The sequence below is a fragment of the Silurus meridionalis genome, chromosome 6, assembly GCF_014805685.1.
Source record: "Silurus meridionalis isolate SWU-2019-XX chromosome 6, ASM1480568v1, whole genome shotgun sequence".
Lineage (NCBI taxonomy): Eukaryota > Metazoa > Chordata > Actinopteri > Siluriformes > Siluridae > Silurus > Silurus meridionalis.
In genome coordinates, this window is record NC_060889.1 from 22,316,514 (window position 1) to 22,388,602 (window position 72,089).

The window sequence follows — 72,089 nt, forward strand, 5'->3', positions numbered from 1 at the left end:
CTAATTATAATGGATTTTGTTTCTGCAGTTGTATAAAAGAAATTCCATTTTAGAGCAGGCTGTTGCAAAACACAAACAGGATAAAATGAAGTCTGGCTACTTTAAAGGGTGTTTTTACACATAGCCTGAATGCGTGATTCAGACTCCATGACAGATTCTGGCTTGTTTCAGGGAGAGACTCAGAATCTTATCTTTTCTTTTATATGGAATTTGTGACACTTGTTCAGGCAAGTTTGCAGAATGGTGGCATTTGGTTTATTCACTTACTGATTTGTTTGTCTCAGTTACTAATTGTATTCATTGTATCATGATTTACAACAGGACCAGAGATCAGTTCTCAGGTTTTAAAACTCAAAAAAATATCAAACTGAAAAGTAAGCTAAAATTAAAATAGAATTTAATTAAAATATAACACACACACACACACACACATACAGGGTAAATCTGTCTTACCTGATTGTGATTCCATAAAGCCGTAGAGAACCAGGAAAGTCAAACATAACAACATTTCTGAGAGACCGTTTATCATTATTTCATCAGTCTGTTTTACAAAATAAACAACTTCTAGTTATTTAGCACCGACTGATTCTATTAAAATCATTTCAAAATATTAATGTTTTAAATTTTCCAATAAAAAGACTTTAACAGTAACGTCTATGCTTTCAGTTTGGTGTGCTTTCATTTATGTAACCTGTGAAACCTGATTCTTAAATCTGAGACTAAACACACCTCTTTTTTCTTTTTTTTTTTTTTTTGAGATGACTCAAGCAATAACCACAGATGAAAATATTAAACTTAAAATCCTCAATTGTGAATTAATCCTTACATTTAACATGTTATTTTAGTGCCATCCAAGTTTTATTTTGCAAATAAAATCCAAAATTCCTTTGTGTTTTATTCACTGACATGGTGATTTCATACTGGTGTTCGTGTCCATAATTAATAGAACTGCTTTCTTTACCCTATGAAGTGCTTTGCTTTGTTATTATTATTATTATTATTATTATTATTATTATTATTATTATTATTATTATTATTATTATTATTATTATTATTATTATTATTATTAATGTATGTTTTTTTTATCATGAGCAGGTTTTTTCTTTGCCCACATTTTTCTCCTTCAAACAGACACTTGGTGGTTAAAACTGGTTAAAATTTAAATAATTCAAATGAAATGTTTCCCTCTTTTCTCAGCTTGAAAATGATAGACATTTCTCTAGTTTTCATGATTATGCATTTTTATTTTGAACTAAAAATTTCATATAATTTAAACCTGATTTAAAGTCCACCTGTGAGACCAATTCAATTAGATTAAGGTCATTTTGTACAAACATCCATGCTGAAAGAGAAACATCCTTGTATTTAACTAAGATTTAACTGAGGCCTGTTTGTAGGTTAATGGATTGTAATGTTAAATATAAATGTTACATTTCTATTAAGTATAAGTAGATATTTGGTCATGTTGAGAATTCCTGGTTTCATATGAGTGAGAAGTCATGGTCTGTGCAGAATATAGATTTCATAGATGTCTCATTTCTTGCAAGGTATCAGTCAGGAGAGAGGTGTGAACGCTACAGTGACATTACCAAGAAGCAGACATCCCTCCAAAAAGGACAAGACAAAACTTATCACCAGTGGTGGCCTTTTCTGCTGGTCTAAACACTTGCAAAGATACTGTCATACTTTTTAGTCAATTTTCTTCATTTTTAGCTTCTCTCTTGGTGTGCTGCTTCTAGGAGTGCCTGTTTATGTTGGACTTTATATCAATCAGGTTTTAGCTTTAATTTGCTTTAATTTCAAATCCCCAGGTAAACCGTAATGCACAGAATACACAAGAAATGCACTTAAAACTCAATTTATGAGATGAATATTGATGCTTCTGTTAGAGATAATGTATGTGGTTGGTGCAGCTGTGGGTGCAGTGAAAGGAGACTTGTTTAACTGTGTTAATTGCGTTTTATGCTTTAAAATGGCATTCATTCTCACTGCATGAGAAACCTGTCTGTGATGCAGCATTCTGTTATACTGCGTTTCTGAATAATATTGATGGTTTCTGTAGCCACTGGCAAAATAATGATGGCAGTAAGACATGGATTGATTCAGGTAGGACACCACTGAAAGCCTGGGTGTGTTAAATGCACCCTACCAGGGTGGCTGCAGGAATATCTGACAAGAATTAATTACTCTGCATGTGATGGGAATCTTCTATAATATATATATAATCTTTATATGTCTGGGTTATAGGTAGGATGGCTAACCAGCAGCCTTATCTCATAGATAGACCCAAGCTCAATCTGCTTATTCAACAAATGAATGGCCCAGTCATAGTATATCTAAATCCAAAATTGCACAGTAGAGTACCTTAAAATCTGAAAGAATAGAAATATATAAAGAATAAAATAATATGTATAGTTAAGATGTATTATGTATTATGCTGAACCACAAAAGCCAATTATGCTATATATATATATATATATATATATACACTGTCTATATATACTGTATATATAAAAATTCTGTTTCTGAGATATATTTAAGAGCATATGTAGCCTTTTTATAACCATTTGGTTTGTTGTAGTATTAAGGAAAGATTTTATGATTAGGAACAGGTGATATGCTAAAACACATTAAATCAGTTGTATAAAGTTTTGAGAGTATTTTATTTATAATGTTCACTATTATTTCCTTTTAATTTCACATTGACATCCTGCTGGACATACAAGAATACATTAATAATTAGATGCAGGGAAAAATCACAAAGAAACAAAAGCCAACAGAATAAAACAAACACCACATAATCTACTGTTAGAGTGGGTGTATAGTAAAATTATAGTAATAAAAAAATTTAATCTGTAAAAGAACAAATAGGGAATTTCACATTCAAATCCACATTTTCACATTTTAACTCCACATTTCAACTGTAGATAAATTGTTTTGATCATTTTCAACTTCCACTACTATTAATTTCATGTAATGTGCAGTTCCACACTGCTGAACACAAACACCACAATATATCTTAAAAATCTCACACTTTACCCTCCACATTTTTATTTATATTCCATTTTATTGTGCAGAAATGAAAGAAACCTTTGTCCTTCTTTGAGATTCTAGTTTATGCTGTGTATGCTTAAAAACAACACAAAAATAATCCATACTGGAATAACTCCTTATTTGATTTTAACTGCTTATATTCATGTTTATTTAAATGCACTTTTAAGAAATATTTTACAATAATTTGTCGCAATTCAATGTAATTGCGATAATATGGAACAGATATTTATTCATTAAATGCAGAGATGATCAGTGATGCAGAATTTTACCTCTTTCACTTAACCCAGGATTGAAGAATGGATAGAGTTTCTCAGTGAAAGTCTGACCAGTGATAGAATAGATATGAGAGCTGGAGTTCACATCATAAAAGGAGACCAGACCCTCCTCATAATTCACAAACACCCCCACATTCTCCACTTTGTCGATCAGTGTGAGATGGACAGGGGGACCAGCATTAGCCCTATACTCATTCTCATTTTTCAGTTCCACAGTCCAGAACCCAGTCTTATGACTCAGATTAATGTCCCCCTGCCTTTCAGTGTTCTCTCATGACTCCTAATATCCATGCAGTTTTCCCTTTGACCTGCACTTCATAATAAAAAGTACTTGAGTAACTCCGCTTTCCCACTGCATTAATACATTTGTCAAACCTCTCTGGTCTATCAGATACATTCTGTTGTGTTTCTTCATGTGTCACTTGTTTTCCATCATCAGACACTTTGAGATTGGGATGAGCTGTGTCAGGATCCAGAGTCACATCCACTGAGAGAAGCACAGACAAATTTTAATGCATTTAAACCAAAGAATTATTCACAAAAACAATGTGACTGAGTCTGCATGACTATACAGTGTGTGTGTACAGAGTCTATAGCAAAGGTTGTCATTTCACAGACTTCTGCAGACTCACAAATTTCAGCAAACCAAACTGAATAATTAAAAAACTACATAAAAAATCTAAAAAAATATTTTTTAAATAAAACTGCCCATGAAATTTCATTAATTAAAGGCTTTTTATGTTTTTAATACATGAACTATATCAACAGATTCTGTTGCAGTTTCTCCAGATTACATGCATTTATGCAATTTTATTACTATGAATGCCAAGGAGCCTTAATAAGAAATAATTAAATGTTGCAGACACATAGATTGTTTTTCATTAAACAGTGAGAATCTCTAGTTGGATTAGTGAAGTGAAGGCAATATGGCTTGTTAAAAACAGAAAAGTAATAAACAAATTTAAACACTTCTATACATTTTAATGGATGCATTTACATGCATGCACATTCAATGACATTAAACAAATCCACATTCTTGACTCATTCACATTCAAATATGCACATTAAATGACACATTTATATACGTGTCTCACTGTGCACTTTTGCATTGCCGTCTGTGTTATGAGCCATAGGTTTTATTTTCATTCATGTCTTGTCATTATTTTACATCCTTTTGTGTCTATAATTTCATGCATAATAAGACTTAGTGACACTCATTGTACATTTAGCAAGTGAGCTACGAGTTATGTTGGGGTTAAGTGGTTCTAACAATGCTGGGATTTGAGCTCACAAAATTCCACTCAGAAGTCCAACATCTTAACCACTAAGCTACCGCTTCCCATGCACACACACAGAATGCAATAAATATAGTAAACTCTGGTTTAACTGTAATGAAGATTAAAAAAAGTAAAATCCTTCCTACCTGCAAATTTCTTCATGTCTGCTAATTCTGTGAAACAGATTATTTAACAGATTTGTTAAACAAATTAGTTTTATTATTACAATTAAACAAATTAATCTAAATTATAAGATTATAATGAATACTCTAGTGTGTTTTAATAAAATATAACAATAATTTAAGTAAATTATAAATATAATTCTATATAAATAAATTATAATATAATAAAATAAATATTTAAGTAAAGTTTACACTATAAACCAAAAGTACAAATACACATTTTTGTTTTAAAACTCAGGTGTGATTACCGTCTTTTACTCTCTTCCTCTGTGGCTCTGAGAAGAAAAAAAATAAATCTTTGGAAACTAAACTGCTTGTGGGACACTGTTTCAAGCTTAAACAATATTGCACAAATGGTGAAATTGCTCTTGCACATGCAGCAGCACACTGATATTCAGTACAACAGCATAATACCGAGGTGTGAAATTACTTTTATCTGTGCTGCCATGGTAATGCACATATTGACTGACAGCATGTATTAAGTGTAATACTGGTCTTATTGTAGAACAGTAAAAGAGTAAAAGAAACAGTGAAATATCAGTGAAAACATGCTGTCATACTAAATATCAGTGCTTCTGGAATGCCAAGTTAGTGAAACAAAATACCTGTTGTATAAAATATTTTATCTTAACAATGACACCATTCACTTTGACTATTATATATGCATGTTCTATCCTTTAGTTTATTATAAACAGATATAGAATATAATAACTCCTGAAGGGAATAAAAAAGGAATTCCAATAAAATGCAAAGAAACTGTAAAACACACTCTTACCTGCAAACCTCCCATTTCTTCTAACTCTGTAAAACATAATTACTTAATTATAGAATATTTTATATTAATTACATTTATTTAGATTAAACAAAATGTAGCAATGCAGTACAAATGTTTATAAAATGTGAATATTTTAATAGACAAATCTCCTTACAAATATAGTATCTCATCTCTGCTCACAGTTATCAACAAATTTGATATAATTGCATTTTACAAACTCTTGTGTAATTACCTTCTTCCATTTTCCGTCTCTGCAGCACTGAAGAGAGAAAAAGTGATTATTACAGGTGATTGGAATATACTGTTTAAAAAGTTATTATTTTCTATTCAAGAGACTATCTATTCTTGAATTAAAATAATTTAAGTTCCCTTTTTAATTATTATTGTAAATTACTATTTTTTATCTATAAAAACAGCATGGGGCCTGGGAGTGGCAGCTTGCTGTGGCTGGGATTTGAAATCATGACCTTCAGATCTAAAGGCCCATGTTGTAAACCCTAAGCTCTTTGTAAATAAATGTTTAAACTGAAAATACATCACAATACAATCTAAAAACATTTCTTTGTATGAATTGTACTTTAGTAGCAATAAAACATTATTTGTCTTTGTAAATAATTGTTTTTATGTTCTCCTGGAACATGTCCTGGTAAAACATTTTCTCAGTCCACTTTGCCTGTGATGGCAACAAGCTGCTAAAAGATAACCTAGAGAATAAAATGCTAATTTTTGTTGTTTCAATAATGCAGAACTTATAAACACATACAATATTTTATAAAATAGAAATGCAATCAAAACACTCTAATGATCTAATTAATCTAATTAAAGATGGAATAGTGTTCCGAAGTGAAACTCCAACCACACAATCATACTACTAGTCCAACCATACTAAGACTGGGCCATTCAACTGTTGAATAAGCGGATTGAGCTTGGGTCTTTGTATGAGATAAGGGTGCTGTTTAGCCATCCTACCTATAACCAAGATATATGAAGATTATAAAAGATTCCCATCACATGCAGAGTAATTCATTCTTGTCAGAAATGTGTGAGATAAAGCTATAGTAAATGTCATTATAATTTGAGCTTATTATGAGATGAAAATGGTTTAAAAGTTACCTTTCCTGCAAAAGAGAACTGCAGTTATTGTCCATCCAACAGTAAAAAGACATACTGAAACTGTAATGACAACAGCAAGCTTCCAAGTACCAAAGACTTTACCTGAAAGGAAATTTTAAAATGTTATATTGCAGATATATTCAATTACACAAAACAATAGAGCAAAATAACCAATAAATAAAATAACACATTTAAACTCTGGTGCAAAATATTCATGTTTTTTCCTGTAATGTTTGAAGTACAATGCTGCAATCTATGTTTAATGTGATTCTTTTTAACAATAAACACTTACTATTAATAATAACCTCTGTCTCCATCATGTGATGAATTTGTTGAAATCTGCAGTAAAATCTGTTGGAGTCGCTATAATCATAAACAGTGATGTGGCTTTTGACACTGAAGACTCCAGTGTCTCTGTGTATCTGTGTGTCTTCAGCAGTCAGAGTGACTCCTTCTCTGTCAGCCACAGAACCTCAGGTTCAGGGTTCCACCCTCTGGACTCACACAGTAGATGAATCCCCCCTGAGTTATCATAACTCTCCATCGTGATCACTGGATGGCTTCCCTGAGCTATAATCATTAAGCAAAAAATATTGTTTTAACATAAGCTTTTAACTTAAAACAAAGAAAAATAACATACAAGAACAAAAAAAAAAAAAAAAACAAGTCATGTAACCTTCTTACATTAATATTTCTCCTCACTCTCTCACTCAAAAATACAAATTTGGATGGCAAATATTTAAATCAAAATTATGTAATTTTTCAAAACACTATTCTAATAAAGCTCTTTTGCTGGATATGGAATCAGATATTCTTTACAGAGCAATATTAAAACACCATTATGTGAAAAATGTTAAGTTAATACAGATAACAATATACAGTTACTGACCACTTTAATAAAAATATTTATTATATATTTATAATCAAAAAGAGCTTATCTGTGTCATGGTACAATTGGGCTGTTTTGAGTATTTTAAATCCTGCTGATCTCCACATTGGTTTAACATAAAATATTACAATTTTCAAATATATATATTTTTTTTTAAATATGTACACACAAGTATAAAATCTTCAGACACTCAGTAATGAACAACCCCAGCCCTGCCTCACCCTGCACCATATTATACTAAATAGTCTGCATTGGTTGCTCTGGTTTGTATTGTATTATTTATCATTTATGTAAATTCTTCTGGAGGGGCCATTTCTCCCTGAGAAAAGACTACCAATGAAATTCACTTTTTCTTCCAGGTTGAGTATGTTAGATTGGAAATATTGTGCACACTAGAGCACTGATTATATTTAATATTGTGAGATTTTAATTGCTGTACTTTGTCTGATATTCCCATCCACATTTTCTCATTTTAAAATAATGAATGAAGTCTATGTAATTCACATTTTGTGAAAATGTAATAATTATTTTACAATGTACAAGGACCATTACTGTTGCTCATGCACTTTTTTGGTTTTAGTTGTCTGTAAAATTATTTTCTGAAATACTGAAACTAGCCCATGTGGCAGAAAAAAAACCATACCACAATTCCCAGCTCTTAATGTTGATGTTTGATATGAAGAGTAAACACTAAAATACAGCAAAAAAAAAGGTTTTGCTACAGATTTAGTTTTAACTATGCACAAAGCATTAATGACTCTCATTGTAAAAATCTTCACTGTAAAATGGATCTTACCCTCAACAATTACATGAACAACAATGTCATCAGACCAGGATTTGTCCTCGATCAGACATTTATATTCTCCTTCATCAGAGACTCTGAGAGCTGAGAGTTTGAGTGAAGCATTGCCGTTGGGTAGCTCCTCTTTAAACAGTGATGTTCTTCTTCTGTAGGATTCGGCCTGATTTTCATTTTTGTCTTCATGATCATTATAGAAATGCACTACTGAGAACCCTTCATCTAGTTTGAACCACTCCACTGTCATGTCTACAGCACTGGTGTTGGGTCTAATAAAACAGGGAAGAACCAGATCTTCACCAGCTACAGCAACAAGAGAAGCTGCTGGGCCAACCACCTTTAAACAATCTGTAATGTAGAAGCAAAATTAAGAGCAAAATTTACAAAGATTGAAGTCATTTGTTTGCTGTGTTAAATATGTGTAGGTATATTACTTATAACAATGATATTAGGGCTGCCTGAATGGATTTTTCTAATGTTTGTGAATTTAAAAAAGTGATAAAAATAAACCATTTAGCCAAAGGCCGCTCTATTATTACGTGCACACATACACACACACACACACACACACACACACACACACACACACACACACACACACACACACAATGAACACCATTTTTGAACTAAGAAACCGTTTTCAAACTCAATGTAAATATTTACATATACGGTATTTATTATTACATGATCTGTGCTTTTTCACTTAATTTCACATCCACATCAGCTCTGTGCACTGCACTTTATTTCACTGTGTTATTGTTCTAATTGCACTGCATTTTGTTGTTTACTTACTGTACATGTTTGCACACATGCATTTTATGGTGTACACTTTCTACATCTGCTTATGTCTAATTTAGTTCTGTGTTTTCTCATGTAATTACAAATGTGAAATACGTGTGTGTGTGTCTGTGTGTCTGTGTGTCTGTGAGAGAGAGAGAGAGAGAGAGAGAGAGAGAGAGAGAGAGAGAGAAAATGAGAACAGAGATATTAACATTCCAAAATTTCCAAATTCCATAACTTCCAAAATCACTAAAGAAGGAAAATTATCTTACACTGCACTGTATATAGACACATACATGCAAAAACACAGTAATCCTTTTCATACCTGACTGAGATTCCATTAAGCTGCAGAAAATCACACACAGAAGCATACTCCCTGAAAGACAATTGATTCAGTCGGTTTCTAAATATCATTTTATAAATTACACTGGGTGCACAATTGAACACACACTGATTCTATAAAAACATTCTAAATACTCACTCATTTTAAAGTTGATGTTTGTTTCTAAAAAATAAGATCTAAAAGTTCACGTTTTCAGTTTGGTGTGCTTTCATTTGTGTAACCTGAGTAACCTGTTCCCTAAACACACCTTTTTTCTAAAGAAGCATGCTGAAGCATGTGGTGTCGTCTTTAAGGCATCTTGCTTGTTCAAACAAGATGGAATAAAATATTCCAGATGATAAACCATGGCCTCAGCAGAAGTGCATTATATATCATTCCAGAGGTCATTCCAGACTTATATGAATCAACCTGATGCCCAACCTCTGGATGGATTTCTCTTCGATTGGAGACCACTCGAGTTGATTAATAATATTTTCAGTTGACTAGAATGACTATATTTTTGCCCTTAAGGTGGAAATGTGCATTTGCAATCTTTTTATTTTATTTTATTTTCACCACTGTCCATTTTGGTGTTTGAACAACCTTTTGCTGTACATCACAGCTTTATTTTTCACAGCCTTCCTTGCTCATATTTGTCAAGTTGACCAATATCAGTAAGGACACTGCACATGCACACACACACACACACACACACACACACACACACACACACACACACACACTTTTATGATCCCCTTTTAAAGTCTAGGGTAAGGGGTGTAACATGTAATGTTTTTTGTGATTTTATTTGTGAGAAAAGGACATAAACCATAGCCAGTAGTAACTTTGTTTTTATTACTTACACTATTACTTAATATAAATGTACGATAGGACAACATGACTATATACACAATAAGATAAATAAAAAGAAAAAAAAAACAGAAAGGGTCAATGGAAGCAAACAGTAAAATCTTGAATAGCTGAGGTGGACTCTATTTCGGTGCCAAATTAAAGAGCAGAATCAAACCGACTGCCCTACTAGTATACAAGCTAACCTATCCAAAACAACGGGAACTCGCCTTCATCCCTAGTGTCTTTATACAGAAGAATACTGCAGGAGAAAATGTGGAGGCCACCAAAACTACCTGTACACAGAGTGTGTTTGGAAACGGGATTACAGCAGGTTAGCAGTAAAGGTCTACATTGAGTAGAGTAATATACAAAAGAGAAGTCAAAACAAAACACCAAAGATTTAAACAACCATAACTCTTATAGACTTAGAATTTCCAATCACAAAACAATTCACTATTCTTAACACCCTCCACCTTCCTCTTTATCTCTCTCCTTTTTCTACTTCCATGACATAGTAGGAACACTTGTACACCTGCACATTCAGGCAGTTATCAAAGCAGCCAGTCAGGCGGAAGAAGGACAACACATAAAATAATGCAGATGCAGGACAAGGGTTTTAGATAAACTTCACATTAATCCTCTGAATGTGAAAGAAAATGTGGTTTGCTCACTAGAAATGGAGAGGCCAGGAACATTGGAGGTGGGTTTAAAATGTTCTGCCATGGTGTGGATGGAAAGAGAAATGGTGTAGGGGTGATCCTGAAGGAAGAATACAGCAAGAGTGTAGTGGAGGTGAAGAGAGTTTTTGATTTACATGCAGACTTTAATGGGCATGTAAGTGAAGGGAACAGAGGTGATGGGGAAGTGATGGGAAGGTATGGCCTCAAGGAGAGGAATGTGGAAGGGCAAATGGTGGTTGATTTTGCTAAAAGGATGGAAATAGTCATGGTAAATACATATTTTAAGAGGAAGAGGAGCATAGGGAGATGTATAAGAGTGGAGGAAGGCGCACACAGGTTTTGGAAGGTGAAAAGATGCATGCTGAGAAGATGTGCAGGGGAATAGTTGTTCAGTCGCACCATGAAGTTATGGGAAAGAGTAGTGGAAGCCAGGCTGAGTAGGTTGTTTAAGTAGATGCAAGAAAAATCTTTATTTTGTGTTAAGTTTTATAAATGTATTTTATACTGTAGATGCTTTAGCAGATACCATGACGTTGCATAAAAGCTTTTTACATCAGCAAGAAGCTTGGCAGATCCATCAGAGTTAAGGTTTCGCAAACTACCATGTGGAAAAGATCACACTATGACAGAGCCATGTTTAAAGTCACTAAGCTCTTTAGTATGACCCATTCTAATGCTAGTTTACAGATGGAGATTGTACAGCTATGTGTTATGAGATGTTATGGACCTGGTAGCAAGATGTGTTGCTAAAACACCTAAAATCTGTAATTATTCAGTGTGTCCACATAATTTGGGCAATGTAATATACAATAGCACTAATGTCATATGTAAAGGTGAAAATCTAGTTAAAGTTAAGTTTCTTTCGGGTTCTCCACAGCGGATCCTCCGCATGTTTGATTTGGCACAGGTTTTACGCTGGATGCCCTTCCTAACGCAACCCTCCCCAATTTATCCGGGGTTGGGACCGGCACTGAAAGTGGCCGGGGATGGTTCCCTGACCGGGAATCGAACCCGGGTCGCAGCAGTGAGAGCGCTGCATCTTAGACCACTAGACCACCAGGGGACCCAAAGGTGAAAATCTAGTAAGTAATGTATGCAAATTGACTAAACCTACTTCTAAACCACACAAACACCAGAAAAACACAACACAGACAAAGTAAATTTGCTTTTGTGTCTAGACAGTGCTATAGAAGCCTGTACAGTCTTTACAAGCTTCCAATTATCTTTGTGATTACATTTGCGATTATTAGAGTGATATTGTCTGTTAGGTTTCCAATTAAATAAGCAATATAATTTCAAAATCACCATCTTTATTCTTACTTGCATATCTTTTCTCCCTTTCAAGCTTAGAAGCTAAAACAAATAAAACTGTCCTAGCTTTTTTTACATTACAGGTTGTAGTTATGAATGTTAATTTTATCACTTACAGTGCTCCAGACTGCGACTCAAATGTTCGCATTTGCGACCAAATATATTGTTTTGCGAGTGAAATTCTGACCAAGGTCGTCATTTTCCGCCAAATTTTCCACTATGACTGTAAAATTTCCATCATATGTGCATGTTTTGTAACCATTAGCCTATCATCTTATATGTTTTGTTTATGTAATGAAATGAGATAGTGAGTGTGAAAGTTTCACTGAGTGAGAGCGGCAAAATATAAACTGGTAAAGCAAGGAAATTTTTCAAGCAATCCTCATCTCTGCCAAGCACCAGCGTGGATGACACACCTGCTAACAAAAAAGCAGACTACAGCAGCTGTGCCAACTGGGGCGTGCTGGAGAATGATAGAGATACAGGGATTCATCTTTCCGCTTCAGTCAATGAACACCATGCTGAAAGACATTTCCAAACGTCTTGGATTCAGTTCTTTCCTTACCCTGTCCTGTGCTCTGGTTGTGCTCTCACACACTAGACAAGGACTGGTCAGTGTGGCATGATTGGACACTCGATCCCAAAGCATTGTGATGCAGCTCGAGTTCCTGAAAGGTAATGTCCCTAGGTTACGTATATAACCTTAGTTCCCTGAAGAAATGAGATGCCGCATCTCACAGCCACAGAAAATGAGCTCTGTGTCTTTATTATAAATTACAACGCACACTTCAACTGATGCCTTTAATGCTTTAATCTCTTCTTTCCAAGGTTCTGCACAGTCATCACCAGAGGTGGCAAAAGTACACACATCATATTGTTAAGCAGAAGTACAGAAACTCGTATTTTAAAATGCTTGGTTAAACATTGAAGTACTGATAATACTTTTTTCCTCAAGTGAAAGTAAAGAAGTTTGGGCTCTTACACATACTTAAGTAAAAAATTACCGTAATTTCCGGACTATTAAGCGCACCCAAATATAAGATGCACCCACTAAATTTTACAAAGATTTTTATTTTGAACATAAATACGCCGCACTTGTCTATAAGCCGCAGGTGCCTACATTGAAACTAATGAACTTTACACAGGCTTTAACGAAAGACCTGTTACACGGCTTGTATCTAAACAGTAGCCTACCAAGAAAGTCATTGTTCACTGTCTTCCTCCTTCCTTTCACGACAATTTCTCTCGAGTTTATCTTTTGGCATCGTCGTGCATTTAAAATCACCATCAGTGAAGCTTTTCTCCCGATGCCGTGCAGCTCAGAACACAAGTGAAGTGTGTTTTTTCATGCCCGGTTGTTTTCAGCGTGATGAATGATTCTCATTTCCTGTTGACAGTGCGAGTGAGAGGAAGGTCAAACTTCAGAGAAACATCCATATTTATGATGTGGTGCGGCCCGATTTAGTGGGAGCACGATTTAATATAAAGTGTTTCATTGGTTCACCTATACCCGTTCGGCAATTTCATTGGTCTAATTTTACGGGGCTCAGTTTTTTTGGCTTGAAGCTTGTGAAACCGGGGAAAACCCAGGAAAAATCCATAAATTAGCTTCATTGTTTAAGCCGCGGGGTTCAAAGCGTGGGAAAAAAGTAGCGGCTTATAGCCCGGAAAATACGGTAGTTATTACTATTACCTGTTTTTGTGTCACACTGGTAACTGGAACTCACATCATATTTATATTAGGGCTGTGATTCGATACAAATATTTAATCGCAACTTAATCGCACATTTCTATCTGCTCTAAATGTACCATATATTAATACTTCATGTTTTGAATACTCTAAGTAACATGGGCATGGAGAAATATGGATGCTTTATGCAAATTTATGTTTATTATTAGTGAAACCAAACTCAACATGCATGAAGACATAAAATTTTTGTAAATGTTTTAAAGTAATAATGGTAGTTTAAATAACATAAATCATCAGGACACCAAACGGAACCTTTGCTACAGTATGTGTCCACATGGACAGTTAATGAGGTGATACTGGATGACCTCTTCAAGTCAAGTCAAGAAGCTTTTATAATAATCATACCGATTTATGGGATGGTATGGTTTAATTTATGATTTATGTAATCATACCGATTACATAATCAGAGAATATTTTTATTTGATGTGAATGTGGTTTATGTAAAATACATTTTAAGCTTTCTATACAGTTTTATAGATACATATTTATTATGTCTGTGAGGCAAATATTCACTGATATTCAGGTTGTTTTATTTATGTGTTTGTAAAGGGAGATGACATGGCAGAGAGCGCACACTGTCTGTTTACTTTATTTTACAAAAGCACAGCGTTTTGTTGTTATTATAAGTGTATACAAATAAAAGTAGACATTTGACAGATTCAAATGATGTATTGTTCTTATCTGGACGATCAAAAAAGGCAGTGATTTAAATTAGTTTCTTGTTGCTTTCTGCCCTGCTCATTCTTATCTTCGTAAACTTGTCTACATCTGTGGTGAGTGAGAGCCAGTACATTATACACCAGTGGATTGAAAAAGATGCACAATGACAGGAAATCGGTTGATGGGCTGAAATCGGCGGCAGTCAAAAAAAAAATATTGATATTTCACCAAATCAATGGATTAAAACTAAAGTAACGAGCCGGTTTTGAAAATGTAAGAAGTAGAAAGTACAGACATTTGTGTAAAAATGTAATGAGTATAAGTAAAAAGTTTGAAAGTCTGAAAAGTCTGAAAAATTAATAGTGAAGTAATGAACAGATACCAAAAAATCTACTTAAGTACAGTAACAAAGCATTTGTACTTCATTACTTCCCTCCTCTGGTTATCACAAACACTATATTGACACATATGGATGTGAAAAAAATAAAAACTACATTTAGATGCATGATATGAGTGTCAGGGATCCTCCTGCTATGCCTCCCTCCACGGCTTTCTCTCAGCCGCTCCTGGCGCTAATCGCCAACACCTGTCCATCGTTACCTTTCCCCTTTATAAGTTCCCGTTCTGACCTCACTCGCTGTCGGAACTTCTTAGTTGCTACAGTGATCTACCGGAACCCTGACTGCCAGCATTCCCCGCTGGTTCTTTCTCCTGGTTCTGACTCTAAGGATTATACTCGCTATCTGGATTATACTCGCTATCTGGATGATACCCGCCTTCTGGATTATACCCGCTATACAGATCATACCCGCTATATGGATCATAACCGCTATACGGATTAAACCTTCAATCGGGATTCTACTCACATTACAGTTTGTGGCCCTCCTGGACTCTTGTTTGTGTACTGAACTTAAATAAAGTATGATTGAGTTACTCCCACTTCCGCGTGGTCACTGCCGTGACAGAAGATTTGACCTAAACCGAAAGGGAAGGATTCGCTCTAGCGTGAAGGATTGGCAGCCCAGCCTCCAAGTCCCACTGGGTGCACCGCCCAGCCGTCTCTCCTCGCTGTGGGTGCCGCTCAGTTTGTGAGTCCCGCTGGGGGTGGTGCTTCACCAGAGACAGTTACTGGAAGCAGCGAAGGAGTCTCACCGCCGCCAGGTCGCGAGTAGGGCGCTGCTCCGCTCCAGAGTCTGAGGGCGCCGTTCCGCCCCAGAGATACGCCGAGGGAGTCGCTCAGCCTCAGCCGGCGAGGGCGTCGATTTGCCTCTGATCTCCGCCGAGAGATACTGTACCACCAAGTGATCTGTTGTTATGACCCAGTCTAGGGTTGGGCTGCACAGCATGTTTAAAGGCACGGGGCGGTGAATGTAGCATGGATTTGTGTGTATCTGGTGTATCCTTTGTATATATGTGTGCATCAGTTGTATCGTGATAGAAAGGATCACAAACCCTGGGATATCTTCAAATGGAAGTTAAATAGAATTTTGTAGAGGAAAGTACAGAGGTAAGCTTCAGGGTGGACAGAGGCCAAAATAACAAACAAAACACTTTTTTTTAACAAAATCTTAATTACCTGCAACAAATTTAACACAAAATGAAAAAACAACTTCCTTGAACACCCTCAACAAAAACAGGGAAAAACCCCATATTCAACGCAAATGGCAGCCTTACTCCTACTGCCAGTAAACACAACACACTAATATGTACAGTGTCAGAACTCAGAACCCGTCTCTGAGCAGACAAATCACAAGTGGATTCTTTGTCGTCTTTGATTCCCAATGTAACACTCTTAATAATACAATGAAATAAAATAGGCCTCAGGTGCCAGTCTTGGTTAATTAAAAGCAAAACTTCTTTATTGCTGTCACGTTCCAATTGTTCCAATAGAGCTCATAGAAGGTGGTCACTAAATCACATCAAAATTATCAAGCACACACACATTTTACACACACATTTTACATATTTGAGCTTCCTGTTTTCCTCAGTTACCTTTATTTTCAGTTACCTTTTATTCTCTTTTATAATGCTGTTTGCTTTTCTACTGTAATTGAATCAAGCTATTTTTTTTTTACTTAGATTGTTTATTAATATATGCTTAACTGTATTGTTCTGCTTAGTCATGTTAGTATCTAGGTCATACGTACTTTCGAGCTGACTATGTTACATAGTGTATTGTGCTCATAAAGATAACACATATTTGTTACTTTGTTGCTACATGCACATATTAATTTCTATGTTTAGTCATTGTTATTTTTACCTTTTTTTATCGTATCTCTGTTGGTTTCTCTTATTCAGCTTCATCTCGCAGATGTTCTGGGACAGCTCTTAGCAGCATTCTCCGCAGACAGAAATGCCAGTTTCAACTCTTCTCCCTCGCTCAATTTATTGAACATCTCTCTACCCCAGTTGTTCCAGAGAACCCCTGTCTGCCTCCTTGCACTGTGCAGCATACTTTTATGTGTGATATGGGCACACAGACCTCGTCTGACCTCCCTGCTGTTTATCATCAGGAGACACAGACTGACAATGAAGATTATGACGACTCTCGCATACCTGCATCAACTCTACCATCTCCTCCTTATCCTTCATGTTGGTCACCTACTGATTATATTTCCTACTTCCCATGTTCTCTCACCTGTTCATTATTATCCTCTCATATCTTCCATTGAGAGTGATCCTGATTGCTCATCCATGTATTCTTTAGCGGCTACGACAAGCTAGATTGTTAAAGTTGGATTTGAATATGTTTTTGACAACAGATTGCAACAGATATATATATATATTTACATAGGTTACAATACAGTGATTATTTATAACTAGATAATCAAATGTACTATGGGACTGGGCAATAGGAATGAAGATGTCAGAAAAGGCATACATAGGTGAAAACCTGGCTATTGCAAAACACTATATCAGAATCATAAAACCAAAAATTTGAGCATCAGACAAGTGTGACTTTGTCAACAGTTCAGGGTTAAGGGCGTTGCTTAAGGACCCAACAGTGGCAGCTTGGCAGTGCTGGGGTTTGAAAACCTGACCTTCCAATCAGGAACCCAAAGCCTTAACCACTTAGCTATCACATACAATACAGCACAACCCGCAAAATAGTAAGAGCTGCTTCCATCGGTTCTTTTTTGGTATCACTTCTATTTTAGGCAACCATCCCATTTCAAGCAATTGAATGGAAACAATTTCATGAACGCTACAAACCCCAATAGTTTTTTTTTTTTAGAGTCTACTGTAAATAATTAAAACTAGAAGTAAACATTTTTGGATAGATGATCAGTGGTGCTGAATTTTTACCTTCATCATTATCACCAGGACTGAAGAATGGATAGAGATTCCCAGTGAAAGACTGACCAGTGAAAGAGTATAAATGGGAGCTGGAATTCACATCATAAAAGGATACCAGACCCTCCTCATAATCCACAAACACCCCCACCTTTTCCACCTTCTCTCTCAATGTGAGGAGGACATCAGTATTAGCATAAGCCCAGTATTGATTATCATTCGTTAGAGCCACCGTCCAGAATCCATTATGAGGAGTCAGTGTAATCTTCCCCTTCCTGTTAATGTTCTCTCTCATGACTCCTAATATCCAAGCAGTTTTCCCTCTGACCTGCACCTCATAATAAAATTTCCCTGAAGAGAAACTCTGCTTTCCCAGAACATTTAAATACATATTAAACCTCTGTGGTGTATCAGGAAGATTCTGCCACTTGTCTTCATCTGCCACTTGTTTTGCATCAGCAGACAGGATAAGATATGGATGAGCAGTATCAGGATCCAGAGTCACATCCACTGAGAGAAACATACAATGTGTGATGTGAGTTTGCAGGTAAAGAAAAAATTCAATCACTATTCAGTTGATAAAAAACATTAGGATTTATAAGAAGATTTGTAGAAGATTCAATAATTAAATTTAGTTTTGTAAAAAGAGAAAAACAGAGATAAGAGATAAGAAATATATATATTTTTAATCATGTGAAATTTTACTTTAGTCATTTATTTGTCATTTCTTCAGGAAATAAATCATGTAACACAACAGGAGAGAAAAACATTAAATAAAAACTACAAACAGCTACGGGGTGATTTGCTATAACTTGAGGGGGAGGAATTTAATGGCAGGAGAAACCTGCCAAATCTGAAACCTGAAATATTTAATCTAGACCACCTTTGCAACCATTTTTAGGATATAATGGAAGTTTTTTCACTGTTTTGGATGCTTTTACATCTTTTTATACTTATACATTTGATTAGGTTGGACAAGACTTATTTGTTTTTCCTGTGGGTATAGAGTCTCTCCTTTCACATTTGAAATTGTTAAAGGGTCATTCTAAACCCAGGGTAAACTGAATCCTGGGTTTTCCTGTTTTACACAAGTTAACAATTAATCCGGGGTATTCATAATCATATGTTTCACACAGTACATTACCAAAACTGGGGTTATTGTTCTCATTTGTATATTTATGATACGAGCAATAATCATTACTGAATAAATAGAGTGCACTAAAGGTTTCTTACACACATATATCTACAGTAGAGACTAAAGTTGAATTTTACCTGCAAACAAAATCTTCTTTATAAACTCTGTAAAGCAAAATTATATATTAGTTTAACAATAACAAAGAATAAAAAACAATTACATTTAAAAAACATATTAAAACAGTTTAATTGTATTGTTAATAAATAACAGACCAAAAAGATAAATCAAATATCAACACCCATTATATGTACAGTACTGTGAAATTATGTCGGAAGCTGGTACGCACTGTCGTACACCGCGACTTGCGATTGTGATCATAAAGTCGAAAGTTCGTAAGTTGACAACTACCTGTATATATATATATATATATATATATATATATATATATATATATATATATATATATATATATATATATATATATATATATATATATATATATATATATATATATATATATATATATATATATATATATATATATATATATATTTATATATATATATATATATATATATATATATATATATATATATATATATATATATATATATATATATATATTTATATATACAGTGGAACCCGGTTATGTCGATGTCCTAGGGGGTCGTCAAAAAGCGTCGAGATAACCGATGTTCGAGATAAACGAACCAAATGGCGGCAACATATTAACGTGCTTGAAATTTCTTTATGTACATGATGTGCGTTAATAAATGAGAATGTGCATGCACGTGTTTTTGAAGGGTTTTTTACACAACAGCGTTGCTGCGATTTGTTTGATGAAGGCATGCAATAAAAATACATACAGTACATGTTTATCTGTCAGGAATCCACCTGCCACGCCCCCTTCGGCAGCTTCGGCGTGTCAGGTGTTTTCTCGGCCGCTTTCTCTGAAGCTCTCGACTTTAATTGCGCACATTTGGTGCTCGTTTAGCATCATCACCAGCTCCTATTTAAACTTCCACACTCTCACTGTCCGTTATTGTTGGTATATGTTGGTTCACGGCGGTCGTTGTTATCGCGCATGCGTATCCCGGTACAGATGCTGCCAGGTCTTCTTCACCATTGTCTTGAAGTAACAGGACCAAGACAGGTCCTGTGTGAAGTGAACACCTAGGTACTGGAAACTGTCCACTCTAAACACTGTGCTCCAGTTGATCTTTAGCGATTGGTTTGACTTTTTCCTGTTTCCTGCTGAAGTCCACTATTAATTCCTTAGTCTTGCTGACATTCAGGAGAAGGTGCACCATCTCTCCAGGTTTTTAATCTCCTGTAATTAAGACGTCTCAGCATTGTTGGAGATCAGGCCTACCACAACAGTGCCATCAGCAAACCTGATGTGCAAACACATCCTCAGTACAGCTGTTTTGGCAGTAAGCGAACTGTAGTGGGTCCAGTGTGTCTAGTAGTAATGCAGTGATGAAGTCTCTGACCAGTTTTTCAAAGCACTTCATCACTACTAAGGTTAGGGCTACAGGGCAGTAGTCGTTGAGGCAGGCAGTATGGGACAGGAACAATGGTGAACTGTTTGAAACATGAGGGGACTACAGACTGTTCCAGGGAGAGGTTGAATATCTCGGAGAACTAGAACTAGCTAGTTGGTCAGCGCAAGCATTCAATACCCGACCTGTGATTCCATTTGGTCCTGCTGCCTTCCTGATATTCACTCTCCTGAATGCCCTCCTCACGTCATGCTCCGAGATGGTAAATGTGTTTGTGCTAGCATGATTAGCTGCAAAGTTGAAGCGAGTATAAAAGGTGTTTAACTCGTGCCAGAGAAGCGTCCGCATTCGCCATTCTGGAGCATAGTGTTTAATAGTCTGTGATGGTTCTCAGTCCCTGTCACAGACTTCTAGAGCTACCATGTTGAAACTGTGACTCTAGTTTCCTCACTTTCCTGCCTTTACCGCTCTGCCCACACTGTAAGATGCAGCCTTGTCCATGTTCCCGGTGGTGAGCCCAGCGATGTAGGCAGCTGAGCGGGATCTCAGAGCATCGCTATAACAGAGCCATTAAGCCACTCTTATTTTTTATTTTAAGCAGTATAATAGACACTAATTGCAGGTAGAAACTAAAGTTGTGAAAAGAAAATTAAAAATATCTCATATGTGCACCACATCATAATTCAGGGGAATATTTTTTCTGGGTGTTTGAATTCTCAACTAACATGTTAATTGTTGTGCTTTAAGTGTTATTGAAATCGAAGCTCTATGCCAAATGGCCACCTGTCACTATAGTGCTCATTATTGATAACATATCTTTACATTTGACCAAGACAGATATAGCCAGGTAGAAATTTCACTGGAACTAAAACTGGGGAAATATGACACTAGACACTAGGTATAAAACTGGTGACACTTTATACCATATCACTTTATACCATTTAGCTTTTACATTGTTTATTCCAGCATATGGACACTTTAATGACAATCACAATCATACTGGGTCAATCATACTTTAATCTGTACTTCTGTCTATATCTGTCATACATATCCAACCATCCCTTCATGTATGTGTGTGTGTGTATATATATATATATATATATATATATATATATATATATATATATATATATATATATATATATATATATATATATACAATGCTACCAGAACACCTTTTCCTCAAAATAACTAAGGCATTTAAAAAAAAAAACATTATTTTGCAGAAAACACACTGATCAAAATTAGAGAACACTTTCAGATACCTACCAGTTATTTGTGTTAATCTGGCACCTGGTGCTAATTTCTATCAGCCATAAGTTGGTAGTTCCAAGTCTGTGATTTCAAGAATATTGAATCTTTACAACATCACAAACTCATTCAAGTCCGCCAAGAAGGCTGGTCGTCCACGGAAGACAAATAAAAGCAAGGACAGGATACTGCGGAGGATCTCAATGGGCAATTGTTTCCACACTCCAGCTGCAATTGCTCACCAGTTCAGCGCTGAACAGGGTAAGGATCTGTCTCGTCATACAGTGTCTCGACGTTTAAGAGCATTGGACTAAATGCCCACTCTGCAGTGACCAAACCTCTCATTAGCAGAAAGAATCAAAAGGCTAGACTAAGCTTTGCTGAGGAGCATGTTGTGTGGACAGAGGAGAACTGGCCTAAAGTTCAGTGATGAAAGCAAGTATAATTTATTTGGGCCCGATGGGAAACATTATGTTCGGCGATAAACTGGAGAAAGACTGAACCCAAAGTGTGTAAAGAAGTCAGTGAAAAGTGGAGGAGGAAGTGTCATGGTTTGGGGCATGTTTTCTGCAGCAGGAGTTAGGCGTCTTATACAGCTACATGGCAGAGTGAATGCAAATGTTTATCAGAACCTTCTTCAACAACATATGGTTCCTTCCCTGCGTTCATCACCCAATCAGCCCGCAGTGTTCATGCAGGACAACGCTCCATGTCACACAGCAAAACAGGTAAAGCAGTTCCATGGAACTGAAAACATTGAAATAATGACATGGCCTGCCCAGAGTCCTGATCTCAACCCAATAGAGAACCTCTGGAAAATCCTTGGCGACCAAAATCACACCAGAGCATTGTGAGAGACTAGTGCTGTCCTGTGGCTGCAGATGTGCAGAAGTCATTCAGAGCAGAGGCCTGTACACTTTCTACTAATTGCTGACTATTGTAACCTTTAGAACATTTTGTTGGAATCTTTTTCCATGCTATAGTCATTGTTGTTCTCTAATTTTGATCAGTGTGTTTTCTGGAAAATAATGTTTTTTTTTAAGGCCTTAGTTATTTTGTGGAAAAGGTGTTCTGGTAGCATGGTATGGACAGGACAAAAACTCCTTCAACTGTTGAGCAGTGAAGATGACCTTATTTCAGATTTGTTCAATTGTTTATTAATTGTTCTCTAATTTTTATATCCAGTGTATATATATATATATATATATATATATATATATATATATATATATATATATATACAGTGAGGAAAATAAGTATTTGAACACCCTGATATTTTGCAAGTTCTCCCACTTAGAAATCATGGAGGGGTCTAAAATTATCATCGCAGGTGCATGTCCACTGTGAGAGACATAATCGAAAAAAAAAAAATCCAGAAATCACAATGTATTATTTTTTTAACTAATTATTTGTATGATACAGCCGCAAATAAGTATTTGAACACCTGAGAAAGTCAATGTTAATATTTGGTACAGTAGCCTTTGTTTGCAATTACAGAGGTCAAACGTTTCCTGTAGTTTTTCACCAGGTTTGCACACACTGCAGGAGGGATTTTGGCCCACTCCTCCACACAGATCTTCTCTAGATCAGTCAGGTTTCTGGCCTGTCGCTGAGAAACACGGAGTTTGAGCTCCCTCCAAAGATTCACTTTTGGGTTTAGGTCTGGAGACTGGCTAGGCCACAGCAGAACCTTGATATGCTTTTTACAGAGCCACTCCTTGGTTATCCTGGCTGTGCGCTTCGGGTCATTGTCATGTTGGAAGACCCAGCCTCGACCCATCTTTAATGCTCTAACTGAGGGAAGGAGGTTGTTCCCCAAAATCTCGCAATACATGGCCCCGGTCATCCTCTCCTTAATACAGTGCAGTCGCCCTGTCCCATGTGCAGAAAAACACCCCCAAAGCATGATGCTCCCACCCCCATGCTTCACAGTAGGGATGGTGTTCTTGGGATGGTACTCATCATTCTTTTTCCTCCAAACACGTTTAGTGGAATTATGACCCAAAAGTTCTATTTTGGTCTCATCTGACCACAAGACTTTCTCCCATGACTCCTCTGGATCATCCAAATGGTCATTGGCAAACTTAAGACGTGCCTGGACATGTGCTGGTTTAAGCAGGGGCACCTTCCGTGTCATGCATGATTTCAAACCATGACGTCTTAGTTTATTACCAACAGTAACCTTGGAAAAGGTGGTGCCAGCTCTTTTCAGGTCATTGACCAGCTCCTACCGTGTAGTTCTGGGCTGATTTCTCACCTTACTTAGGATCATTGAGACCCCACGAGGTGAGATCTTGCATGGAGCCCAAGTCCGAGGGAGATTGACAGTCATGTTTAGCTTCTTCCATTTTCTAATGATTGCTCCAACAGTGGACCTTTTTTCACCAAGCTGCTTGGCAATTTCCCCGTAGCCCTTTCCAGCCTTGTGGAGGTGTACAATTTTGTCTCTAGTGTCTTTGGACAGCTCTTTGGTCTTGGCCATGTTAGTAGTTGGATTCTTACTGATTGTATGGGGTGGACAGGTGTCTTTATGCAGCTAACGACCTCAAACAGGTGCATCTAATTTAGGATAATAAATGTAGTGGAGGTGACATTTTAAAGGCAGACTAACAGGTCTTTGAGGGTCAGAATTCTAGCTGATAGACAGGTGTTCAAATACCTATTTGCAGCTGTATCATACAAATAAATAGTTTAAAACTCATATATTGTGATGTCTGGATTTTTTTTTTTAGATTATGTCTCACAGTGGACATGCACCTACGATGACAATTTTAGACCCCTCCATGATTTCTAAGTGGGAGAACTTGCAAAATAGCAGGGTGTCCGAATACTTTTTTTTTCCTCACTGTATATATATATACAGTATATCTCCAGTGTGTGTGTATATATATATATATATATATATATATATATATATATATATATATATATATATATATATATAAAATAAATTTCTATATCATTCTTAACCTTTAATTTGACTATAGCCTTTAATTTGACTATAGTTATTCTATATTCTAATATACTTTTATACGTTATTCTATTTATTTTTACATTACTTTACTCGTCCTTTATATTTATATTGTATTTTTTCCATGTTTACAAGCCAGACAGTCAAAAAGCATTTCACTGTATGTCATACTCTGTATGAACGTGTATGTGGCAAATACATTTTGAATTTGACACAATATGAGAGTAAGGTTTAAATTCACTGAGCTCTTTCGTCTGACCCATTCTACTGTCCTACCATCCTAACATTCTACTATTGATTGTACACATATATGCTTGGTATTATGGGCCTGTTAGTTATGAGCATTTTTATTAAGGAGTGGTGTCCATATATTTTTGGCCATGATGGGTACAGTAAAATTTAATGTCATATATAAACATAATTCATGCTATTAATGTATGTTAATTGTTTTGTAATGTTTTTCTTACAGATTCATATATTACACTTCTACTTAGGTGATTGTTTTTGGGTTGTTATTTAAGTGAAAACAAATAAAAATAAAATCATTCCAGTGATACACCAGATTCTGTGACCATTTTGTGACCCTAGAGGGCACTGTTGCTAATATGCAACTTAAAATAGATCGTCTAGAGAGGTTCGGTACGCAAACAGCGTAAATTCAAACATCGGAGTCTACTGTTCATTAAATGTTGGAGCGAGCACTTTATTAACGAATAAAAATAATGCAAATGTTTTCCAAATTCCTCTATTTGAAATTCTTCATGTATGCCGCTTGTGGGACAAACAATTTGAGTTTTTTTGTTATTGGGACTTCCCGGTTCGAGCAGAAATTCACAGGTGTTATGCGAAATGATGCAGCGCCATTTTTTTCCTTGTTAGCTTGTTCGCTAATTAGCAGTGTTTTGCACTTTCTTTTCTTTTAAAGAAATATTTAATGCTTCGTTTGTAGTACTATACAGTTGTCAGAGAACCACCAGCCACGTCCCCTCTACCTCTCAATACTCACGCTCAGCCCTTCCCTCCTGACCCCTTTAAAAGAGCTTTAAACGAGCTTTCTCTCTCCATTCACTTGCGGTCCGACCCTAGATTGCCTGGACTCCTTGTGCTCCTGTGCTTCCGTGCTCACCTGTGGTCTTGTGCTCCTCGTTACACGTACTCCAGGTAAGTTATTTGTTCCCTGCACTCTTGTTTCATAGTATCCTTTGTTTGTCTCTTGTAGGTTCAATAAAACTACACTTTGTTTTACTCCCGTTTTTTTTGGGCTTCTGTTCACTCTGGCTCCCGTTAGCGTGGCTGCTCCCAGTTTCTGCTGCCTGGTGATTCGTGACAAACGTGTACTGACCATCTCTCAAAAAGTGAGTACAAAGTGTGTTGGAGTTCATAAGTGAGTGTTATTATTTTTTTTTATTTCTAATCTTTTTTTTTGTTATACAGAGTAAGTAGGGAACATGGACATGTAGTTTGTTTTGTTCAGCGTTCCTACTGTCGTTTTTGTGAAATTAGTGCTCTTATCTATGAGAATGATATTATTACAAAATCTAATAATAATACAAAACGTGTCATTTGTACCTTGTAGTAAAACACAAATCCATCAGTCACACAAGGATATAATTAGTTTTAGCATAAAGGCTACATCACTACAAGAGCCTTCACAGTCTAAGAAGCACGCAATGACATTTATGACTACATTTATAAAAAAATTATAATAATAATCAGTGTGATTTTAAGACACAAAATTCCATTCTCACCTGTGTATTTCTTCTCCTTTTGAAGCTCTGAGTCTAAAACAGATCAAATTGTTTTGGTTATTTTGGATACATTCAATATAAATAAAATAAATGCTTTTAAGTGCTTGATTCCTCCAAGGACAATTCGCCAAAGGGTTGGCTCCATCCACCCTGAAAGTCTACGTGTCGGCTATTTCGGCGTATCATGCCCCCTTAGCAGGGCAATCTCTGGGCAGAGACCCTCTTGTTATGCGATTTGGGTGCTCTCTCTGAGCCCCCCTTCGAGCCTCTAGACGAGGCATCTTTCCATCACGACTGCATTCTTGTTGGCCACTTGATCTCTCAAGAGAGTAGGAGACCTTCAGGCTCTTTCTGTGGCCCCCTACTTCCTGGAGTTTACTCCAGCTATGGCCAGTGCCTTCTTGTACCCCAGAACAGGTTACAACCGGGTGGTCCACCCCGCTGACCTTCGTCCGATTCTATAGCCTGGACCGAAGTGTCACTCCTGCCTCTGTCCTTTCCACCTAGCTGTGTTTATACACACTAGTCAAAGACTAGTCAGTCTGTCGTGATTGCACACTTGTTCCCAAAGCGTTTTGATGCAGCTCAAGTTCCTGAAAGGTAACGTCTCTAGGTTACATATGTAACCCTAGTTACCTAAAGGAAAGAGCTGCAGCGACTCTAAGCCACACTGCCGGTTTCCCTGCAGCGCTTAATTCTCCTTTACAAAAGCTGGCAAGGGGTTTACTCCATGTGCGTTTTATACTTCCTGGTCGCGACGCCACTGTCTCTAATCCATACAACATTGCAGGTCTCACCACAGTCCTATAAACTTTCCCTTTCATTCTTGCAGATAGCCTACTATCACAAATCACTCCTGTCACTCTTCTCCACCCACTCCCCCCTGCCTGCACTCTTTTCTTTACTTCCCTAACACACTCTCGATTACTTTGCACTGTTGACCCCAATGTGAATCTTATCATATTTGAATATATTAGATCATAGAGCATCAGACTTTGTGAAATTAAATTTATTAAATTACACAGTTTCAACCTTTCATTATTTTGCTACTTTGTTGTTTTAATTGGAAAAGTTATTTTTAAATCTACATTTTTCTAAATCTAAACTTCAAATAGTTGAATTTTAAACCAATACATTAATTCATACATTAAAATACATTAATATTTACTTTCAAATTTTTCTCCAGGCTGAGTTCCCTTCATAGGCCTCCTTCCTTTTGTGAAAGATGGTGAAATGATCTGAGCTGCGCATAATTTGGTTACATATAATTAAATAAGAATGAGGAGGAACTGTAATTTAACTCTTCTATTAGGGTCGCACAATCCAGTGCACTCTTAATGCCCCAAGCCAGGATAAAAGTGGAGAGTTGCTTTACGTAGAACATTTAGCTTAAAACGAGGCAAATTAAATAATAATATTAAGTTTTTTTCTCCGCGTAAAACTCCTTCACCGCGTTATAGATGTCAATTCCCCTCGTAGTTGTCTTAAGGGGCAGTAGTGTCAGAAGTTCTTCTATTGTGGAGAAATCGTCAACCACCATCGAACTGTACTGCTGCTGAACCACCTGCACTTCGCCAGATCCCGGTCCAGCTGATCAGCCAAGTTCCCGGACATAGTCAACACTCGTCTAACCATTTTAGTTGCTTCCAAGCCATCACAAACTACAGGACACAATCACCTGCCTGCGATGGTGCCGGTTAATATCTAGATGCGCAGAACAGCTTCTACTCTTGATTTGAAGTACCAAACAATGCGACAATGTGACCTCTTCCCCCAATGACCAGGTGCTTTGTCTTTCCAAGCTCTAAGCAGAGTTATCCAATGGGAAGCTGCAGTACCAGACAACATTCCGGGAAGAGTGCTCAGAGGATGTGCACACCATCTGGTGGACATTCTCACCTACATCAACATCTTTCTGAGCAGCGCAATCTGCTTCAAGGCCACTACCATCATCCCTGTGCCGAAGTAATCATCTGTGTCCTGCCTCAATGAATGCTGCCCAAACCGACCCACTGACAGTGCCATCTCTACCACATTTCACCTAGCCCTCTGTCACCTGGAAAGCAAGGATTCATATGTTCAAATTCTGTTCATAGATTCAGCTTTCAACACTATAATTCCTCAGAACCTTATTGGGAAGCTGGGCCTGAACACTTTCTTCTGTAACTGGATCCAGGACTTTTTGACTGGTTTACCTCAGGCAGTCCAGATCTCGAACAGCACCTCTAACACTATGACACTAAGCATATATATATATATATATATATATATATATATATATATATATATATATATATATATATATATATATATATATATATATATATATATATATATATATATATATATATATATATATATATATATATATATATATATATAATATACAATTTAAATTTTTTAAGAAAAATTCAGGCCTAGCATTGGCCATTCCACCAAAGATGGGTAGAACCTGTTGTCCGAGACGGGACTTAAACCCCTTTTCAGAGATCTTCCGGCAAGCTTTACCTTCAAAAACTGGAAGAACTTCTAACTGCCTCCTAACGGACTCTTCAAGAATTTCCTTTGTCTACCGCATCTGGTCTCTTGTGCAACAAGCCAATGCAAGTAACCGGTTGGTAAAATGGTGAACAGTGAAAAATAAGGTGAATTTTAATTTCTTGATGATTCTCGTTTAGGTTGTGGTTATTTAAAAGATTAAGCTTGCCATTCATTTCTTTCTCTCTCTTTCTTCTTTTTCCTTCTCCACCTACTTTTACCTATTCTTAACTTTTAGTTTCTTTTATTTTTATTTTCTTTCTTTCTTTTTGTATCTTTGTGTAGTTAGTTCTATGCTGTGATTGTCTCGTTCATTAAACGCTGTATTTGTCATAAGTGATTGTCTCTGAGTGCCGCTCACATTTCAAAGTTCCTGCAATATTTGATCTTAACTACACACGCTATAATAATTGTACGGTATAAAGTAAAGGGGGGTAGCAAAGCAAACTTGGAAAGTGTTAGTTTAAAAAGAAGAAGGTAGGTCTTAACCCGTTGCTTGAAGATAGCCATGGACTCTGCTGTTCGGACATGTAGATGAAGTTCATTCCACCACCTCGTGCCAGAACAAAGAAGAGCCTTGAAATATACTTACCTCTTACCCTGAAAGAAGATGGTTAAATTCAAGGAGTGCTAGAGGATCTCAGGCAGCATGGTCCAGTGCGAAGTGTGATGAGGTCTCTGAGGTAAGAGGGTGCTGATCCATTTTTGGCCTTGTAGGCAAGCATCAGTGTTGGAATCTGATACGTGCAGCTACTGGAAGCCATTGGAGGGAGCGCAGCAGTGGGGTGGAGTGGGAGAACTTGGTCAGGTTGAACACAAGTCACGAAGCTGTGTTTTGGATAATTTGCAGTGGACGAATAGCATTCAGAGGTTGACCTGAGAGCAGGAGTTGCAGTAGTCCAGTCTTGAAATGACAAGAAACCAAACAAGCACCTGAGCAGCTTGTGTGGACAGAAAGGGTTGAATTCTTTGGATGTTGTAGAAAAGGAATCGATAAAACCGAGCCACATTAGCAACATGTGAGGAGAATGACAGCAGATTGTCCATAGTTACCCCAAGGTTGTGAGCAGAGGCTGAAGGGGAGAGCAGGGAGTTATGAAGTTATTCTGAGATCCTGGCCTGGACATAATCACCTGATAAAGCTGATGAACAGCTTTGTATTTGTTAGTGAGTGTGTTAAAGCAGGAAAACCACTAACATGTGCAGTACAGGAACTTCTTTAGGATCAGAGTTGCCCTGGCCCTGGAAAGCGCCGGGGTAAAAATAAAACTAAAATAAAGAACACTCTGCTTGGTAAACTTTTGCCTGTCTCTATTTCTTCCAGTGCCAAACCAGTGGGATTTGTTACATTGGTGCCAAAACCCTGTACTGGAAAAGACATATCACGCTGGGAGGGAGCGGGACCAGGCAAAGGAGTAGTGCTGCATGCCAATAAAGAGGAGAGAGACACCAGCGTGTGTGTGTGAGCCGTGGCGTGAGTTCTGCAAAGGAAAGCGCCAGGGTAAAAGTGAAAGTAAAACAAAGAAAACTCTGCTTGGTGAATGTTTGCCTGTCTCTCTTTTTTCCAGCATGGAACCAGTGATTTTGTTACAGTATGAAATTAAGCTATGGTATAAACTGCAGTTTAAATTAAGCAAAACATTGAAAGAAGACAAATTATTTGAATATTACCTTTCTCGTAACAGATAGCTGCAGTTATTATCAATCCGACAGCAAGAAGGCATGCTGAAACTGAAATGCCAACAATCCACTTCCAAGCAGAAAATACTTTACCTAAAATAAAAACAAATTCAAAGTTATATATTTTTAATAAACCGATCATTTGTGATTATAAACCACACTCATACAGCATAATTTTAGCATAATCTCCAAAATATGCATAAATTGCAAAAATAGAAGTGTGTTCATCATACTCATGTTTCGTCTTTAATTTCCACATCTGTAATTATACACTAAAATGTTGTAGTATTTTGTATCTGTTTTTTTAGTGGCACTTACTATTAACGATAACCTCTGTCTCCATCAGGTGGTGTTTTTGTTGAATTTTGCAGTAAAATCTGTTGTAGTCAAGATAATCATGAACTGTGATTTGCCGTTTTACACTGAAGCCCTCTGTGTCTCTGTATATCAGTGTTTCTTCAGCAGGCAGAGTGACTCCTTCTCTGTCCAGCCACAGAACCTCAGGTTCAGGATTCCAGCCTCTGGACTCACACAGCAGATTAATCCCTCCTGAAGTATCAAAACTCTCGATCATTAACACTGGGTGGCTTCCAGAAGCTACAATCATCAAATAAAAATAAGCTAAAATATTATTAAGCTTTAAATCTCAAAATAAAACAGTAAATCTTCACAATAAGGATTTCCTGCTCAATTTGACATCAGTATGTTAGTAACAGTAAATAATACTTGTAATTTAAACAGAACCACACTCATTAATTTAACCAAATTTAGTTTTAATTAAGTTAAATTAAGTTTTATAGTCAGCTTGAGATACTATTTTGGTTCTGTTATTTTTTCCAGGAATTATTGTGAACTAATGCTACAATGTTCCAATGTTATAAAGAGCTAATAAAATTTGCACGCATTGCAAATTTTAAATGTTATTTAAAGATTAATGTAGAAGACTATCTACTGCCTTTGTTCCATATCTGCTTCTATAAATACATAGCTGTGAAGCACATTGTAATCAAATTCTATTCTTCATAGATTTCAATGCATTCTGTTTTCTGTAATTGCTATTATGTAAAAAATCACAAACACATAAATGTAAATCTTATATAGGTTGCATATTTAATCTTTCTCTTGATTTCTTGATTTGGTGAGCAATGTTTTAGATGCACACTGCCACCTAGTGAGTGTTTGTCTGCGTGAACCAGTTCCCACTTAAATAAATAGAAAAAAGTAATAGGGATAATGAAAGATTTTGCTAGAAATCTTAAAATTGGTATATGTTACATAAACGATTAATAATGATTCCTATAGTTTACCAATCAACATATAAATGTTTGAGTGCAGAAATCTCACCCTCAACAATGATGTGAACGGTGATGTCATCATACCAGGATTTATTCTCAATTAAACATTTATATGCTCCTTCATCAGAGACTCTGAGAGCTGAGAGTTTAAGTGAAGTGTTGCCTTTCTGTAGCTCTTCTTTAAACAGTGATGTTCTTCTTCTGTAGCACTGATCCTGATCTCCATGTCTGTCTTTGTGATCCTTATAGAGGTGCACTAATGAAACCACTTTATTCAGTCTTAACCACTCCACTGTCATGTCTACAGCACTGGTGCTGGGTGTGATAAAACAGGGCAGAACCAAATCTTGACCAGCTACAGCAACAAGAGGAGCTTCTGGACCAACAACCTGTAAGTGCTCTGTGTTATCAGAAAGAAAAAAGAATCTATATTTGTATCCACAATGTACTCTGATTTTGAGTGTACATTCAATGTAAATTTGTTAATATACCATTTCCCATACTACAACGTGGCACAGCACAAAAAAAAACTTTCTCCTCAGGAAAATTATTTTTTACCCATGAAAAACTATTAGCAAATTAGCTGTTTATTTACCTCTGAATTTACCTCTAAAGTCATCTTGAAACACTGACAGTAAACCCTGCAAAATGTTTTGTACAAAATGTATGCTTATATACTTATTTATTCTTACTGATATTACATTTTAATGTTTTAAAATAAATATGACACGTAGGTTTTTAGGGTTTTTTTTGCTGTTTGTTTTTTACATTCAGTATAATTTATATACTAACACATAAATAATAAAATAATAATAAAATACTGTTGATACTGTATGTTGATACTACTGATTTGTGTGTGTGTGTGTGTGTGTGTGTGTATATATATATATATATATATATATATATATATATATATATATATATATATATATATATATGAAGCACATGCACACACAGAAAAAAGAAGAACCTGTTTTTATACCTGACTGAGATTCCAGAACGCTGTGGAGAATCAGGTGAACCAAACAGAAAACCTTCCCTGAAAGACAGTTCAATATAATATCTTCAGTCTGTGTCACAAGATAACATACTTAGACAACTACTTTACACTTAGTAATGAATAGTAATATTTGTCTCATATCTCAGAATACTTACCCATTTTAAATCAGAATCCTGTTCCTTTGGGTCTAAGACTTACTGTTACTTTCGTTTTTGTTTGGATGTGAACCACACCCGTTATTTTCCACCGAGTCATGATGGGAAATACCGCATACTGCATTGACCCATAGATGAAATCTTCTTATCTCGGTTTCTCCCATTAGGGGTCGCCACAGCGGATCATCCGTCTCCATCCCCCCTGTCCTCTACTACATATGCCTCTTTCAAAACAATGACCCATAGATGAAATATGACACCTAAACACTCACTCCGTTATTACGGGAAAAAAATAATAGTGGTAGATAATAGTAGAAGTGAAAATGTAATAGATTTGATTATGAACAAGCAAGAGGATCATAGTAGGTGCAGAAGGGCATTCATCTCCTTAATTCATTAGTGCATAAAAACAATTCTCAGAGATTGATCATAGTCAGCAGTGGAAAGAGTACAGAAAAGTGTAAAATGTAGCCTTTTAAAAAGTACTCTATAGTAGTGAGTATTAGTGAATGTTATTTCACATTTTACCCTGCAAATTACACTATGAGGTAAACAATCATTTGCTGCAGTGTCGCAATTGTTTTGTCTCGTAGTTCCGTCTTAGATTCAATTCCTTAATTACAGCCACTTTTGCTCCACAAATAAGACACACAGGTTTACTGGCAGTGTCAGTAAACATATACTTAGAATCCCAGATCTATATAAAATCTATATAAAATCATCTCGCGGGCCAGATATAATTGTACATCGGGCCTTGAGTTTGACACATGTGTGTTAAGACAATGAGGATGAGGATACATCTTTGCAATTCTAGGACGTAGGTTTTATGTAAATTAAAGCTGATGTAAATCCAAGTCAAAGCCTGAAAGTGTAACACCATCAAGTTTGGGTTTTAGTGTCAGGTGTCATACAGACGGCCGGGTGCTTATGTATTACAGGTGACGGGCGCTCATGTAGTCACACAGCTGTAATACTATGAATGGTGTGTTAATTGGGTATAATAATAATAATAATAACATAGACTTTACATTGATAATGCGGTGACAAAGATAGAACAACATTCTTTATGTGTACATTTGTCCCTGATGAGCAAGGGAAAACCCGAGATGGCATAAGGAAGAAACCTTGAGAGGAACCAGACTTAAGAGGGAACCCATCCTCATTTTGGTTTCACCGAGCATTTTTTACAGATAAAAGATGTTAAGCTGTGCCGTGATGATCAGATTCAAACTGTAGTCCTGAGTCAGTGTAGCAGACTGTTGACATTAACAACAGTCAAAATCCAAATCCTCAAAGCTCCTGTAATTGAATGTATCCCTAAGTCGTTGATCAGAAACCATCCCCAGATGCACAGAGTGGCCACCAATCAAAGAAAACACCATCCATGAAGTGGTTCAGAGGAGTTGAGAGGGGCAGGATCAGTGGTCACTGGAACCTCGGGAGGTTGATGCAGTCTTTATTATTTGAGGTACCAACAAATAGCCTTCATGAGTTTGGAGAAATATGCTGATCAGCAGCACTAAGAGCTTTTCTATAGCTCAGGAGGCTCTCCTTCCATGCTATTTGAAATACTGTTAATTTGGTTTGATGCCATTTATGTTCTAATTTCCATGTGTTCTGTTTTAAGGTGCACATATGATCATTATACCACGGCGGTGCAAATGTTTTTTTCCTGTTTTTATTTTATTTTATTTTAAGGGGAGCGACATGATCTACAGTGTAACAGAACGTTCAATCTAGTCATTCAGTGGCCCAGTCGAGCTCTGCGAGGTCAGACAGAGATGTCCATATCTCTGGAAGATTATTGAAAAAAACTTGCTGCTTTAGTTGGCGTGAATGTACGCTTAACACGATAACATGGCAAGGCAGATTTAAAAAGAGATAAGGTAATGATCTGAAATAGCATCAGACTGTGGAATTATGACTATATTTTTATATTAAATCCAAATGTTAATATTAAATCAAGAGTGTGTCCATCACTATGAGTGGGTTCTATAACATTCTGATTAATTCCTACTTAATCTAGAATGGACACATCTGCTGTTTTTAAAGAGTTTTCCTGATTAGCAAAATATCAAATGTTAAAATTACCAAGAATTAATGCTTTGTCTAAAGAAGTTGCTGTTTTTTGTGCATTTTAAAATAGCTTTAACAGCACATCCCAAAACCTCAGTCTGCTTTTAAATCTTTGCCTGGGAGAGACCTGGATGATGCAATATAGCAAGCTTGTGTCTTGTCGCTGTGCTCAGTCTTGCAATGATGTATAACCTGTGACATGAAACTGTCTTCCACAACCTCCACTTAGTAGCAGAGTTTGGCTGTTCTTCACCCAGTTTTAAGCCTACTACACAGCCGTGCCTGTTTTAATTAATTACTGCTATAACCTACATATAAAATTGATGACCATTACCACCTGCTTGGTACAATTTGTTCATCATACACCCGATTCTGATCTTACAAAACAACGGACCAAGTGTTGAAACGTAAGAATTGGAACCAAAAGACTGGTTACACCAAATGCTGATTTGATTTAGATTTTTCGTCTGTTTATTTACTTTCCATTGTTATTTTATTAACATGAATGAATAATTATTTTGAAAGCATTTTTACTTTGCAGAATTTATATATATATCCTTTATAGTCATCTCCTTTATTGATCAGAAAATAAGAAAACATTTATAAGACAAAAATTTAGGCCTCGACGATTTTAGTATTGGAATTACTCAAATCACTTAGTTTAGTCCATTTAACTGCACACACTAAGCACTGTGTCCTGTGGATCATTAACACTGATGCTGAACAGCTAACCACTGCAGAATGAAAAATGGAGAAACAGGGAGAAAACAACGAGGGGCGTGGAGAATATTCATATCAAAGAAAATTTTGCCTAATTTTGACTTTTTTTCTTGCAATTATGATTTAAATTCTCACAATTTCGACGTTTTTTAGCCAACTAGGCATCGTCACTCCCTCTGTAGAGCCAGAAAGCTTTACACATTGAAAATTAAATAGGCTACAATCAATAGAATTGCATGATATCAGACTAAGCTTTCAATCCCTGGAAAGAGCTTTGTCTAACAATCACTTCTGGAGGAGACAGAAAAAGACAGATAAAGCAGAAGATCCTTGTTGATTCATGAACAGCTTTAAATTTCAGTCTGACAGCATGGTTACCCGTGCATCAGAAATGTTGGATGTTTATGAGAAATAAAGAAAAAGTCAGAATTGCAAGGAAAAATGTTTGAATTACGAGAAATAAACTTGAAATTGCGAGTGCCCTTAAACCCTTTGCAATTTACAAAGTGTTTTTAAATCTAAATCAATAAATGCATTCTAAAACTGGTTCATTAGGACAAAGTCTAAGGATTTTGATTAATATTAATGAGTCTCCCTCTGTCATCGTCCCATAAAGAAATTAGGTTTCTGCTTAGATTGGAACAGGTTCATGTACGTTATGTGATTCACCTTTGTCCCAGCAGACACAAAATGTATTTATTTATTTATTACTTTTTACTTTTTTAAAGCATATAATAAACATTGTATGTTTAGTATTTGTTTTTGATAATGTTTGTAGTGGAAAAAAAGTTTAGTTTTTTTGCATTTACACAAACATCAGCAACTGAACTAAATACATTATAATAATCAATATAATCAATTGTAACTCAAAGTGAACATTAAATCATCTTTATTAATATTTTGCTTGTAATGACAAATTTCCACAATTATAACATGCAACAATACATACTGTTGAATTAAAAAAAATAATAATAATAATAATAATAATAATAAAATAAACAGTTATTAAAACTGTACAGCCCTTTAAAAGGAAATATGTATATGGAGAGCTTTCTGGCTCAAAGGAGGAAGAAACAAAAAGTCACATGCACACCTTTACACACCCTGACATGAGAGGAAATTGTGCCAGATATTGCACCACCAAGTAAACTGTTATGACCCAGTCTAGGGCCTCTCAGCATGATTAAAGGCATTGGTGGATGTAGGATGGATATGTGTATATAGTATACTGATAGATACATGAAGGAGCACACACTGTGATATCTTAAAATGTGAGTTACATTGAAACATGTAGAGAAGAACACTGCGGTAAGCTTCAGGGTGGACCGAGGCCAAAATAACAAAGAAACATTCTTTTTTACAAAATCTAAATTACCTCCAAAAAAAAAATTAACACAAAAAGAAATAAACCTCTCTGACCTCCTTCACCAGAAACAGTGAAAAACCTACACCCAACACAAATGGCTGCCACACCTCTACTACCGGTGAACACAACAAACACACTATGATGTACAGATTTCCGACTTTATACAGTTGCTTCAGTGTTTTGTCATCTACGGGAGGTAAGCCCGGCTTCACTAAGCTGGAAAACAGAAAGGCCCGTACTGGAGTATGGAACAGCACCTGCACAAACAAGACATACAAGCCCACACATCCCATACAATACAATACAAGGTGTTAAATATTTCAGGTTAATCAGTCAGTTATTTTTCTATATTTTCAGTCCACACAAATTGGTCTCCTAATGAGTCCTGTAAATGTGTCATAAAATCGCAGTGCTCGGTAAGCTTTTTTAGAACATATTTTTCTACTTTTTCAGCCTCTTGTGGATTACAAGATTATGAAACCAGAATCTTTCCGAGAGCACAATAGGTTACAGAGAAATGTGCTTTTAAAACACTTGCATTGTGATCGTATGACTTTGCACCTGTCTTATACATTTGTGGCAAAAAAACTGTTAAAATATTTTCATATATGTGGTCCACTGTTCCTCTGATTCATCAAAGGCATCCATTTGACTGATGGAAACAGCCATGTTTCAGGTATTTTTCCTCAAGCTTACTACATCAATTAATTTTACTACATCAAGTAATCCTCTTTGCCAGTTTTATGTTATATCTTTTTACAGTATATGCAGCGGGTACGGGACTTCCGTTTTAGCTGGAAATTAAGAAATCTCAGTAATGGTGGAATAAAGACAGAACAAAAACGTGTGTGTGATCAGCACTTGTCTTACTGGGTTATGTGTATTTTCCAAAATCAGGACAATTTCAAAGATCAAAACATGCATTAAGTAACAATAAATTGCTTCTTTATGCAAATGTCCACTGTTTTAGTCTCTTTCTTGTGAATGCATAGTATTTTCATGATCTGTTCAACAGCCAATCGCTGTGTTACTCATTTGCATATTCATATGCTATTTAGCATCTCTAAGTCTATATTAAATTCAAAATCATTACATTCTCTAAATGTTTTACCAATTTTAGATCACTCACATGCAATTTTAAAGTAAACTTAACATTAAAGGAACTGATATACAAACACATTCAAGCATATTCACATTCGTTAACCATTATCACATATCACAGGGCATACATCTCCAATCGCAGGTTAACAACGTGATTTTAATTAAACATACAACACTTCATCGAAACAAATCGATGCACTGACTGATATGCACTGACATATGTTCTATCAACATTCATACAGATTGATACATTAAACAGTCAACTAAAATGTGGAATAGTGGAATAAACACAGGACAAAAACGTGATCAGATCAAGTCTTGCTGGGTTATGACCTGCAGCCCAGCAGACGCCTTGCAACACACTGCACTTGCCCAGGGCCCTCTATTGGTCTAGCGGAACCACCATTCCCTTAATACATTCCCTTAATAACACATGCAAAACCAATTTAAGTGTATTTAATTTTGAAGAACCGACAATCGGGGCATCACATGTATACTACCTTGTTAAACATGAGAGAAAAAGATGCAGAGACATTCAGCTGAGTTACACTCTTTTCTTATACACTTAACAATAATTCAGGAACGAATTAGTAGCACCTTCTTCATCATCACTACATACTTACCAATATATACCAATTACGGGTAATAAGTAGTAATCGAATATTCTACCAATTTTTATAATGATTAATCGAGTAATCAGATAAGTACTTTTTCTTTATTAAACAACAATACTAAATATACAAGAAGAAAATAAGACAGATCTCTTGATTAATTTCAAGAGACCTGTCTTATTTTCTTGTTTCCTTTTTTAGAAAAATTAACAATTTATTGTCGAAATTACATACAAGAATATCTGTAAAATCTAAACCTATTTAGTGCATTTAATTGCCATACTACATCAGAATACAAATATATAATTAACAAAATCGTAAATTAAAATCTAAAAATTAATTTCAGATTACACTACAAAAAGTAAACACACTGTACAAAGTTTTCTTCATGTTTTAGTTTGAAATTAAACCAAACTATATTTCCTTCATTTTCTTTGGCCTGAATCCTATGGAGTTTGATTAATTCAGAATTTTTTGCAATTCTGTTTACTTCTCATAATTTTTACTTTTTTTCTCTCAATTCTGACTTATTCCTTTCTATTCTGACTTTGGTGCTGGCCAAACCTCAGGGTGTCTCGGAATGGGGAGAGAAAGAGAAGCAGTGGAGAGGAATTAGCATAGCTGCTGTTCATGATATTAACAGCACACGTTGATAATGTGCTGATGATGATCAGATGTTCTGGAGCACAAGGTTATGATGTGATGTGTGTTATGTGTAGGCTTTGCTAAAAAGATATGTTTTTAATCTACACTTAAACTGGGAGAGTGTGTCTGAGCCCCGAAAACAGTGTCAAGAAGACTATTCCAAAGTTTAGGAGCTAAATGTGAAAATGCTCTACTGCCTTCAGTGGACTTTTCTATTCTAGGAACTACTAGAAGTCCAGAGTTTTGAGATCTCAGGGAGCGCGACGGATTGTAGCGTGTTAAAAGACTGGATAGATACATGGTGGCCAATCAGTGCTTTATAAGTAAGAAGTAATAGTTTGTAGTCTATTTGAAACGTTACAGGAAGCCAATGATGGGACGATAAGATTGAGGTTATATGGTCATATTTTCTTGCTGCCGCATTCTGAACTAACAGACTATATTCTAACTAAATCAGACTATAACTCTTGTTTTTTACAAAGCAAACTTGAAAAGTGCTCATTTACATGTTTCAGGAAGAGGTAGGTCTTCAACTGTCACTTAAATATAGCCAGGGAACATCTAGGGGAGGTTCATTCCATCACCTCGATGCCAGAACACAGAAGAGCCTTGAAGTATATGTACCTTTTATTCTGAGAGAAGGTGGTACCAGTCGAGCAGTGCTGGAGGACCTCAGACAGCGTTGTGCACTGAGATGTGTGATGGGGTTTCTGATTTAAGATGGTGCTGGTCCATTTTTGTCCTTGTAGGCAAGCATGAGTGTTTTGCATCCGATATGTGTAGCTACTGGAAGCCAGTGAAGGGAGCGCAGCAGTGGGGTGGTGTGGGAGAAAAAATGCGCAGCTGCATTTTGGATCATTTGCAATAAACAAATAGCGTTCAGAGGAAGACCTGCCAGCAGAGAGTTGCAGTAGTCCAGACTCAAAATAACAAAAGAGATGAACAAGCACCTGAGCAGCATGTGTGGACAGAAATGGGCGAATCAACAAGAAATCAACAAGAATGAGCCACATTAGCAACATGTGAGGAGAAGGACAGTTTGTCCATAGTTACCCCAAGGAAGCAGATGCTGAAGGGGAGAAGGTTAGGGTTAGGGTTAGGGAGTCATGAAGAGTTATTTGGTATCCATGGATACCAAATAACCAGATGGTACCCATCCATGGGAATGGTTTGCTTCCTACCTGGAAGGTCGCTCATACCAGGTAACATCTGCCCTGTGCTGCCTCACCACTGGTGTCCCACAAGGCTCTGTACTTGGTCCCCTCCTTTTCTCCCTCTATACCCACTCCATTGGTAAAGTCATATCCTCACATGGGTTTTCTTATCACTGCTATGCAGATGACACTCAACTCAACTTTTCTTTCCCTCCATCAGATACCACAGCTTCTGCTCGGATCTCAGCATGCTTGTCAGACATATCTTCATGGATGAGTGCTCACCAACTAAAACTCAACCCCAGCAAAACAGAACTGCTGGTCATCCCAGGTGATTCGTCTCCAGGTCAAGATCTCCAAATAACACTTCATGACTCTCTGCTCTCCCCTTCAGCCACTGCTCGTAACCTTGGGGTAACTATGGACAATGAACTGTCCTTCTTCCCACGTCACTAATGTTGCTCGTTCTTGTCGATTTCTTCTCTATAACATTCAAAGGATTCAACCATTTCTGTCCATACAGGCTGCCCAGGTGCTTGTTCAGTCTCTTGTCATTTAAAGACTTGACTACTGCAACTCTCTGCTGGCAGGTCTTCCCCTGAACGCTCTTCGTCCACTGCAAATGATCCAAAGTGCAGCTGCACGACTTGTGTTCAATCAGCCCAAGTTTTCCCACACCACCCCACTGCTGCGCTCCCTTCACTGGCTTTCAGTAGCTGCACGTATCAGATTTAAAACACTGATGCTTGCCTACAAGGCCAAAAATGGACCAGCACCATCTTACCTCAGTGACCTCATCACATCTCGCACTGCACCACGCTGTCTGAGATCCTCCAGCACTGCTCGACTGGTACCACCTTCTCTCAGAATGAGAGGTAAGTACACTTCAAGGCTCTTCTCTGTTCTGGCACCAAGGTGGTGGAATGAACTTCCCCTAGATGTCCGTACAGCAGAGTCCCTGATTATCTTCAACCAACAACTGAAGACCTACCTCTTCCTGAAATACCTAAATTAGCACTTTCCAAGTTTGTAGAATTCGAGTTATATTTATATTAAGTTTGTAATCTTGCGTACCAGTGTAGATTTATTCATTACTAGAGATTTAAAGCACATTTGTACGTCGCTCTGGGTAAGGGCATCTGCTAAATGCCGCAAATGTAAATGTAAATGTAAATGCAAAGTCTCCAGCAGTCAGGGAGGATGGAGCAGGTGTGGCAGGAGGGTTGAGTAGTGAAGAGAAGATGTGGAGATTTAATTTAATGACATCTCCCAACCCCATATTGATATATTACTGTGTAAATAAATAAAAATGTAATGTAATTTTTATTTATTTATTTATTATATACAGGTGAGATGATCAGTGGGGCTGAATTTTTACCTTCATTATTATCACCAGGACTCAAAAATGGATAGAGATTCCCAGTGAAAGTCTGACCACTGAACGAGTAAATATGGGAGCTGGAGTTCACATCATAAAAGGAGACCAGACCCTCCTCATAATCCACAAACACCCCCACCTTCTCCACCTTCTCTCTCAGTGTGAGGAGGACATCAGTATTAGCATAAGCCCAGTATTTATCCTCATTCCTTAGAGCCACAGTCCAGAATCCATTATGAGGATTCAGTTTAATCCTCCCCTTTCTATTAATGTTCTCTCTCGCAACTCCTAAATCCCACTCAGTTTTCCCTCTGACCTGTACCTCATAATAAAATTTCCCTGAGGAGAAACTCTGCTTTCCCAGAACATTTAAACATATATTAAACCTCTGTGGTGTATCAGGGAGATTCTGCCACTTGTCTCCATCTGCCACTTGTTTTCCATCAGCAGACAGGATGAGATATGGATTTGCAGTATCAGGATCCAGAGTCACATCCACTGAGAGAAACACAAAGTGTGTGGTGTGAGTTTGCAGGTAAAAAGGTTTAATCATCATCCAGTGGATCAAATTCATTCTTTCTTTCGGCTTCTCCCATTAGGGGTCGCCACAATGGATCATCCGCATGTTTGATTTGGCACGTTTTACGCTGGATGCCCTTCCTAACGCAACCCTCCCCATTTATCATTATGATTTATAAAAAGATTTGTAATAAAATTAAATAATTGAAACATTTTGGTTAAAAGAGAAAAACATTCAGAATTAAGAAATACTAAAAAACAGTTGAATTCTGAAATTTTACTTTAGTGGTTTATTTATCAAGATTTATTTATTTATTTTAGGCATTTATTTATTTGATTTCATTTTTGTTCTTCAGAAAAAAAAATGTCACAGTACATGAGAGAGAACTACAGCTATGAGGTTCTCTTTTATAACACACACATACACACACACACACACACACACACACACACACACACACACACACACACACACACACACGCAAACGTATACAGTAGAGACTAAAGTTGTTTTTTACCTGTAAACAACTTCTTCTTTATAAACTCTGTAAAACACAATTTCTATTAGTTTAACCAAAAGTAGTTAGATTTAACAAAACATAAAAACATTTTTTATATTTATTGTTAATAAATAACAGACCAAAATAGAACTCAAATACCACCCCACCCACCAAGAAATAATGAAATGAAATAAAAGAAGACAACTTTTAATCAATTACAATTTATTCAAAACAATTTAATGGTGGTTAAAGTACACAGTTTAAGCTTTTAATTACATGTATCCTTGTTGCAGTCCAACCTCCACCTTGAACAGTCTGTTGTTCCTACTGCACACTTCACTGATGTCACACTGTCCTCATACATGTCCTGCACCACCCTCACATACTTCTCTGACACACCTGACTTCCTCATACAATACCACAACTCCTCTCTCGGCACCCTGTCGTACGCTTTCTCTAAATCCACAAATACACAATGCACTTCCTTCTGTCCTTCTCTATACTTCTCCATCAACATCCTCAAAGCAAATATTGCATCCTTGGTGCTCTTCTTCGGCATGAAACTATACTGCTGCTCACAGATGGTCACCTCTTCTCTCAGCACTACTCTTTCCCATAACTTCATGGTGTGACTGATCAACTTTATTCTCCTGTAGTTACTGCAGGTCTGCACATCTCCCTTATTCTTAAAGATCAGTACAAGCACACTCCATCTTCATTCCTCATCTTCTCACCAACCAAAATCTTGTTAAACAATCTGGTAAAAAACTTCACTGCCATCTCTCCTAAACATCTTCACGCTTCTAGCAATATGTCATCTGGTCCTACTGACTTTCCACTCTTCATCCTCTTAATTGCTGCCCTTACTTACTAAATATCACTTGCCTCCTTACTAATCCTATCCGCTTCCTGCTTCACTATCTCCACACCTCCAACCTTCTCTCTCTCTCTCTCTCTCTCTCTCTCTCTCTCTAATTTTCTTTATTCATCAGCTGCTCAAAATACTCCCTCCACCTTCCCAACACACTTTTCTCACTAGTCAACACATTTCCATCTCCATCATTTATTGCTCTAACTTGCAGCACATCCTTCCCAGCTTGGTCCCTCTGCCTGGCCAATCGATATAAATCCTTTTCTCCTTTCTTAGTGTTCAACTTCACGTACAGCTCCTCATATGCCTTTTCGTTAGCTTTCGCCTCATCCCTCTTTACCTGCTGCCGCATCTCCTTGTACTCCTGCCTAACTATTATTATTCTCATCTCTCTGCTGATCCCAATCCTGTTTCGCCGACCTCTTTCTCCTTATGCTCTCCTGCACTTCCTCATTCCACCACCATGTCTCTTTGTCTTCCTTTCAATTTCCAGATGTCACACCAAGTACCTTTTCTAACTGCCTCCCTCATCACTTCTGCAGTAATCATCCAGCACCTCTTCACCACTACCTGTCCCCTGTCTGACCTTTTCCCTGAATCTCACACTACAGTCTTCCGCCTTCAGTTTCCACCATATTTTTCTTCTTTCAGCCTTTACTCTCCTCCTCTTCTTTACCTCAAAAACCATCCTACAGACCAGCATCCGATTCTGTCTAGCTACAAAATACCTGTCTCCTGTCCCCGGCCAACATTTCCATCCTTTTAGCAAAATCTACCACCAGCTGCCTTTCCACATTCCTTTCCTTAAGGCCATACCTACTCATCACCTCTGTTCCCTTCAGCTACATGCACAATCACCAGTCATTCGTTCCTAGGTACAACTTTTACCACTTTATCTAACTCACTCCAGAGTTTTTTTTCTCCTCCATCTCACAACCCACTTGTGGAACATAATAACTGATGACATTTATCATCACCCCTTCACACTCTATCAGAAACTCTCTTCACCTCCACTACACTCTTACTGTACTCTTTGTTCAGGATCACACCTACGCTTACTCCCTTTTCACTTGGTCTCCTGAACACACAACATATCTACCTTTCTCCGCTCCATCATATCAGCTACCTCGCTCTGTTTACCAGTCACCAGTCTACTGTCGGCCAACAGTAGCCCAATTTCCACTGGTACCCTGTTGGCTAACGATACCTGTGGCAGTCATTGGTAACCCGGGGCTCAACCGATCCAGTAGGAAATCTGGTTTGTTATCCGCATATTTGACTGGCACATGTTTTACGCTAGATGCCCCTCATAACGCAACCCTCCCAATTTATCCAGGCAATTTATCCAGTGCTCTAAGAGTGCACTGGCTTGTGCAACCCCAATGGCTGGGTTACGATTATGATTACATTGATTACATAAAATAGTGATTTTTTGGCACAAACTTTCATTCTCACCTTTGTATTTTTTCACCTTTTGAAGCTGTGAGGCTAAAACAGATAAATGTTTAGGTTATATTGGGTAAATTTTATGTAAATAAAAGTATAAATAGATTAAACAGTGTAATGTAGTCATAAGGTAAATGACCAGCATGACAGATTGCAGTTATGGAATGAAATCATAGGTCAGAGCAAAACTGTGCAGGTTATTGAATATTTTAGAATAGATATTATCATATTTGAATATATTAGATCTTAGGTATGAAATTCAGGTGCTAAAAATCTAGATTAAAAAATTCAGATTTTAAATTTTAATTAAATTAAATGTTTTTTAACCTGAAACGACTTTACTTCTTATTTTTAACTCTGCAATATTTTGCAAGTATTTGCAATACCTGAATTAATTTATAACCTATACAGACCTATAAACCTATACAGACTTATAGACTTTAAAAAAAATCTTAATTTAGTTCACTGGTAGGCCTCCTTCCTCTTTTCCAAAGTGAAATGACCTGAGCTGCCCATAATTTGGTATCATTCATTTAAATAAACATGTGGAGGAGCTGTAATTTCTGCACAATCCATTCACTTCTTCTTGGTTTCTGCCAATTGAAGATGAAACAGTATTGCACAATTATATCTTGAATCACTGAATAATACTTTATACACTTTGATGTATAAAGTATTTTCCTGATGAGGAACTGATCTTACATGGTGAAAGGTATACACAGTGTATCAGTTCCTCTTCAGGAAAATACGAGAACTGTTGAGCAGCTAGAATTCTTCATTAGGCATGGATGCGACAACATTGCTCAACCAAAAAACCAGCAACTGGTCTCCCAGTTCCCAGATGTATAAGTTCTGTTGTTAAAAGAAGAAGGGGTGCTACACAATGGTTAACAGCACTCAAAATTTTTTGAGACATGTTGCAGCCATTCTGATTCTGATCTGATTCTGATTCATTTCTAAATGAACTATTCATTGTCTTAACATTTTACATTTTCTCAATTTTAAACATTTCATATGCTTTGTATGTTCTGTTGTAAACTACATATGGGTTTTTTTGAGGTTTGCATATCATTGCATTCTGTTTTTAAAAGAAAGTGAATAAATGAATACATTTGCATTTTTTCTGAGTTAAAGTGAGTGTGTTAAAACAGAGAAAACACTAGGTACAGGGAGTTCTTCAGGATCAGAGTTGGGATTATGTGAAATAAAATTATGGTATAAACTGCAGTTCAATTTAAGCAAAAAATTTAATAAAGACAAATTATTTAAAATATTACCTTTCTTGTAACAGATAACTGCAGTTACTATCAATGCAACAGCAATAAGACATGCTGAAACTGAAGCCACAACAATCCACATCCAAACAGCAAAGACTTTACCTAAAATAAAACCAAGTTTACAGTTAGATATTTTTAAGAAACTGAGCATGTGTGATTATAAACACACTCTCACAAACAGGACAAAATATAATTATCCACAAGTTTTGACGGAAAGGATTGTGTGTGTTCATCATGCTTATGTTTCATCTTTAATCACCACATATGTACTTACAGCAGAATGTTACAGTCTAAATAAAGTGTTTTTAATCATAGACACTTACTATTAATAATAATCATTGTCTCCACCATGTGATTCTTTTGCTGAAGTCTGCAGTAGAATCTGTTGGAGACGCTATAATCATGAACAGTGATGCACCTTTTCACACTGAAGCCCTCACTGTCTCTGTATATTAATGTTTCTTTAGCAGGCAGAGTGGCTCCTTCTCTGTCCAGCCACAGAACTTCAGGTTCAGGTTTCCAGCCTCTGGACTCACACACTAAATTAATCCCTCCTGAGTTATCATAACTCTCCATCATGATCACCGGCGGGCTTCCCAGAGCTTCAATCAACAAACAAGAATATAGTGATATATTAAGAGTATATTCAAGTATATATATATACGACCGAAATAACAACATATATGTCAGACTTGTTGTATTTTTAATGCAATATTCCAAGAAATAGAAATCCGAACAAAATAAAAATGAAAGATTTGATTATTGGGAAATCTTTTTATGAAAAAACACAACCACAGTGTGATTGCATAATTCTACACACTCTAAACAAATACATTGTGGAAGCATCTTTTGCCTTCATTACAGATTATTATGCAATAAGTCTTTTGTATTTATTTATTTTTTCTTAATTATTAATTGAAGAAGTCTCTATTAACTTTACACATCTAAACTTTGGAAATTTATCCCATGCTTCTTTGCAAAAAAAGTTAAAGTTCATTCAGATTATGAGGCGATCGCCTGTATATATCCTGTATATGGCTCTTTTAATGTCATTCTAAAGGTTTTTGATGGGATTGAGGTCAGGGCTCTCACTGGGCCATTCCTGGACTGTGATCCTGTTCTGAAGCCATGTCTTTATTGATTTTGATGTGTGCTTTTGGTCATGAAATGTAAACTTCCTCTCCATTTTCAGCTTTTTGACAGAAGGGTTTATGCCAAAATTGCTTGGTATTTGCAGGTATTTATTTTCCCATTTATCTTGCCCAGCTGAAGAGAAGCAGCCCCAAAATATAATGCTACCCTCACCATGCTTCACTGTTGGTATGGTATTCCTTGAATGATGGTTTTTGTTGGCAATGTGCCAAACATACTTTTTTGAATTATGGCCAAAAAGTTTAAACTTTGACTTGTCAGACCATAACATGTTTTCCCACATGGTTTAGGGTGACTGAATGTATCTTATGGCATAATTGGCTTGGATATTCTTCTTTGTGTGAAACGGATTGCCACCCTACCCCACATCCCAGACTTGTGTAGAATACAAAATGGTAGTCACATGAAGGAGTGATCAGTAGAAATTTGAGTAGATCCTTCATTGTTGCTATTGGACTCTTGATAGCCTTCTCCTTGTCCTCTCATCAATTTTGGATTTTCTTTAATTATTGATTATCGTTTTGACAGTGTTGCATGCTACATTCAGTGTCTTCAATATTAATTTTAACTGTTTCTTTGGCAACGCCCACTAAAAATGCAACCCCAAACATTCAGACAAATAAAACAGCAAAGCTGAGTTTTATCTGGCTTAAATAAGAATCACTTCAATTGATGGCAGTGTATACCATTTATGTACAGGCCTAATAATGGCTGTGACTGGTTAACTGAGAACAGTTACAGGCTGGATTAGGAAAGAAAGTGCAGATTTATGAAATCAGGGTGTTGTGGTCTTTTTATTATTTAAAATGTTCCCTTTTTTTTTCTCTGTGTCTTGTTTGATAGAGGATCACATTAAAGAAGATTTATGTTATTTCTGTCTTTATATTATTCTGTCTTTCATAGGGGGGTCCAATATCCTTTGCCACATAAATTTTACAGTACATAAATGCCTTCTCTTTACTGGAATTGATATTATGTATAAAATAAATAAATAAATAAAAATTATTAAAGCTTTCTGTTAATTTATTGATTTGGCGAGCCATGTTTTAGATGCACACTGCCACCTAGTGAGTGTTTATCTGCATAAACCAGGCTTGAAACCTGTGATTTAGTAAGAAAACCTACACAAATAAATATATATATAAAAAAAAAAAATAAAGACAATAAAAATGACGATTTTGCTAGATATATTAGAATTACTATATATATATATATATATATATATATATATATATATATATATATATATATATATATATATATATATATATGCACAAATGATTAATAATGTTTCTTGTAGTTTTACATTCAACACTTCAATATTCAATGTTTCATGGCAAAAATGGATCTTACCCTCGACAATGATGTGAACAGTGATGTCATCATACCAGGATGTTGCATCAATAAGACATTTATATGCTCCTTCATCAGAGACTCTGAGAGCTGAAAGTTTAAGAGAAACATTGCCTTTCTGTAGCTCCTTTTCAAACAGTGAGGTTCTTCCTCTGTAGGACTGAACCTGATCTTCATATCTGTCTTTATGGTCCTTATAGTGATGCACTAAAGAAGCCACTTCATTCAGTCTCAACCATTCCACTGTCATGTTCACGGCACTGGTGGTGGGTTTGATAAAACAGGGCAGAACCAAATCTTCACCAGCTACAGCAACAAGAGGAGCGTCTGGACCAACTACCTGTAATTTCTCTGTGTTGTCAGAAAAGGAACAAAAAGAAAAAAAACCAAACATTACTAAATTCTGTTTTCAGTGTGTTATTATGGAGCACTGATCAATAAGAAAAAAAATGAATGAATGTAGTATCAGTCTGCAACATACAATTTTTAAACAGTGAAGGGGTCTAAATACTTTCTAAATATACTACATACAGTACCAGTCAAAGTTTAAACACACTTTCTTCTTTTCATGGGTTTATTTTATTTTATTTTTTAACATAGCGCATTAATAGTGACATCCAAACTATACATACAAGCATAATTCCATATGTTCTTTAAAGCACAATGTTGAAAATAATACAAATAAAGAACACTAAAGGAGATGTCCAAACCCTGTCCAGAGCCTCACCCACCTTTACCTCACTGCACAACTGAAATATAGATAGATAGATAGATAGATAGATAGATAGATAGATAGATAGATAGATAGATAGATAGATAGATAGATAGATAGATAGATAGATAGATAGATAGATAAACCTAAAATAAATAATTTTCTAGGGTTTTTTTATACTTTAATAAATATGGGCATGGACAAATATAGATGCTTTATGCAAATGTATGTTTATTATGAGTAAAACCATACTCAGCATAATGCATAAGACAAAAGATGTTTATCTTTTTTTTTTATCAAAATTATCATTCATAAATACACATACATGCACATAAAACAGCTGTTTCCATACCGGACTGAGATTCCATAAAGCTGTGGAGAATCAGGAGAATCAAACACAAGGTAATCCCTGAAAGGCAGTTTATTAAAATGACTTCAATCAATAACATTCAATAGGATTAATCAGATTACACTTATAAATAAAAATCTACGAACACTTACCCATTTTTGAGAATATTTTCTGAATAAATACACCCCGAAAAATCCAGTTCCTTCAGGTCTCAGACTTGCGGTTACTTTCGTTTTCGTTCGTTTCTGCACCACACCGTTATTTTCTCCTGATTCATGATGGCAAATGTCGCATGCTGCGTAGACTCAAGGGTGAAATCTGAAACTAAATCACGTGTTCCGTTATTACAGAGACAATCCAATTTATATGGTTTAATCGTTACTTTATAGATAGATAGATAGATAGATAGATAGATAGATAGATAGATAGATAGATAGATAGATAGATAGATAGATAGATAGATAGATAGATAGATAGATAGATAGATATACACTGGCGATCAAAATTAGAGAACCATTTATTATCAATTGAACATTTCTGAAATAATGTCATCTTCACTGCTCAACAGTTGAAGGAGTTTTTGTCCTGTCTATAAAAATAACAAAATAACTAAGGCATTTAAAAAAAAAAACATTATTTTACAGAAAACACACTGATCAAAATTAGAGAACAACAATGACTGTAGCATGAAAAAAGATTACAACAAAATTTTCTGAAGGTTACAACAGTCAGCAATTAGTAGGAAGTGTACAGGCCTCTGCTCTGAATGACTTCAGCACATCTGCAGCCACAGGACAGCACTAGTCTCTCACACTGCTCTGGTGTGATTTTGGTCCCCTCTTCTTCCAGTCTCCTCCACAGTTCGGTGACTGTAGTGGGTTTCTTGGCCATAACTTTGTCGCCAAGGATTTTCCAGAGGTTCTCTATTGGGTTGAGATCAGGACTCTGGGCAGGCCATGTCATTGTTTCAATGTTTTCAGTTTCAAGGAACTGCTTTACCTGTTTTGCTGTGTGACATGGAGCGTTGTCCTGCATGAACACTGCGGGCTGATTGGGTGATGAACGCAGGGAAGGAACCATATGTTGTTGAAGAAGGTTCTGATAAACATTTGCATTCACTCTGCCATGTAGCTGTATAAGAGGCCCAACTCCTGCTGCAGAAAACATGCCCCAAACCATGACACTTCCTCCTCCACTTTTCACTGACTTCTTTACACACTTCGGGTTCAGTCTTTCTCCAGTTTGTCGCCAAACATAATGTTTCCGCTCGGACCCAAAAAAATTAAACTTGCTTTGACCACTGAAGTGAACTTTGGACCAGTTCTCCTCTGTGCACACAGCATGCTCCTCAGCAAAGCTTAGTTTTGATTATTTCTGCTAATAAGCGGTTTGGTCACTGCAGAGTGGGCTTTCAGTCCAAATGCTCTTAAACGTTGAGACACTGTATGACGAGACAGATCCTTACCCTGTTCAGCGCTGAACTGGTGAGCAATTCCAGCTGCAGTGTGGAAACGATTGCCCATTGAGATCCTCCGCAGTATCCTGTCCTCTCTTGTATTTGTCTTCCATGGACGACCAGCCTTCTTGGCGGACTTGAATGAGTTTGTGATGTTGTAAAGATTCAATGTTCTTGAAATCACAGATTTGGAACGGCCAACTTGTCTTGCTATGGCTGATAGGGTCATCCCTTTGGCCTTCATCTGGACAACCTGCTGCCGGAGGCTTACAGTCACTTTAGAACAGCCCACTATCTTGCAGAGTCAGTGAAACTGGAAGTTAGGCTGCCAGTTAAATAAGGGTTGACAGATAATCCAGGAAATTAGCACCAGGTGCCAGATTAACATCAATAACTGAAAGGTATCTTAAAGTCTTCTCTAATTTTGATCAGTGTGTTTTCTGCAAAATAATGTTTTTTTTTGGAAATGCCTTAGTTATTTTGTGGAAAAGGTGTTCTGGTAGCATGGTATAGACAGGAAAAAAACTCCCTCAACTGTTGAGCAGTGAAGATGACATTATTTCAGAATTTTTCAATTGTTTATAAATTGTCCTCTAATTTTGATCGTCAGTGTAAATGCCTGGGAGAGATCTTGATGATGCAGTATAACTGCTTGGTATAACTGGTTAATCAGACACCTGAATCTGATCCTACAAAACCCCTAACATTGTCTAAGTGTCCAAAAGGAAGAACTGAAATCTAAAGGAGGGTGGTCACACTAAAATACTGATTTGATTTAGACTTTTTCTCTGTTCGTTTGTCATCACTTAAATAATACCTATTTTGAAAGTATTCTCACTTTAAAGAATTTCTTCACAATGGCCTAAAACACAGTAAAACAAACAAGAAGCAAGGGGATCATTTTAGTTGCAAGAGGACAGTTGTCTCATTTATTGATCAATAGATAAGAAAACATTTCAAAGACATTAATTATAATAATTGATGTGGAATGGCAACAGCTGCTGAGTTTAGGTCCAGTTTGGGAAAAAAGGCATAAAAACTACAAAGTTGTACAACAGTAAAATCTGAACAGAAGAAATAACAATGCTCTTTAACAGGATTTGGTCTGTTTTAAAGACAGTTTCAATAAAGTAAGGGCAGTAAACCCTGAGACATGAACAAATAAGAGTAGGGGGAAGCTGAGTGACTTTTTATTTTTCTGTAATATTTCCTGTATAACTAAATAAATAAAATAAAATAAAAATAAACACTGCAGGGTAAAATCTAATTTTCCTCACATTTTCAAGCCAAACAGTTTGGATAAGTCTTTCTATGAAGGCTATCTCGGTGAATTTCATTTAGCCATGTTAGCCACAACCCTAACCATTATTTTTTGTGTGAATGCAAAGACAATAACTAAAATACTACTAAAATAAATCAAAATTCTAAACCTTTGCATTAATCTGGCATAGTTCTGCTCTTTAACTGATGTGAAAAATGTGTTAGACCAGATCAGCAACTGATGAGCATCAGTGATGGCTTAGTCATGGCTCCCAAACACATTGTTTATTTGCTGAGTCACTCTTATGAAGGTGGTACGGCGACTCAGTTCCTTCAGCTTAGCAGCTCCCACGTAGGTGCAGGTGGAGCGAACTCCGCCGAGCACGTCCTTTACAGTGTCCTCCACTGGCCCTTTAAAGGAAACCTCTACTGTCTTTCCCTCAGATGCCCTACATCAACATGAATTAAAGGAAGAGAGTGATAGAGAGAGAGAGAGAGAGAGAGAGAGAGAGAGAGAGAGAGAGAGAGAGAGAGAGAAAAGGAGAAATTTGTAAGAGAGAACTTGTCTTTACAGAATATATCTGTATGCTGCCTAATATCCTTATAACAATACATGTTAAAACTATTCATTCTGATTTTTCTCTCCTGTACTGAGTACTGTGCCAGTCTTCCTCTTACCTGTACTCTGCTACTCCCCCTGCGTGCTTCTTCATGGCCGTATCTGAGCTCATGCCATAGAACAGTTTGTATTTTTTGCCATTTTTCTCAATGGTCTCACCCCCACTCTCAGAGTGGCCTGCCAACATTCCACCCAGCATCACAAAGTCTGCCCCCGCACCTGTCCATCACACAACACAGCCAATCAAATATAATTCAGAGAATGTAAGACACATGAAGAAAAAAAAAAGAATATGCACGTATATTTAAGTGGCACTTGGTTTCTGTGGTTTTGTAAAGTTGGTGGACAGAGTATACAAGCCATGTACTTCAGTAAATGTTGAGATACAGTACGTAACATATTACTCTAGTAAAAGTAAAAGTGCCTCTTTTAAAATATTACAGTGGAACCCACTTATCTCGACCTCGGTTAACTCGCCAACCCTATTAAGTCGACGTTTTTGAAGTGGAACCGCCAAATTGTCGCTTTGTCTCAGCATTTTTTATTCGGTTATGTCGATTCTTTTATGTCGACGAACCCTAATATCTCGAGCACAAGGGGGGGCAAATTTGCCACTTTGTATATCGAGAATCGACGGTGGTATTTATTGTATACTGGTAAATTTCTGCTGTTAGTTGGTGCACATATGCCTTTTGGTGTAAACAAACATGTATGTACTTTTTTATAGCATGCCTTCATCAAACAAATCGCGGCAACGCTGTTGTGTAAAAACCTCCAAAACACGTGCATGTACATTCTCATTTATTAACGCACATCATGTACATAAAGAAATTTTAAGCACGTTAATATATTGCCGCCATATTGATTTTCGTTTATCTCGATCATAGGTTACCTCGATGCTTTTTGGCGTCCCCTACGCATGATCTACTCTGATTGGTGGCTTCAGTCTCTATCAATAAATGCAATCTAATACTGGTACTCTGATGGGAGAAAAGGGCAATTACACAGTAAGTTGGTAATAAACCAATCCCCTATTCTGGAGTGTTTTAAGTGCTTTTTACCCTACTTAGTTTATGGATTAGAAAAATGAATTTGTTGGGTCATATTTAATATCATATCTTTGGAGGTCTCTAAACTAGCCTCATTGCAATAATCTGGAAAATGTTAATTGTGCTGTTTAAATTCAAAGCTTACTTTGCCACAGTTTCTTAGATCCAAAGCTCTTACATCTACCGTCCCAGACCTGTACGAAATTAATGATTGCCTCGACCGTGATTCCACTCCAAGATGTATGTCAGAAGAAGCTCATATCCCAGACGACTTTATTATTATAGAGGGAGTTAAGTAATGTGTGGAGAATACATGAATGACCGTCAACCTTGGGAGCTGAAACAAGATATCAACGACCACCTCTGAGCAAAGAGGTATGTATGTATGTGACAGTGATTAACATTTAGAAAGATATCTGTCTAAACAATAGTCTCACCCTACTATACATAAGAATGGAAAGTGGTCACTTTCCATACTTACGCTCAATTTGCATTTGAAGCAAAATTTCATTTACATTACAAGCAAAAAGACTAGTCTGAAAACACTTTCAAATCTTTGGTCAGGAATTATCCTGGGTTCTTTTGACTCAGATGAACGCCGGAGGCTTCATGCGTTTTGTTCTGTTACCCTGGGATAACGATCTCCTTCACTGAGATCAACGTTCTCATCTTTTTCTATTATACCTACTAGACCTGCAAGGGGCGTATGTTGTAACAGTCATCCTTTACCCACACCTCAAGTCATGCCCCAATAGAGAAAACCTCTGCAAGCAAAGCCTCAATGTGTGAGCATATACTTTTGCCACAATCACTAAACACATACCTATGTGCCATGGTTGAAAAGCAGGAATTGGTAGCACCATGATCTTACATAGATAAACAAAGCTGGTGAAAGGGAAACTGTATACCTGAAACATCCCATCTGCACACAAAATCACACCTACAGTCTCCAACCAGTGAATTTTGTATGCTGTGCAGGTCAGCATTAGTGTTTCATCATAAGCAATGGTACATATTTTATCAATAGACATGGTGGCCCATTATTACACTATGGAACTAGTTTCTACCACGGTTGACTGTACAACAATCAAAACAACAAAGAAAAAAGATGTTGTAATGCACCATTACAGACAAAATACCAAGACAAGTATCTTTCGTTATATTGTAGAGCACAAATTATTGTACTAACTGCAAGAAAAATGCTTGCACTGTAAAATAAACTAATTCTGTCATATTTTGGAGTAATGAAACATACCAAAAGCCTTGGAGACATCACCAGGACAGGTACATCCTCCATCCTGGGTGAGAAAACATAAAGAAAATGATTAAAATCCAGCAAAAACATCTGCTATCTAACATGAATGCCTTGGCTGAACTACTGTGGAATAAGTAGATAACTGTAGCTCACAGAAATGATGTGTCCACCCAGGCCATGTGCAGCATCAGCACACTCGATGACAGCACTGAGCTGAGGGTAGCCTACGCCTGTCTTCTTCCGGGTTGTACACACTGAGCCTTTACAGAAAGAACAGATATACGTATTTCAGGTAAGTTAAAACATATACTGCACATAATAAATACCAACACACAGACACCAGTAGATGATCTAAACATGACGTTAAACATTAGAATTAAGAGACACGATTTTGTGTTATCACCTGGACCGATGCCCACTTTGATGATGTCAGCACCAGCGAGAATCAGCTCCTCCACCATCTCTCCCGTGACCACATTGCCAGCCTTGACAGAAGTTTAAAACCATGTTAACAACAATCCCACAGCGTTTATCTACCAAACAAATACACTCGAGCCGACTATCTGTCTGTATAAACAATGCACTGTGTTACCAAACAGGATGAACCACTGACCATGATGGTGTGCGAAGGAAACTTCTGCCTCACGTCCTTGACAAAATGCACAAAGTGTTCTGAATATCCATTCGCTACGTCGACACAAATGTACTGTAGCTGGGGCACAGCTGCCAAAATAGCAGAAAGCTTCTCAAAATCCGTCTCTCCTGTTCCCGAACTGACGGCCACGCTCTGAAGGCAGAGAGGGAGAAAAAGATACAGGCAAAATAGAGACTATCATAGCAGCATTATTGTGTAATCATTACTAAGTAAGGAACAAAACATGATGAGGTAACAAGAAACAGTAAACTTCTGTCCTTTACTATGCTGGAAAAAAATTAAAAAGCAGAGTTTTATCTGTGACTGTAATATAGTGCAGACCCTGGAGGCTTCTTCAATTAGTGCTACATAAATGTATTTTACAGAAAGCAGACATACAGTAAGTCTGTCATATTAATAAACCGTACAGTAACAGTGATATAGGATTGAAATACAGGATTCAAAGCAAAGAAGACAAATATGATTTATATTTATTTTACCTCTACACATTCAGGGTGCTTTGCTGCAAATTCTTTCCAGTCGTCAATGCAGTAATGTTTGTGGATGGCAGTGAAAAGAGAGAACTGGAGAAAAACAGTGGATTATTTAACCTTCTCACTGATGTTCATGAGATTATGTCTTCTTTAACCCAGAACAAATATATGACTAAATAAATGATAAAAATAATTTTATGTAATGTTAAACAGTGTGGGTTGCACTCAGGAAGTGTGATACACTCATACCGAATGCAGTGCCAATGCCATCTCAAACGTTCCGACCGTGTCCATGTTAGCGGCGATGATGGGAATGCCTCTGTAACTGCCTTTTGAGTTTCGGAAAGTAAAGCTGCGTATCAGATCCACCTTACAATAAAGAGGAAATAAAAAGATGAAAAAGGCTTAACACATGTTCTGATAAATGAATGTTCTGACAATGAGCTATTTTATGATACATTTCACTGATAAGTACCTCACTGCGGGACTTGAGCGTGCTGCGTTTGGGACGGAGAAGCACATCTTTGAAGTCGAGTTTGATGTCGTTCTCGATGCGAGGCATGGCTGCTTCAAATTGGGACTGATAATGTATCAGAGTGGTCTTTGGACCTTCTATTTGCTTTAAACAGATAGCAAAACTGTCTCACACTCCTGTGGGAAAGAATGAGTAGTAGAAATGCATCATGTTTTTTTTTGCAACAAAAAAGCTAAAGCTTCCTGTGTATTCATAAATAAATGCTTTGCAATAAGTTAAAAAAAATAATAATCATATATATTTCAAATAAAATATAAAATTGATGAAACCATGAACGTTTTCCTGAGGTTCTACTAACAAAAGTATTTTGAGATGTATTTCAGGAAAGATGTATTTCAGGAAAATGAAACAACTTGTACAACCTGAAACCTAATTTCTTGTTACATTCAGTAACAAAGAGTGTTAAAGTTATAAAAGCACCGACACTTCATCCCAGCATTTCTCAGAGATATTAATAAACTGCTATATCAATAGAGTATAATCATGTAATAACTTCATGGTGGTGTCTAGGAACAACAAATTCTGTTCATTGCCAACACTGAATTTCATTTCACGTGCACATCATTTCCACGGCATTATACAAAGCAGATTATCAGAAATCCAGATGGAGGTTTAAATCCCTGATCATCCCTGTGGCATTTGATGGATTTAAAGTTTATACATCATAGCACACATTATACCAGATACCAAAGATAAACCTTTACATTTTCAACACATTCTTACATGGCTGAACTTACATCAGAAACACTGACACTGTGTTTTTTATTACTATTATTTTTTAAGAAGCACTAAAAATGGCTGATGTTCAGACATTTGTCATGGTTGAATAATATCTATGTGTAGAACTAGTAGCCTGATCAATGCACATTATAAAATACACAGATCACAGTAAAAGGTCAAACATGTAACATAAATAAATACATATAAAGATAATAATGGATGATTACCTGCTGCTGCTGCGAGTGCTACTTTAAAACGTGATGAAAGATAAGCGACAGGAAGCGGCATAAAAAGGCGGTTTCTGCGTGTTGGACACTTTAGAGTGATGTGTGCAGTGTAGTTTTATAGACAGAGGTGTCCTGTGTGAGAGCACTGGGAGATCACTGTACACGGACTACAACGCGATCACGTGTTTAACGACAAACTGTCGCGGAATGTCTCGCGGTTGCCAGGTTCGCTGATTTTACCTCCTATCTCTGACTTCTTTTTTGCCATGTACAAGGAATTTCTAATGGTGTGCTGGTGCTTTTAAAAATGTACTACAATTAAAAAAAATTTAATTGAATACAAAATGAAAATAAAACAAATACATAAATAATAATTAAATAAATAAATAAATAAAAAATTTATATATATATATATATATATATATATATATATATATATATATATATATATATATATATATATATATATATATAAGTATACAATTTGTTTAGGGGATGGAAAAGTGAGGCGGTGCAAATGCTAATGTTAATAATATAAGTCCAAGGTTCAGGATTGCAATATGTTAGTCATTGTTGATTGTGTTAATGTAACGCATATAAAATAACAGTTTGAGGTTTACATTAAAGTAATGTTAGTGTTTATGGAGGCAGATCAGTGAGGAGGGTGGCTGCTTGCTGTTTTTTTGGCATGAGGTGTTGGTCCTGATGGACCACGGCTTTCTGCCAGAGGGGAATGACTCGAAAAGTTTGTGTCCAGGTTGAAGGGTCCTGGAAGTGTACAGGTCCTGTAGAGGTGGATGATTTTGCCCAAACACCTTCTCAGCATTGTATCATCTTTGGAAGAACATGAAGAATGAATTGATGATTAATAACTAATTAAAACTAATTAAACTGAACACACATCCCATTCTTTGCTCATCATTGCTTTATAATTATTATTATTATTATTAGTAGTAGTAGTAGTAGTAGTATTAAGTGAAGGGTACAATGTGCTGTCACACACAGCCAGAAAAACATTATAGAGGAGTGATTTGAACATAAAAGTGGTGAAATATCATAGGTTTAGATACATAAGGTGATCATTTGTTCACATCAAACTAAAGGACTCTGGGTGGAATCGAGACCAAAGCTTTTCTCTATTTTTGTATGTATCACATATGTAGTTGTTTTTTTTTTCCATTACTGATCTGTCATATACTCTGTATATTGTGTATTGTCTTGTATTGTTTCATATTGTCTTGTACAGTCTAAGCTAAATGTACTTTTGAGATTCACCAACAGCTGGAAACAAATTATTTGTGTGTGTCAACAAACTTGGCCAATAAACCTGATTCTGATGTATGTATGTATGTATGTATGTATGTATGTATGTAGGTAGATACTGTATGTATGTAGGTTTGGTCCCTATATATTGTGGTACATGAGCATTGTACATCGTCATTTCGGTGGACATGGCTTGGGATGTCATTGATATGACAAATTATAACTGAAGTACTGTTTTTATTTATTTTTATTTTTGTAGCACTGTTTTTAAACGAAGAAAATAATGTTAAACATGGTGGATTTTTATTTTATGGGAGTTAATTTGGCCACTCAGACCTGGCAACCCGTGCTACCCCGCTGTTTCCTTTTTAGTTCCGTTCCCCGGTTAACACGGAACTATTTGAATATTTGTTGAATTACACGTTAAAACATTTCTTTCCTATTTTATTTGGGGGCATATATGTGTGTCGTTATTAACTTTGTTATTTCCACGTATATTAATTCCGTCCCTCGTAGTTTCGGTCGGAACTATTAATTTCGACTAGCGGAAAGCCGGAATTATTTGTGAGTCACTCAGGAAGTTTAATTGACTGCAATAGAGACATCCTGAGAATTATTGATAGAGGGATATTCTGTCGCTTTTTTCCTGATTTATTTGTTTTATTTTCTGGGGGTTTATTCGCCGCGTGGGTTTAAGTAACACAAGCCAAAATGCTGATTAAAGTGAAGGTAAGAGACGAGTCGCCATTTTATTCACCCTACCGGCTAGCGAAATTAGCAGAGCACTTTCGTGATTTCTGTTTATTTTGTATTTCTTAGTGAAAAGCGCTGCTTTCTATAACACACACCGCCTAGGATTTAACGCTGCTTTTGTCTCGTTATAACTATAATCAATGAAAGTGTGTAATTCAATTATATAGTCTCGCGTTTATATGGATATAATTTCTGAATTCGCGCTAAGCGTGATGTTAATGTAGCTAACGAGCAGCCGTGCACTGTTCTTTCCTCACACAGACTCTGACTGGTAAAGAAATAGAAATCGACATCGAGCCCACAGACAAGGTGGGTTTCCTTTCGTCAGATTATTATAACTGCTAATATAATTAACACAATGGATATATGTGATGCATTACATCTGATAGAATAAGGGTGATGTGTGCTGGATTTATTTCTCCTTGTGTGTTTAGGTGGAGAGAATAAAAGAAAGAGTGGAAGAAAAAGAGGGAATTCCACCGCAGCAACAGCGACTCATCTACAGTGGAAAACAGATGTAAATGAAACAGGATTTTTTTTTTTTTTTTTTTTTTTTTTTTAGAGAATAATGCTTAAGACCAGTGGAGAGAGTTGCCCATATGTATGTCTGTGTCCAGTAGTACATTTAATTTGTGTGTTTTATCAACTGTTTATTTAAAGCAGAATTTTTACATATTGTAGCCTGTAATGATGGTTCTTTAAATTTTCTACAAAATAGCACATCGTCACTATTCACCATGGGATTGTATGCAGGAAAAGAGCTGGACTGATAAAGAAGGCATCCTGAGCAAATGAAACTACCCCAGTTTAACTCAGCAGTGTGCAGCACCGCTTTGCCATAATGTTTTTGTGTGTGTGCTTGATAACCATCACATACATGCATGTTTTATATGTGAGGAGTAGCAGGGTAAATTCTGTGTAAATTCTGTAGCCGCCTTATCTAAATTCTCATACTAAAGTTTTATATGCAGTATGTAACTCAGTAGAGATCAATTGAGAGCAGTTACAATTACAATCAATTACAAAATTACAATGATTAATTGCTCTTTGGCTGTTTTTGTCCTTATATTCTCCTTCTATAAACCATTTTCTTGCTTGTTCTCAGGAATGATGAGAAAACGGCAGCAGACTATAAAATCCAGGGTGGCTCTGTATTGCATCTGGTCCTTGCTCTAAGAGGAGGGCGAGCGCATCAACACACCAACAACCTCCCGCAGGCCTTATAAAACCCAGACCTGTCTACAGCACCACAGGCGACCTGACAGCCTCGACACACGCCACGATTTCCTCAACCATCATCTGACCCACACCCCACGGTGGCGACTCTGCTGGTTAATGTATAACAAATTCTCTATGTTCTGTAGCAAACTACAGCATCTTCCTCTCCACACCCCCTCTTCCCCTAATTTATCCTTCTTAGAGAACCATCCTGCTTGGTTTAAGTTTACAGTCAATGATGATGTTGAAAATAATTGTTAGAGTATCCCTGATGCAATAGGATTGTTGGTCAATAAAACACAGTATTGACATTTTTCTCCCCTTGAGTAGTTGAGTCTGTCGTTATTACATGGCTACAATATTTATATATATATATATATATATATATATATATATATATATATATATATATATATATAATAATATATATAAAAATAATTTTTTTTTTACACAATTACAAGTAAAACAAAGTGGGGTTTTTTTTTAAGTGTTCTTTAACTTTTCCAAATTTTCAAATGAAATAAAAAAAAAAATAATTGAGGTGTAATGACTATACAAAATGAATGACAACATTGCTGTCATGGGGAAAGAAAGATGTAGTAGAATTGTTAAATTATTTACAAGTTAAAGCATGTAGGAAGCAATGAGACCCTAAAATTAGGTGCAGGGTTTGTTCCTGAACTTTCTAGAAAGGCTTTAGTCAGGGTTTGGCTACAAAAAACATCTCAAGCTATAACTCGGTTATTTAAAAATGCACAGTTGTAATAATAAATTGCAGTCAGTATGATCAATCTGTATACAGTATATATAAATGCTACAGCTGTGAAAATTAACACATTAATTCTTAAATTCATTTCAACAGCACTGAGTTTATTATTGTGTGATTAATGCAGTTTCTGTTTGACTAATTTTATTAAAACTTTAAATAAATATAAAAGGCGAAATGAAAACCTTGAAAACGCAATATACATTTATTCGCAAAGTCCTTTCTTTACTCTGATATAAAAAAAAAAATTAAAATTAAAAACTCCACAGAAAAATAATTTTGCATCATTAAACATTTGATTTACTGATGTGGCAAGTCTCAAATCAGCACCAAAATCTGCAATGATGCAGAAAGCCGGCAATTAAAGCCGTCCAAAGTTTCGTTTGGTGTTCTGATGATTTGTGTAATTTAAAACAGAATGTTAAGTATGTGATTAGAAAAGCAAGACACTGTATATCTTTAGAGATGTGTTTATTCCGAACAACAACTCATACTATTTAAAACTAATACTTTTTTTCCTCTTTTTTCGTACTCAGTGTCTCTAGCGGCAGCATGAGGAATTACACAAAACAACACAATATGACAAAAATATTTACGAGTGTTTTTACGAGCTGCTTTGTTTTCTAAACATGTACACAGTTTTGTCTGTTTGAGCAACTGGCTCAGTGTATAGAAAGAGAAGTAATAGAAACCTGTGGTCTTTCTATGTTATTTTCATGAACATGTATTTTTCATGAACAAGGATTTTGAAAAACATTTATGACCTTTGAAACATTTCTAGTGTAAGTATGGGTTCACTAATAATAAACATACATTTGCATAAATCATCCATATTTTTCCATGCCCATGTTGAATAGAGCATTAAAAATGTTCATCTTAAGCATAAGAAAATTATTAATCTAAGGTACGCTTAGAACAGATGAAGATCTGATCACACACTTTTTCCTCTCCTGAAAAAAAAGGAGAAAAAAAATGCCCCACATGGCATTCGACTACTCAGTACAAAGAGACTGGACAGACACACACACTCACACACACAAACGAACAAACTAATTAACTGCACAAAATAAAATAGTTGTTGTGCACAAATTGCTGCTAAAACAATTCAGTGTTTACATGTACAGTATTTATTATTATATAGACAATTAATTTACACAATAAATATTATATTAAAAGTGTCTATTCTAAGAAAGCATTCAATGTATGCATGCCGAGCCTTCTAATCCATATTAGAGCGCCACCCTCAGGCTGAACTACGCAAGGACACTAGACCTCTGCTCAAAGAATTCTACATGTGCTTAGTCATTTGAATGTAAAACTTACATTTGAATGTAAAAAGGCTAGAAGTCAGTCACAGTTTAGTCGTATAGTCTACAATACGACCCAGAACCTGCCCCACCTAGATTTATGGTCAGGAGAACCAATAGAACACCTTTGTGATTCAATCATATCAACATGAACAAGAAACTCAAAATGTTTCCAAGATCTTGTGGAGTATATGCCTTTAAGAATTTAGGCTGTATTATGATAATCCTAATAAAGCTTAAACAGGAACTGGAAATATATATATATATATATATATATATATATATATATATATATATATATATATCTTAATTATACACTGGCTATTGTAGCCAAGACCAGGTTTATGTCTGTATAGAGCTTCACGTTTGTGGACCTGTGTACACAAAATTCCCTTTTTGGATTTTCAGCCTCCCAAAATCTTGCTACGAGGCGGATTTGTAGGATGTGTATTATAAATGAGGTGTGTGTACATGGGGTCCTGTATCTATCTATGCACGAATTCCTGGGTTATGGCAAATATCACTTGTCATTACCCATTTATCCCTGTAGGGAGCGCTGTTTTACCACAATACGCTTAAACCATAACACAAACCACTTTATGCACTTATTTCTTTTGAATGTACATATTTATTTTTTCTTCGATACACAACTGAAACATACAAAATACATAAGAAATGAGATTAGTAGAAACTTCCTCTGGAAGTAATGTGTTCTATGACATTAGATTGATATTTTTAACGAATTTATCACACGTTTTGTATGTGATGTAAAAAAGTGTAAATATGACTAAAACAGCTAACAGAAACCATAAAGAAAAGTTGAAACATGACAAAATACATCTCACAAACACCAATCACGTGTTGCTGAGGGTACAGTCATAATCTGTGAACACATCTAAAGAGCTCAGTCACGGGTTACGCTGGCATTTTGCATGGATTTCAGTGGACTATGTTCCAAAGTCTGAAGGAATTAATAGCATGTACAAAATATGTACTAACAGTTTGCAATGAATGTGCAACAATGTAAGACTTTATATTGATTAACACATAACATTAAAGACCTAGTAAGGTCTTAAGCTCTTCAAAATGATGTGTATAGAATTTGAAATATACTTATATTAATTTAGGTTATCCTTTCTGTAGACTACATTATATAATTTATCCAACTATTCTTTGTGTTTCTCTTTTTTTATTTAAGATGAGACTTCAGATGTATCCTGAAAGTCAGCGCTAAACATTTTATTGCTTGGTTTTTTTTACAGCATTTACACACATTTACTATATTGATACACATAGGAAGCAAATAGCACTCATTTAAGTGGTGATCTTTTTTTTCACAAGTAATAATTAGGTCAAAATTGTGACATCACTACGTAGGCACATAGACAAAGACCCTGTGACCACGAACATCACGTCATTTTTTTACACAAAACAGCAGACGCTGAACTTGCCTGTCCACATTGCTATTGTTGGGAGGTATATCTGAATGATTTAAAACACAAAAACTCATAGTGAGAAAAAAAATCTGCTTGTCTTGTGTTACCTCAGTCACTCGAATACATCATGTGTTTAAATCTTTTCAAAAGCCAAATGTGTTGGTGTGCTATGGTAACACTGACCAGAGCTTTGGGTAGCGTTATATACATATAATGCAGGAATCTAGACATAAGAGAATATAATCCTACATGACAATCCTCAATAGCAAATATGGACAATATAAGTACAGTCAGCTGTGTATACCTTCATTATTATTTACAATGGCAGCACAGATATAATGTGATGCTCTATGTGACATAAGGACATGAAGCGAAGGGCTGGTCAGGTAAAGTTAGTCAAGTTAGTGCACCCACATAACATCTATATAATACATCTATATTATTAGAGAGTAATATACATATTAATAGCAAATGATTTCTCTCTAAATACATTTAGTTCTCAAGTACTCATTTATATAGATCATCTATTTAGTTCTCTTCTATTCGTGTCTTCTTGTCAACAATCAAGTCAAGAACAAAAATATAGAGCACTCCCTTACACTTGTTATTTTTCCTTTTTTCCCCTAAGAAAAATAAAACTAAAGAAAAACTATATAACGTGAAAATACATCATTTGTTACTGAGGTGAAACGACGTATGACATATTTAGTTCATTTAATTTACAATGAAACACATGCGTATGGTGTGATTAGATTGTGTCTTATACTTCAGGCTGTATGTGTGTGTTCGTGGATCAACAGAACAGAAAATCAGCAGTAAAAACGTGTGCAGTTATTCATTTATGCTCATTCTATTAAGCGAGTCAAAACTGGGCATAGAATTTCAGAGCCAATTTTTTTTCGTAAACCATTTTATCAAATGTATTGTTCAGTGTTGATTTAAAAAAAAAAAAACAGTGATAACATGAATGCCTAAATACATGCATATAATCAGTGTTGTATTATAATTAAGGCAATTAAAAGTGTTAGAATTGTGCTCACACCAGACAAATAGTCCGGTAGACAACTACAAAACCACAAAATGTGGTTTTTAATATATATATAATTTTTTTATAGATACTATCTCAAGCTTATAAAAAAAGAAAAATCCCAGAGTTATCAATTGGATAAAAAAAAACATTGAGTGAAAATGACACAAAGTAATAACAAAAGTAATAATGGCAACATATTGTAAAAAAAAACAATCAATCTAATCATGGATTAAAAATTCAAAACAAAATTAAATCAAAATCTCAGAAGATTAAACGGTTTTAGTGTGTTTTTTTTGCAGCTGAATCAAATATGAAATGTTAGTCAACATACTTGTCGATATTACACTGTAGATGATTCTGTAGGATGTGAAAAAGACTAATACTGCACTGAACGGACACTTTGTGGATCCTGAAGTGGCATATATAAATATATATTTATCGTGTGTGATCTGTGTGTTCATCTGTGGATAAAGTGTTGTAGTACTTCTACATTGGCTACATGTGTGATAAAAAACAAGAGTAGTAGTTCTGAATCGAAGGATCAGATGTTTAATGCTGTGGAGAGTGTGGATATCAAAATAATTGTAGTTAGACTTATAAATCAGCAAAGAGTGTGGATTTAATTCTGTTTTACAAATCACACATTACCAAAATAGCAGTGCCTTATGTACATTCAGTTTTGTTGGTTTATAACCTGGAGACGAGTGAAGGAATACATGTAACTGTATTCTTTACAGAAGCCACTGCAGTATAACGGTCACGTTGAGGTGCTAAGTTAACACTGTAAATGATTGGAACAGCATCCAGCTCCGTTACCCCTCCTCATCTCATAACTTTCATCTCTACCTCAGTCTACCTCACTCAGATAGCAAACGACCACCCTGCAGATGAAGCAAGGTATACTAGTGTGTTCTTAATGAGTTTACACCTATTTTACCAGTGTGGGTCAGTATCAGTCAGGCACCCTGCATGTGACTGTGTGTGTGTGTGTGTGTGTGTGTGTGTGTGTGTGTGTGTGTGTGTGTGTGTGTGTATGTGTGTTCGTGTGTGTACATCTTTCTATGCTTTTGTACAATCGGCTGACTTTGGTGTTGTGCTATCCTCTGCAGACAAAGGAGCAAACTCCTCCTTTAGCTCTATCCCGTCTTCCCCGCAGCCATCTTCGGGTTTCTCATCCTCTGCTGGATAGACCACCACACAGAACTTCTGGCCCAGGTAGGTCATCTTATCTGTTGGAAATTAAAAAGTGTAGGGTTAATAATTTTAGGGGTGTAAGAAAATATCGATACGCCTGAGTATATATAGATATTTTGTTTGCCGATATTGTAGATTCTCAAAAACACAATATCGATATTAAATTATATATATATATATATATATATATATATATATATATATATATATATATATATATATATATATATCATAAAAGATTCATGGTAGTTGTTTCATTTTGACTTTATATCCCAACAGCTAGGTAGCTGTCTTCTTATCTCTGAACTTAAACTCTAAGGAAGTTCTAGCATACTTCTTATCTCTGAACTTAAACTCTAAGGAAGTTCTAGCATACAACTGAAAAACACATTATGGGTATAACTTCCACTGGAAGTAGTAGCAGCGTTAGCTTTTACCGAATGCAATACGTTTTGTTTCTGTGCGGTTTGTTTTTCATGCGGGAATATGAAAAAACCATCATTAAAAGCTCAGGAACAACATGTGATGTTAATGGTTCAACTTCTAACCAGACTAAGCTTAATTTGTGGCTTCATCTGCAAGCTTAATTTGTAATGGTTAAAGAAAAGTGCTATATACACAAACCTAAAGTTAGAGCGGACTGTACTTGCGAGAGAACAGGACATCCCTGTCTTGCCTGACTGCATTCTCTATAAAAAGAAATAATAATCTTTCTTACTCTTTATTTTCTTGCCTCCCTAGGATTGTAGCTTTTGGAGGTAAAACACCAGTTAGCACTTGTTAGCATCATGTTTCTACTACTAGCCTAATACTAATGGTAATACAGTAATACAAAAATGTCCTATAAGGAAATTATATTTCATAATATAAATATAATTACTTATATTTTATATAAGTAATATGTCAGTAGATCACCATGCATACAGTCTTGCAATGTTTCACAATATGTCGTATCACAACCCCTTTATCGTAATACGTATTGTATCACCAAATTCTTGCCGATACGCAGCCCTAAATAATGTTGTATTTTATTTCATAGAAAGTTACAAATTATCTGCAACTTTAGGACAAAATTGACCTAGAATAATAGGACAGGGCTCAAATAAAGACAAAGTTTATTCCACCTACCCACAAATGTGTTGAAGCACTGGGGCTTGTTGTCCCAGTAGACACCCAGGAAGTAGACCGGAACACCAGTGAGCATAATCGCCAGGCCAATACCACAAACCACAGGTTCAGAGTACAGAGAGAAGACCAGCAGGAAGGCCCAGAACAGCAGATATATCACTGGCCATACTAGACTGATCTGAGACAAAAATATAAATGTTTGATTAGATATTCCTAGCAAAACACAATTAGATGTAATGATTTTAATTAAATAGGGAGAACAGTTCTCAGTTTCATATCAAAATCAATGTAGCTCATGCATCTTAAAATAAAAAAATTTAAAATGCATAGTTTAATTTTGATCACTTAATGCCATCCTACATATTTATGAAAAAATATATATATAATATTTTAACAGTGAGTACCTGCAACATGTCTGAACATTTAACCAGTAAAAAAAAATGTCTTATGTAATGTAATAATGTCTCAGTATTAAAGTGTTGCACCCTGAAATTTGGGTGTATTATGTTTTGATATGGAAATGTAGACATCACATCAGTTTCACAGGGAGGGGTATACAGAGCCAAGGCCTATTCCTAATTTAACAATACAACATGTATTTCTGGATAAAGGGAAAGGGGCAGGTGCTTTTTGCGTTTTTAAATGACATTTGACATTGTGAAGCTTAAGGGATACATTAGAGAAAAAAAATTATATTATAAAGCCTGAGTTTAATAACTAGCCCCACTATCAAAACTAAATATTAAAAGTCACATTTAAACAAACATAATGGCATTTTGCCACATTTAATAATAAAAAGCGAATTAATAAAAATATTGAGAAACTGCTCACTTTGATTGGTCGAGGCATATCAGGCTGTTTGATGCGCAGGACAATCTGTCCAGCGACTGTGACACCATAGAAGAGGTAGTTGATGAAGCCCACATAGTTGATAAGTGTGTACATGTCACTAGTGCACAGCATCAGAAGGGTTGAGATACACTAAAAAAGAGAGTTCAATTATTGTCAGGAGTTGTTCCTCAAATAATGGAGGCCCATTAAAGTCTACAATTAGTAAGCAACTGAGGATGAGAGTGCAAGCAAAAAGAAGTGTGACTCACAGTAAAGAGAAGAGCTGGAATAGGTGTGCAGCGCTTCACGTGGATCATAGCTAGCAAGCTGGGGAGATGGCCCTCTCTGGCACCGGCAAAGAACAACCTGATAGAAAATGGTGCACGCAGAAATTATAAGATAATTCATTTCAATAAGAGACTTCAGACACAGATTGAAAGAGAGAATGACAACCAAAAAAGACAAACAGAGTTCAGGAGAAAGGAACAGACACCATCACTACACAACATGACATATTTACGAGCCAGACATATCTGCACTGATTGGTCAGTGTTTGGACAACAGACACTGACACTGTATGGAATAGCAACATCACATGAGACAAGAACGACAATGACCCCAAGGTGAAGGACTGTGTACACATGTAATCAAATAGCATGTATGAATGGATAGGATGGATGAATGGATAAATGGATGACAAGACTGACCGAGAGGAGGTGAACAGGGAGCCGTTGACTCCCCCAAAGGTGGACAGAGCCACTGAGATGGGCATGATCCATGACATCACTCCCAACAGCTTCTCACCAAACGTCTGGGAGAGAGCAAAAGAGTGGTGAATGAGAACTTTAACAGGATAGGAACAGAGAAATAGTGGAGGAAAAGGGCCTGGAAAGTTGAAAAATGTTAACCATCCAAGTGGTACACTTGGTCGACCTAAATTTACAAATTTCTCATTCTGGAGTATGGCACAAGTATCAATTGGGAGAAATTATGAGAACAATTGATACTTAGATATGTCACAAAACACTATACATAACTCAACATGACAGATTTTACTCTGATACAATTTGAAGTATTGATATAAATAATACAGTTTGGATGTTTAGCTCTGCTCCTCAGTAACCTGCAAACTGACAACTGGAATAAAATACTCACCACAGCAACAGCATTGGAGGCCAGCAGCTCCTGAGGACTCATGGCAGTGACGTAGGCAATGTTAGCAAATACATAAACAAAAGTCACCAGAGGGATGGAGATGAAGATTGCACGAGGCAGGTTTCTGTACATAGAGAAAAAAAAAGTAAGACAAGTGATAAAATTGAAGGAGGAGAAGGCTTATTAAAATGTTAAAATCTACATTCCAGATATATTATTTGGGATCAGTTGGCATTAAACTGCATCTAAGATTGGAGACTTACACATAGGGATCGACCAGCTCCTCTGTCACATAGTTAAGGAAGTTCCAACCTCCATAAGCGAAAGAGCCTTGAAGAAATGCTAGAGCTATCAGACCGACATCATAATCCTGAAATGGTTCGAAGGCATTGACTGGTTCCAGCCAATAATATTCACCTGTACACAGAAAAACAACAAAAAATCAGCACATTAACTTTTATTTTGCACTAATGAGCTTATAATGGTCCGAGTCTAAGCTATGACCTCTCAGTTCTTCTGTTTTGATTGCATCCATCCTCACACATGAGCGAACAACAAGAAAGCCATACATTCCTAGGGCCAGTGTTTAAAAAAATCTATTATAAACACACAGCATTACTGCTTGCTTTGTGTTCAGTGATAACACCTGTCACTGCAGTCATTTCACAAGTCCATAGGATAAAGCCTGTTAGAACACCACCCTCTACATCCTGTCTAATCCTTGATAATGCTTTGGCTGGGAAAACAGAATGATCACAGCTTTGCCTGTGTAGAGCTTTTGAACTCGATGACTTCTTTTCAGACAGCAATGGAACGTGTCACTTTGTATGATCGGTAGACTGAAGATTAGACTCATTTAGTCAGAAGGCTCTTACCCTTGCAGATCTGCACAATGCCCATGATGATGATAAGGATGAGGGCCAGCAGTTTCCCGGCCGTGAACATGTCTTGTACACGCGTGGCCCAGCGCACGCTTGAACAGTTCACCCAAGTCAGCAGCACTAAATCAGACAGAGATTGGAAAGAAGATGTCAGAGCAAATTCATGTGCTATTTCTACTATTCATTTTTACTCCCATAGAAAAAACCTGGACAACAGTGGACAAAAAAAAGCATGTTGTTATAATAATGAATATTACAACATAGATTTATAAAGCTATTCAAATTAAAAGCTGATCTCTGGTCAGACAGTGCCTTATAAATATAATTGCTTCATGTATAATGCCCTAGTAATATAATAAC

At 36.4% G+C, this 72,089-nt stretch overlaps 5 protein-coding genes and 1 pseudogene across 7 annotated transcripts in view; 1 reads left to right on the forward strand and 5 right to left on the reverse strand.

Moving 5' to 3' along the window:
• Nucleotides 1–3,701: 3,701 nt before the first annotated feature.
• On the reverse strand, nt 3,702–9,727 carry LOC124387039 (annotated as a pseudogene).
• A 6,767-nt stretch (nt 9,728–16,494) lies between these two features.
• On the reverse strand, nt 16,495–33,428 carry LOC124387024 (butyrophilin subfamily 1 member A1-like). Of its 2 annotated transcripts, none has more exons than XM_046851119.1 (8): nt 33,289–33,428; nt 33,116–33,172; nt 32,183–32,533; nt 31,157–31,387; nt 30,830–30,931; nt 26,621–26,653; nt 19,286–19,312; nt 16,495–18,523 (listed from the first exon to the last, which is right to left on the reverse strand). In XM_046851119.1, exons 1-8 carry the CDS (start codon nt 33,290–33,292, stop codon nt 17,958–17,960), a joined length of 1,371 nt encoding a protein of 456 aa, XP_046707075.1. In that variant the 5' UTR covers nt 33,293–33,428; the 3' UTR covers nt 16,495–17,957. The 2 variants fall into 2 exon arrangements, with proteins under 2 accessions (XP_046707075.1, XP_046707074.1); XM_046851118.1 differs by having other exon boundaries at nt 31,157–31,435.
• Nucleotides 33,429–37,111: 3,683 nt separating this feature from the next.
• LOC124387028 (butyrophilin subfamily 1 member A1-like) lies at nt 37,112–50,766 on the reverse strand. Of its 2 annotated transcripts, XM_046851124.1 has the most exons (9): nt 50,671–50,766; nt 50,522–50,578; nt 49,458–49,808; nt 47,276–47,554; nt 46,953–47,054; nt 45,685–45,717; nt 43,377–43,403; nt 42,726–42,837; nt 37,112–38,973 (listed from the first exon to the last, which is right to left on the reverse strand). In XM_046851124.1, exons 1-9 carry the CDS (start codon nt 50,672–50,674, stop codon nt 38,934–38,936), a joined length of 1,005 nt encoding a protein of 334 aa, XP_046707080.1. In that variant the 5' UTR covers nt 50,675–50,766; the 3' UTR covers nt 37,112–38,933. The 2 variants fall into 2 exon arrangements, with proteins under 2 accessions (XP_046707080.1, XP_046707078.1); XM_046851122.1 differs by lacking the exon at nt 37,112–38,973 and having other exon boundaries at nt 42,153–42,837.
• Nucleotides 50,767–52,874: 2,108 nt separating this feature from the next.
• Nucleotides 52,875–58,924, reverse strand: gmpr2 (guanosine monophosphate reductase 2). The gene is made up of 10 exons (XM_046851133.1): nt 58,768–58,924; nt 57,761–57,936; nt 57,535–57,654; nt 57,292–57,375; nt 56,771–56,944; nt 56,561–56,642; nt 56,311–56,417; nt 56,158–56,200; nt 53,913–54,072; nt 52,875–53,683 (listed from the first exon to the last, which is right to left on the reverse strand). The coding sequence occupies exons 2-10, from the start codon at nt 57,845–57,847 to the stop codon at nt 53,494–53,496; spliced, it is 1,047 nt and encodes a 348-aa protein (XP_046707089.1). The 5' UTR covers nt 57,848–57,936; nt 58,768–58,924; the 3' UTR covers nt 52,875–53,493.
• Nucleotides 58,925–60,437: 1,513 nt separating this feature from the next.
• Nucleotides 60,438–62,327, forward strand: nedd8 (NEDD8 ubiquitin like modifier). Its single transcript, XM_046851148.1, has 4 exons — nt 60,438–60,759; nt 61,045–61,092; nt 61,218–61,300; nt 61,889–62,327. Exons 1-4 carry the CDS (start codon nt 60,742–60,744, stop codon nt 62,007–62,009), a joined length of 270 nt encoding a protein of 89 aa, XP_046707104.1. The 5' UTR covers nt 60,438–60,741; the 3' UTR covers nt 62,010–62,327.
• Nucleotides 62,328–64,682: 2,355 nt separating this feature from the next.
• slc7a8a (solute carrier family 7 member 8a) overlaps nt 64,683–72,089 on the reverse strand; it is an 18,727-nt gene continuing 11,320 nt past the window's right edge. The window contains exons 4-11 of the mRNA XM_046851112.1: nt 71,724–71,849; nt 71,112–71,265; nt 70,849–70,972; nt 70,401–70,504; nt 69,963–70,059; nt 69,694–69,843; nt 68,863–69,040; nt 64,683–67,769 (exon numbers count right to left, since the gene is read on the reverse strand). Coding sequence (XP_046707068.1) covers nt 67,600–67,769; nt 68,863–69,040; nt 69,694–69,843; nt 69,963–70,059; nt 70,401–70,504; nt 70,849–70,972; nt 71,112–71,265; nt 71,724–71,849 — 1,103 coding nt within the window. The 3' untranslated portion in view covers nt 64,683–67,599. The remainder of the gene's footprint in view (nt 67,770–68,862; nt 69,041–69,693; nt 69,844–69,962; nt 70,060–70,400; nt 70,505–70,848; nt 70,973–71,111; nt 71,266–71,723; nt 71,850–72,089) is intronic.

Excerpts from the sequence above, each read along its gene's own strand:
- LOC124387024 (XM_046851118.1), bottom strand. Across the intron at positions 32,534-33,115 it reads CGTTCTGGAATCTCAGTCAG|AGCACTTACAGGTTGTTGGT; the intron begins GTATAAAAACAG and ends CTGATAACACAG. Across the intron at positions 18,524-19,285 it reads AAAGAAGATTTTGTTTGCAG|TGGATGTGACTCTGGATCCT; the intron begins GTAAAATTCAAC and ends TGTTTCTCTCAG.
- LOC124387028 (XM_046851122.1), bottom strand. Across the intron at positions 47,055-47,275 it reads GACAATGATTATTATTAATA|GTAAAGTCTTTGCTGTTTGG; the intron begins GTAAGTGTCTAT and ends GTTTTATTTTAG. Across the intron at positions 45,718-46,952 it reads AGTTATCTGTTACAAGAAAG|CCTCACAGCTTCAAAAGGTG; the intron begins GTAATATTTTAA and ends TATCTGTTTTAG.
- gmpr2 (XM_046851133.1), bottom strand. The coding sequence starts at position 57,847 with ATGCCTCGCATCGAGAACGACATCAAACTCGACTTCAAAGATGTGCTT. Across the intron at positions 56,418-56,560 it reads CAAAGTGGGCATCGGTCCAG|GCTCAGTGTGTACAACCCGG; the intron begins GTGATAACACAA and ends CTTTCTGTAAAG. Across the intron at positions 54,073-56,157 it reads TGATGTCTCCAAGGCTTTTG|GTGCGGGGGCAGACTTTGTG; the intron begins GTATGTTTCATT and ends TGTGATGGACAG.
- nedd8 (XM_046851148.1), top strand. Across the intron at positions 61,093-61,217 it reads ACATCGAGCCCACAGACAAG|GTGGAGAGAATAAAAGAAAG; the intron begins GTGGGTTTCCTT and ends TTGTGTGTTTAG. Across the intron at positions 61,301-61,888 it reads ATCTACAGTGGAAAACAGAT|GAATGATGAGAAAACGGCAG; the intron begins GTAAATGAAACA and ends GCTTGTTCTCAG.